Raw genomic sequence first — 52,971 nt, 5'->3', positions numbered from 1 at the left:
ACTGTATTTGTTTATCAATTCTAGCAGTTTTTTGGTGAAGTCTTTAAGATTTTCTGTATATGGTATCATGTAATCTGCAAATAGTGAAAGTATTACTTCTTGCCAATTTGGATGCTATTTTTTTCTTTTTTGTTGTCTGATTGCTGTGACTAGGATTTCCAGTACTATGTTGAATAAATGTAGTGAGAGTGGACATCCTTGTCTTTTTTCTGACCTTAGGTGAAAAGCTCTCTTTTTTTCCAAACATTGAGGATGATATTAGCTGTGGGTTTTTCACATGTGGCCTTTATTACGTTGAGGTATGTTCCCTCTAAACCTACTTTGTTGATGGTTATCATGAATGGATGTTGTAGTATGTCAAATGCTTTTTCTTTTCCTTTTTTTAAAAATTTTTAATGTTTATTTATTTTTGAGAGAGAGAGAGAGCACACAACCAGGGAGGGACAGAGAAAGAGTGAGACACAGAATCAGAAGCATCTTCAGGCTCTGAGCTGTCATCATAGAGCCCAACACAGGGCCTGAACCCACGAACCGTGAGATCATGACCTGAGCCAAAGTTGGACATTTAACCGACTGAGCCACCCAGGCGCCCCTCAGATGCTTTTTCTGCATCTATTGAAAGGATCTATGGTTTTTATTTTTTCTTTTATTAATGTGATATATCACATTCATTGATTTGTGAATATTGAAGCACCCTTGCAACCTGAGAATAAATCCCACTTGATCATGGTGAATCATTTTTTAATGTATTGTTGGATTCAGTTTGCTAATATTTTACTGAGAATTTTTGCATCCATGTTCATCAGGGATATTGGCCTTTTTTTAGTGGAGACCTTATCTGGTTTTGGAATCAGGGTAATGCTGGCCTCATAGAATGAATTTGGAAGTTTTCCTTCCTTTTCTATTTTTTGGAATAGCTTGAGAAAAATAGGTATTAACTCCTCTTTATTTTTTTTAAATGTTTTTATTTGTTTTTGAGACAGAGAGAGACAGAGCATGAGCAGGGGAGGGGGAGAGAGAAAGGGAGACACAGAATCTGAAGCAGGCTCCAGGCTCTGAGCTGTCAGCACAGAGCCCAACGCAGGGCTCGAACTCATGAGCTGTGAGATCATGACCTGAGCCAAATTCAGACGCTCAACCGACTGAGCCATTCAGGCGCCCCTAACTCCTCTTTAAATGTTTGGTAGAATTCACCTGTGCAGCCACTTGGCTCTGGACTTTTGTTTGCTGTGAGTTTTTTTGATTACTGATTCAATTTATTTGCTAGTTATGAGTCTGTTCAAGTTTTCTAGTTCTTCTTGTCTCAATTTTGGTAGTTTATATATTTCTAGAAACTTATCCATTTCTTCCAGGCTGTCCAATTTATTGGCATGTAGTTTTTCATAACATTTTCTTATAATTGTTTGTATTTCTGTGGTGTTGGTTGTTATTTCTCCTCTCTCATTTGTGATTTTATATATATATGTAGAATATATATATATATATATATATATATATATATATATATATATTACACATATTAAGAGCTTTAAGATATTAATACTTTTTTACTTAGTAAGTCCACTTCAGATTAACTAACTTAAAGGGTTTATCTGACTTGCACACAATGTTTTGTGGGCAAGTATATTCTTCACTGGGTTATTTGTAATAGGAAATAAGTGGAAAAGATCTAAATGTGCAACATTTGGGGAATATTGTGGTGAGCTTTATGATCTGTACCTACTATGAAGCCAGTCAAATATATCAAAGAAGAGTGTACCATAACAATCAAGAGCATAGGTTTTGAAGACAGATGTGGATTCAAATTGAAGCACCCTCCCTGGCTGAGTATTTTTGGGCAAATCACTTCATAGTCTTTATAAGCCCACTTACCTGTAAAATAGGGGCAATAAGAGTTTTCAACACACGCGGGTTTTGTGAAGAGTCAGTGACTTTATTCATGTGTTTAGCCCAGCCTTGGCAGATAGCTTAGTAAATAGTAACTCAGAATAACTCTAGGATGTATGTTTTTAGAGAAGAGAAAGTGGGATCAGGGAGAAGATGAGTTACTTACCCAAGTTCATATAGCTAGTAAGTGGTGAGCTGGAATTCAAACACAGAATTTTGACTTCAAAACCCAAGTTCATAATGAAAACACTGAAATGTTAGCTGTTATTTATGTTCTTGCAGCAGCTGCTTCATGACATGGGAAAATGCTTATGGAAAAAATATTGAGTAAAAAAAGTAGAATACAAGATTGTAGTATTATTCCACTTTTTCTTTGATATATATACATATATATACATAAATATGCATGAATAAAAGGCTGGAAGAAAATATGTCAATATATTAAAATGATTATATTTTGAGTAAAGTGTTTAGAACAATCCTGGCACATAAAAAATGGTAAGTATTATCATGATAATTTGTTTTGATCTGAAGATTTGCTAAAATGGACTAAATGTGAATTTAATAGTATTTATCTTGCTCAGGATTCAGACTTCCTGAATCTGAGAATTCATCTCTTTAACTCATCTGTTCTGGAACACCCTCAGTCATTACTTCTTTGAATATTACTTTTCCCATTTGTCTCTTCACCTCTCTTTCATATTTTTATTTCTTTATCTCTCTGTACTGTTTTCTATATATCTATATTCCAGTGTACCACTTTTTGTCTTTAGCAGTGCTCCATCTGTGGTTTAATCTCTCCATTGGGTTTTTAGTTTTAAAATTATTTTTTTCATTTCTAGAATAATTTTTTATTTATGTATTAAAAAATTTTCATTATGTTTATTTTGAGAGAGAGAGAGAGACAGAGGGTGAGCTGGGTAGGGGCATAGAGAGAGAGAGAGGGAGACACAGAATTCAAAGCAGGCTCCAGGCTCCGAGCTGTCAGCACAGAGCCTGACGCAAGGCTTGAATCCACAAGCCATGAGATCATGACATGAGCTGAAGTCAGATGTTTAACTGACTGAGCCACCCAGGTGTCCCATATTTATGTATTTAGATTCAAGTTAGTTAACATACAGTGTAGTATTGGTTTCATAATTTAGTGATCCATCACTTACATACCCAGTGCTCATCCCAACAAGTGCCCTCCTTAATGCCCATCACTGATTTAGTCCATCCCCCACCCACTTCCCCTCCAGCAACCCTCACTTTGTTCTCTGTATTTAAAAGTCTCTTATGTTTTTCCTCCTTCTCTGTTTTTCTTAGTTTTCCTCCCCTTCCCTTTTGTTCATCTGTTGTGTTTCTTAAATTCCACATAGGGAATCATATGATATTTGTCTTTCTCTGACTGATTTATTTCACTTACCATAATACACACTAGTTCCATCCACATTGTTGCAAATGGCAAGATTTCATTATTTTTGATCACTGGGTAGTATTCTAGTAGATATATGTATGTATACCACATCTTCTTTATCCATTCAACAGTCAATGGATATTTGGGCTCTTTCCATAATTTGGCTATTGTTGATAGTGCTGCTATAAACATTGGGGTGCATGTGCCCCTTTGAATCAACATTTCTTAAAGTTTATTTTTAAGTTTATTTATTTTGAGAGACAAAGCACGAGTGGGGTAGGGGGGAGAGAGAGAGAGAGAGAGAGAGAGAGAATCCCAAGCAAGCTCTGCACTATCAGCATGGAGCCCAATGTGGGGCTTGAACTTACGAACCATGTGACCGTTACCTGAGCCAAAGTCAAGAGTTGGACACTTAACCAGCTGAGCCACCCAGGTGCCCCTCGAATCAGCAATTTTGTATCCTTTGGATAAATACCTAGCAGAATTATTTTTTTTTCTTTTCTTTCTTTGTCAATGAGGGCCAAGTGGCTGAGGAAGAAGTACATAGGGGTGTGGAGGCCAGAGTTCAGCCTGATGATGAGTAGGTTCCCCAGCACCATGGTCAGGTACACGACCAGGATAGGGGCAAACTACATACCTTGTGACTCTAGCCAGATGGGGAGCCCCAGGAGAAGGAACTCGGACACACTGCTCTGGTTCTCTCACCTCATGTTCATCTTCTGCTGGGGATAAAAGGATAGTGAAAAAAGCAGAAATCAACAAATGTTGATTTAACAGCAGGCAGATTAAAATGACATCCTTTCTACTGATGAAAAAAAAAATTTTGTCTTTTAAAAAAATAGTGTCACTTTCTCGTGTTTTCAATTATGTCTGTAGTCATTTTATACAGAGTCATAGTGTTAAATGATTATGACACTGAAAATTTATCTGAAGATTTGGGGTCTAATCCTGCTGTTATGTGTTCAGGCATTGGCTTATGGTGTGGTATTGCTTCGTGTGTTTTGTAATTTTTTTATTATAAATCATATTCAGCATGGCTTTACCTGTGGCAATCTTGTGGAAGATTTGTCCCTGTAGAGCTGTTTTATGTTGCTTCTGCCAGGTAGTTCAAGGGATAGCTCTGGTTTATGGCTTTCCACTTTGTGTTTGGACCCCTAGTGATTTCTTTTACTTACTTGGAAACTCAGCTATACATTTAAAAGGCTACTATATTTTATTCCATATTTCGAAGTGTTTTAGAGTGAGGGAAGACTTTCAGGCTATTTTCACCACATTACTGTAAATGGACATGAAATATTATACTTATAATAATCTTAGAATGGCAGGCAGCATTGGCTTTGATGTTAATTCTTTATTGAGAAGGCCATCCTTTCATAGAAGAATATAAATGGATTTTTCCTGCCCTACTTCACTAAAAATATTTTTGCTTGCCTAAAAAGAAAACAAAACTGTCAACCTACCAGTTACCTAAGGTCTGCTGCCACTTTTATTTTTTCTATCCAAGTCATGGTACATTTGGCAGAATACCAGATTTCTTGTCAGTTTCTTGCAAAGGACTATAGTGAAGGTGAGGAGGATATATCTCACATATGTGAGATATGGATATGGATGGGTCACTATTAATATGAGAAAATTGATCATATGCATGATTCTCAAGCTTTTTGGTGAGCTACATTAGAAAAATAAAAGCTGTTTGGCATACTTTTTAGAAAGGAGAGAGTAATGTATCTCCTTTCACACATTTCAGGAATGTGTAATATAAATAATATGGATCCCGAACAAGTTGTAAATGGGTGAATCTTGAATGGTTGGTCATCCTCATTTTTTCCTCTTCTCTCAGCCATCAAAACCCAGCCTATTTACCTTGGCATTACCTTTCTACCTTAAAAATCTATCAGGTCTCTACTTCTAGTCTTGTCCTTCAGTCACACTGATATAATTCTAATCTTCCTAAAACCTGTGCTTTAAAATACTTTATATGTGGGGCGCCTGGGTGGCTCAGTCGGTTGGGCGTCGGACTTCAGCTCAGGTCATGATCTCTTGGTCCGTGAGTTCGAGCCCCACGTCAGGCTCTGTGCTGACAGCTCAGAGCCTGGAGCCTGCTTCAGATTCTGGGTCTCCCTCTCTCTCTGACCGTCCCCTGTTCATGCTCTGTCTCTGTCTGTCTCAAAAATAAATAAACGTTTAAAAAATTAAAAAATAAAATAAAATAAAATGAAAGACTTTATATGTTCCCCAGTGCCTGCAAAATAAAATCCAAGCTCCTGAGCATGGCATAATGAAATATTCCAGGCCTACCTTGTGATTCTTATCACCAGAGATTCCCCAGTGTCTACCATGCATTTCAGTTGCACCAGATTACTAGCACTTCTCTTCCCCCCCCCCCCACCCCCACAAATTCTACATATTCTTTTCGGCCTAATTAAATATGTAATGAAAATATTACTGGTTTTGATGAAAATGTATTCATGAGTTTGCTTCCATTAAAGCCAGGAAAATAAAACTTTAATAAATTATGGTCTTGGCATAAATAAAATATTTAAACTAAATGCTGTGAGTTTTAATGTATCTACTTTTCAATTTTATAACTGCTTTAATGTTCTGGAAAACATTAACCATTCAAGAATACATAAAAACATGTATATGGGGTCCACATTTTTCCTTTTGACTCAAGCTCCAGTATGGCTCAGTATGGCACTTTTGTTGATCCTGTCCGTATTTAAAATTTTGATATTCTGTTCATCATGGATTTTTGCATTAATTTCAATTGGCAAATACTTAATTATCTAGATTATTGAGGTTTTTCTGGTATCCCCTTAAATTCTGCACACAAGGTGAGTGCTTTATTCATCTCACCCTTATCCCACATTTGCTTGAGGTCCTTAGATATATAAATAATCTGAGACTAGTGGACATCTGAAAGAATTGCAGTTCAGGGGGCGCCTGGCTGGGTCAGTCAGTGGAGCCTGCAACTCTTGATCTCAGGGTTATGAGTTTGAGCCCCCGGTTGGGTGTAGAGATTATTTATTTTTATTTATTTTTTTTAAATATGAAATTTATTGTCAAATTGGTTTCCATACAACACCCAGTGCTCATCCCAACAGGTGCCCTCCTCAATACCCATCACCCACCCTCCCCTCCCTCCCACCCGCCATCAACCCTCAGTTCTCAGTTTTTAAGAGTCTCTTATGATTTGGCTCCCTCCCTCTCTAACCTCTTTTTTTTCTTCCCCTCCCCCATGGTCTTCTATTAAGTTTCTCAGGATCCACATAAGAGTGAAAACATATGGTATCTGTCTTTCTCTGTATGACTTATTTCACTTAGCATAACACTCTCCAGTTCCATCCACGTTGCTACGAAAGACCATCTTTCATTCTTTCTCATTGCCACGTAGTATTCCATTGTGTATATAAACCACAATTTCTTTATCCATTCATCAGTTGATGGACATTTAGGCTCTTTCCATAATTTGGCTATTGTTGAGAGTGCCGCTATAAACATTGGGGTACAAGTGCCCCTATGCATCAGCACTCCTGTATCCCTTGGGTAAATTCCTAGCAGTGCTATTGCTGACTCCTAGGGTAGATCTATTAATTTTTTGAGGAACCTCCACACTGTTTTCCAGAGTGGCTGCACCAATTTGCATTCCCACCAACAGTGCAAGAGGGTTCCCGTTTTTCCACATCCTCACCAGCATCTATAGTCTCCTGATTTGTTCATTTTAGCCACTCTGACTGGCGTCGGGTGGTATCTCAGTGTGGTTTTGATTTGTATTTCCCTGATGAGGAGCGACGTTGAGCACCCGATTATTTAAAAATAAAATCTTAAAAAAATGAAAAGAATAGGAAGGAAGAGGGGCACCTCGTTGACCCAGCTGGTAGAGCATGCAACTATTGATCTCAGGGTCGTGAGTTTAAGCTCCAGGTTGGGAGTTGAGCCTTCTTAAACAAATAAACAACAACAACGACAAAACTAAAACTACTTGAAAGTGTTGCAATTCAAATATAGAGCTTTTATTCCTGGAAGTGGTTTCCATCATACCTCTCCACTTTTTAGTACAGAGCTCAGAGTTCTGAAGTGGGGAGAAATTTTATTTTTAAAATAATATTTATTTTTTGAATATGTAATACATTCACATGATTCAAAATTCAAAAGGCATACAGAAAAGATGTATGGTAAAGCCTCCTCCCATCCTTACTCCCCAACGACATGGTTCCTCTTCCCGGATGCAACCAACGTTAACAATATCTTTCAAGAGATATTTTATGCTTATTCAAGCAAATGTGCACATATGTTTTAATCTCCCCCCCCCTTTTACACAAATGGTAGCATATTGTGTCTTCAATCTTGCTGTTTTAATTTAACTATGTATTGGAGTTCAATATTGGTATAGAGATCCCTCATACATTTTTGTATGTATGTATGTAGCCTCATAGCTACATAGTTAAGTATCTCATTGTAGGAACATTTTTTAATCAATATCTTATTGAGAGACACTTGGGTTGTTTCCAGTCCCTTTCTGTTACAATGCTGCAGTGAATAATCTTATTTGTCAGCTGGAACATGTGCGTATATCCATAGGATGAATTCCTAGAAGTCAGATTTCTGGAATAGAAGGTGTGTACATATATAACTTGGTGGATATTGTTAAACTGCTTTCCATGGAGATGATACCAATTTACACCCCCACTAGTAGTGTAAGGGTAACCGTTTCCTTTCACCACCCACACAACAGTATGTTACCAGAATTTTGTTTTGACAGTCTAACAGGTGAGAGATGTTATAGCTCAGTGTAGGTTTTTAAAATTTCTCTTAAATATAAACATCTTTTCACATATTCAAGAGCCATCTGTGTTTCCATTTCTTTGAATTGTCTTTTTATATCCTTTGTCCATTTTTCTATTGAATGGTCTTTTATGATTGATTCGTAGGGGTCCTTTATGTAAGGAAATTAGTCCTTTGTAGAAAAGGTTCAAAGATTCGCTTCCTATTATTTTTCTTTTAACTTTGCTTAATGAAGTTTTTGCTGTTCAGAATTTTTTATATAGACAAAATTAACAACCTTTTATTTTACAGCTCCTGAGTTTTGTGTGAAGTAGGGAAGCTTGATGAAAGCTCACTCAGGAATAGAATGAGGGGTTATTAATCACTATATCAGTAACAAAGGGAATGTGAATCAGTTAGAAATTTCTGAAATTCCTGAAATTTCTGAAATTATTTGAATCCAATCCCTCACAGTCTGTTGCCTCAATTAGTGAATATACTCTTACTATTGTTCTGTCTTAATCCAACTACCATCTAGCTGCTAAAGTGATCTTTCTAAATACATACATGAGGGTAAGGGGAGGACTTTCATTTATTTTAAACAATTCTATATTGTTTGAAAGTTTTAAAACATGCATGTAGTACTTTGATCACTTAAAAAAGTGCAAATATCATTATATTACTCCACTGTTTAAAATCCTTCAATAGCTTCCCATTGATTGCAAGATAAAACTCAAGATTCTTAATATTATATGCTCCATTAGCCCTGCCACTTCATCAATGAGTCAGCTTTATTAAGTGACTTTTTGCTTTTCTCTTGTTCTCCCATATAATGACTCTGCCAGGGTTATCAAAGATGCTCAGTTCTGAATAATGGTAATCAATTGCTACTGCTAAAGCATCTATAGTGTACCAAGTGCTTTACATGTGATCTCATCTTTCAATCCTGTAAGGTGGGCATTACCATCTCAGTTTTATAAAGAAACTGAAAATCAGGGGAACCTGGATGGCTCAGTCGGTTAATCATCCGATTTTTGGTTTCAGCTCAGGTCATGGTCTTGCAGTTGAGTTCAAGCTCTGCATCGGGGTCTGCGCTGATGGTGCAGAGCCTGCTTGGGATTCTCTCTCTCCCTCTCTCAAAATAAATAAATAAACTTTAAAAAAAATTTAAAAAAGGAACTGAAGATTAAAGGTTAAGTGACTTCCCTAAAGTCACACAGGTGTTGGCAAAGTCAGGATTTGAACCCGTTCTGCCTAACTCTGAAACCTATTCTCTTTCTATTATACCATGGTCTCTCCAGAATGAAATGTTCCACTCTGGCCTTACCCTTTAAAGAAACATTTCTTGGGGTGCCTGGGTGGCGCAGTCGGTCAAGCGTCCGACTTCAGTTCAGGTCACGATCTCACGGTCCGTGAGTTCGAGCCCCGCGTCGGGCTCTGGGCTGATGGCTCAGAGCCCGGAGCCTGCTTCCGATTCTGTGTCTCCTTCTCTCTCTGCCCCTCCCCCCTTCATGCTCTCTGTCTCAAAAATAAATAAACGTCAAAAAAAATTAATAAAGAAACATTTCTTCCGATCTCTAAATGCATTAGGAGGTAGTTTAGTGTAGTAGTTCAGACCATTAGTTCTGGGGTCAAACTGCTTGGATTCAAAAACCATCCCTGTAATTTATTAGCTGTGTAACCTTGAATAAGATCATTTCTCTGGGCCTCAGCTCCTCCATCTGTAAATCGATGTAATAGTTCCTCTGAGTTGTAATTTTTAGATGACCCATGTAAAATACTTAGTACAACATTTGGCAAATAGTATATATTTCCTCAGCAAAGCATAGCTATTATATTATAGATACAGCTCAAAATTCTGTTGACCCCTTTGTTCATCTAGAGTTCCTGATCAGTACATTTGAATCCTGGCTTGCTATATCCTAACCATCCCTTTTATGTATTTCTGTGTAGCAGAAAGTACCCTAATCATATTGTATAGGCTTTGCCTTTTTGAGTGATTTTTTAAGATATAGCCTTAGATACACAACACAAATTTTATTAGTTCATACATTAATGGTTAATGGCTGAAATGTTTCTCTTGTTAAAATGTTAATGGATGTAATGATTTAATCATCAAATTGCTTTAGCATTTCTTATATAAGTACTAAAAGTAGTAATTCAATTATTTTCTTTTATCGCAGGATTTGTGTGTAGTGATCAGTTCCACTTGCTTGTCTTCATAGTGGGACCTCATGATGTCCTCCTTATGTATATTCAGATATGATCTGTTGGCTCACTTTCTGTGTCAGGTATCAAGTTTGGGCATTGCCTTGAAGCAGCTGTTTTAGGGAAGCCAATCACATAACCAGCCTTCAACTGGATACTCTTGACTTGTCTGTGATGGGTGTGGCATTCAAATGAACTATCTGACCAAGGCTTTGGCTATTGCCAGTACCTATGCAGTCCTTTTCATATAGTATTTGCTTTTCCCTACTGCTGTCATCACCTCTCTGCCATTCTTTTCAAGGAATGGCAGCAAAGTCTCTCAGCAACTTTGGTGGTACCACCTGTGGTTTCCTCACCCTAGTTCTTGGGCTTTTTTCCTCCATGCCTTTTGAGAGGTCCCTTGTGGTATCTGCTGCCCATTGACTGGGGATCAATTAATCTAAACAATACCCAAAGGGCGCCTGGGTGGCTCAGTCGGTTAAGTGTCCGACTTCAGCTCAGGTCATGATCTCACAGTTCATGAGTTCGAGCCCCGCATAGGGCTCTGTGCTGACAGCTCAGAGCCAGGAGCCTGCTTCAGATTCTGTGTCTCCTTCTCTCTCTGCCCCTCCCTCACTTGTGCTCTATCAAAAATAAATAAACGTAAAAAAAATACTTCATAAAAAAATCTAAACAATACCATTTCTCTTACATGGAATAAAAATGCACATTACCAGACTCTTCTGCATCAGCCTCTTTTGAATCCAGAAGATGAGACAGGATGGGAGCATGAAGAGTCTCAAAAGATGCACTAGTGGGTGGTCTTTGAAATAAAATCTCCCCAGGCCAAGATTTTTTAAGGTACTCACACGAATGAAAATTGGTTTAAAAAAAGCCCCGATTGCTTTCCATGTAGATGTTATTCTACATGGGGTTTATTGACTTGTTATATTTTTAAATCTAAACTCCTAATAGAGATTTGTTACCATAAATAAATATGAAGTTCTTGCTTGATTTCCTTGCATGTGTCATCCCTAATGTTCATTCATGGGCTCATGGACAGGGGCCTTAGGGATAGTCTTGGTCCAGTTTTCACATTATGCTTAGTAAAACCCTAGAGGTCCTAAGACAGTGCCTTAGGCACCACAGGGGTGGGTGAAGTGGGGGTGGGGGTGACAACAGCAGGCCTCCAGATATCCCCACCACTGTTGGAACAGCTTTGCTTCTCTGTTTTATACATTAGGCTTCCAAGTAAGATTGCATTTCGGGAACAGTCTGCTAATTCATTCCTTTTATTTCTTTATGTCTTAAGCATTGTACCCTGAATATTGAAATGAGAACTTTGAATGTTATTAGGGCCGACACTACCACCTTTCTATCAAGATCCTGAAAATAAATTTTGGAGACTGACAAAGCAAACAAAAGCTCAAATTGTTGCTCTGGTATACTTCCTCGCAGACGGGGACAAATGTTCGACCTTTTCTTTCCTATTATCTTGTACCTAGCAGTGTCACACATATACTTGGTGCTCAAGCATGTTGTATCAATCTGACAGACTCTTTCTCATTATGTACACTAGCTGAGCAAGCAGTAACACTGTAAAACAAAATGGTTAACTTTGTGTCTAAATGTGAGGAGAATATTTTAATACTAAGTGAAGCAAGAGTAACAATGAATGAAATAGCTAATAAATAATGACATAATAATATATAAGAAAAAGAGTAAGGAAGAATAAGAAGGCAAAGACTAAAAGACCCTCCCTTTATGACTTGAGGTTTTATGAGAACACACTAAACTCGGGCGGGGGGGGCGGGTAGTGGTAGAAAACAATAGGGATATATAGATACAAAGTATATGCTAGATACCTACCCTAAGAGCCTGAGTTCTCCTGGACTTCAAAATGACATTATTATTACTTACCTACATGTTCTCCAAACAGCAGCTAGATCCCCGTAAAACTTAAGCGATATCACATCACTCATCTGCTAAAAACCCTCAAATGGCTCCCCATCTTGCTTGGTAAAAACCAAGTACTTGCAATGGCCTACAAAGCCCTGTATGATCAGTGCACATCCCTGCCTCCCAGCCCCAATCCCTCTCATGCATAGGTCTCTGACTTTATTTCTTAGCATTCTCCTTATTCATTTCACCCGTCATACTAGACCTTTTGACTAGTCTACTTTAGCATCACAGCATGCTGCTCTGACCTTGGGGCCTTTGGACTTTCTGTAACCTCTGCTTGAAATATTCTTCCCTGATACCAACATGGCTTGGTCACTTAATTCTTTCAGATCTCTGCTGAAATGCCATGTTCCCAAAGAGGCCTTCTCTAACCATCTGATGTCAAATCACAATACCCCCACAAACATTCCCTGCTTTTTCTACATGGCACTCCTTTGTTTTTTACGTACTCCTGAGTCTCTGGCAAGAAAGTATCTGGCACAGAGTAATCACTTAAAACTTTTGTTGGGGGTGCCTGGGTGGCTCAGTCTATTAAGCATCCAACTGTTGATTTCGGCTCAGATCATGATCTCAGTTTGTGAGATTGAGCCCCATGTCAGGCTCTGCGGAGCCTGCTTGGGATTCTCTTTCTCTCTCTCTCCCTGCTCCTCTCCTGCTCATGCTGTCTCTCAAAATAAATAAATAAAACTTAAAAGAAAAACTTTTGTTGAATTTTTTCATCAGGATTTTAAAAAATTTCCTTATAGTACATATATGGTGGAAAGCTAAAAGGACTTGAGGCTTCTAGAAATGTGTATTTCCCCAACCTTCGTGGACTTGAACTAAAGACTCCCAACAGGCAGTTCCACTTTAGGTCTACACTCCAGTATACTACTAGGATTTGAAGTTGGGGTGGGGGGTGGAATCCAGTCAATATAACCTCTTCTTCTACACTCAGGGAATGGACTGTCAACAGTGAAATTTCCCCCATCTCATCTCATCTCATCTGAAGGTTCTCTTTTTGTCACATAAAGGTCAGAGATTCCTGGAATGCCATGCTGTTCCTTGCACAGAGGAGGTACCTGGACTGATTAACCTTCAGTCTTGGAACCAGCCTACACCAAATCTCTCCAGGGTGCAGGTGATAACCAGAATAGAAAGCCTTCTCAATCAGAGTTTAATTTTGTAGAAGCTTTTATTTCAGTGATTAAAAAGATGCAATCAATGGAACCTATACTGATTAACATTAGACATGCACCTCTACCTGAAACTGCTGTTAGTTCTTGACTGGCCTAAATCTTTACAACCTACTTAGGCACATCTTTGAATTTTTTCAACCCTGATATACAGCGTCAGTAAGCTTCTTCCTTGTGGCAGTTTAGTAATGAGTATTATGCTCACTGGCTACATTCCTTTATAACCAAAGGCCTCTAGACACTCAAGCTACCTGTACTACCTTGAGACCATACCTTTATATATTTAAGTAAATCACAGCATAGGGGAGATTATCTAGAAAGCTGAAGTGTATTGTATGAATATCCCATCGATTTTTTTCCAACACTGATAGTCAAAACACTAGATAAGGAGGCCTACAGTTAAGTAGCAAATTACCCTTTGCTCATTGCTGCCCTTTCTGAGAGACACAAAGATGTATAACAATCTCCCCAGAAATCCTAAATGAATCCATGCAAATGACAGGTTGTACCTATGTGGTCCCACTATCAAATTAGAGAAAGCAGTTCCACTGTCAAAATTATAGAGAGCAATTAATGGGACTTTGAGAAAGCACAGTCCCGCATACAGTAATATGCATCTAGTAGAGTTTTCCATTCATCTGTCAATTGTTTTCACAAGATTAGCATTAAAAAACAGCCAAATACACATATGTCCCTCAAAGTGCGCGCGCGCGCGCGCGCGCGCGCGCACACACACACACACACACACACACACACACACACAACTGGTCTTTGTTCATTCTCAGGTGACAGGATGTCCCAAGAGTGACAAAGGTGGGAGCCAATCCCCCCATAGCCTTTTCTTCAACTATCCCATCAACAGCTCTTCATTTCTTGGACTACCTTCCTTTTCCAAAGAGGTAATGCTGAGATTAGTCAGAAAGGCTTTCTGAGAAAACTGGCTTGGTTTTCTGGGTCTGTTCCAGTCGATTCAAGATGAACTGGCTTGTATCAATGAAGCGCTCAACGCAGTTCACAAAACAGGCCTCAGCCCGACTATCCAACTTTGGCCCAGGCTTGTCCATGCACTTTTCCTGCTCGGGACAAGATACAGAATCACAAACAGGACAAGATACAGAATCACAAAGAGAACTTGGGGTAAAAAAGGGGGGGGTAACTTGTTATTTATAGGAAAAATTTCACCTAAACCCAGTATCTGTTATGTTAATATTTCTCATTTGGCGTATGGCAAGCAGTTATCTACAGCCTTACATTAAATTCTCACAACAATACTACCTAATAGATACTATTATTAATCCTCATTTTACAAACAGGGAAGCAGTGGGAGAGATACTTTGCCCAAAATTATTGGGCCAGAAAATGGTGGAGCTATTACAGAGCAAAAAAGGGGGGGGGAGGGGCAAAATACAAGTGAAGTAACCTTTGGCTGAATTTGGCTGTAACTCCACAATGCTGCCACCATTTAATGCCTTTAGACTAACTGCCAGGGGGAAAAAAGGGGGGTGAAAGCATAAATCACAGCAGTGACACCCTGAAACCTATCAAACAAAAAAAGACATCTATTACCCAAGATGCTGTAACCTTGTATACTTAAGCCAGAAGTTCTTGAATCCTCTCAAGATGAATGGAAAGTTGTATGAATTTTCCTAAAGGGCCCACAAATTACAGATTCTTAGAGGAATCCTCAACCACACCCCCTCCTGGCCCAAATGTAATGAATTACAGTTTGTTTTTTTTTAAAGAATGAAAGTACCAAGTAGTACAGGACTTAAGTAAGCATTTGTTAGGGGTCAGAGTCCCACAATACCATAAGTTTATGTGAAAGGGACTACGGAACCAATAACTGTATATAGTTCAAGTTATTTCAAATGAATTTTATTAGTTATTCTCTGCTGTGTACACAAGCGTCAGACTCTCCACTTCCAAGGAAAATTATCCTTGGCCTCTGAATTCTATGAGATATTTTTTCTCAAGGCAGGGCAGTTATGCTGCCCTTGGCAGCTAGAGAACACTTTGATCCTAAGCTGCAAATGCCTTTCACCCTTTTGCCAAGTCCCCTCACAAGGCATATTCAATTCCTCAACATTGAGACCCCAAACAGCTTGGTATTACACAACAACCCAACAAAAAAAGCAAATTTAAGTGGGGGGGGGGGGGGGGGGAGAAGACGCTACTTTTACAGTTAGTGGGCTACAGCGACTCATTTGTCACGGACAACGGTTAAAGCAACTGGGAAATCCAGGTTAACCCTGAGGAGTCCAGAAATGGGAGACTCACTTCCTGGGAATCGGGGCTCCAAAAATAAGATCTCAGTATTGGTGACCAGCACCAGGCAGCGTCAACCTCAGGTGCCTAAAAGTGCTGCTCGGGACAAGTGTGATCCCCAGTCCTCTGCACCAACAAAGCCATGGTCTGGCGTGAGAATTCCCCGAGAAACGGAGTCACCCTCTCACCCCTCCCGCTTGGTGTGAGAAACCGAAGGAAACCAAGGCAAGATGCTACCGGGCCCTCCCCGTCCCCGAATCCCGGACGTCCTGACAAGTCCCGCCCGGAAGGGGCAGGGAGAAAGCAGGGACAGTAGCTAGGTCCCAGACCCAGCTCCTCACCCAACAAAGTTCCGTCATCTGGTGCACCAGCTGCTGGAAGCGCTGCTTCTGAGTCTCCACCTCAATGAAATGCTGCAGCTGTGGGTCCACCGAGCCCAAACCCGCCGCGGACGAAGACGAGGAGGCATCCATCCCAGCGCCACCACGCGTGCCGAGAGGAACTCTGCAGCAACTCACCGACCTTCACGTGTCTCCGCGACGGAACCGGAACCACAATCCACCGCCTCCAGACCCGCCCCGTGACTGCAACGCGCCGGCGTGTGGCCCCCTACCCCCGCCCGCCGCTCCTCCCAGCCGCTTGCGCTCCCCGCTTCCAGCTCGCGACCCAGCGGCCGCTCCCTACGTCAGTTGGGAGGCCTCCGGGCTTGTAGCCGGGTGTTGCGATGCGGTCGAGATGCTATTCCAAAGAGAAACGGTCAAAAGTGAAAAAGGAAGTTACTTCACACCAGGTGGCTGGTTCGGCCTGCCCGAGAAGCCCTGGCCCTGCCCACTTCCAAATTGGCCCTCGCTTTTCCTGCCGCTGTGACTGCTAGGCCCGTCTCTTAGCCATCCTGGAGCCCCAGTTCTTTGATGGTGTTTTGAAAGAGGCTCCTGCAGAATTTGTCCCCAACTTTCAGATTCATTCCGGTCATGCTGCATGCACTGGTGCTTTGCTTGTGAGTTTATCTCTGATTTAGAGCCAGAATTTTCCAAGAGCCAGAGGAGTTAAATTGCCGTGAATCTTGCCAAGTTCTCAAAGTAGGAATATGGCAAACCAATGCCAGGCAACAGTTCTCTGCAACACTGAGATAGGGCGCTTCAGGGAGGTTGTGTGATTAATCGAGGTAGCAAGAAACCTTCATGCTTTCCAGTAATTTTATTTTATCAAAACACCCTGCCCTCCCATTTTTATGACACCATTTTATTCTTGCCAAATTCTGCCTCCCGCCCCCCAAGCTCTAATGCCTACCCAAAGAGCTGTTGGATACCTTGTCAGGCTATTTACATCCCTCCCTCCTCCAAATTTTCCATCCCAAATTCAGTCCTGTCTTAATACTCCTGGAAATTATTTTCTCTGAGAACAATACCAGGCACAAGAATTCCTTGGCTTTTGCTCAGAAGGTACTATCCCAGAGAATCATAGAAAAGAGTCATTCCTAGATGTAGAGAGGGGCCTTTGTGTATTCAGCAAGAGCACAAAGGATCCAGTGCCTGTAAACTTGGGATTTCCTCAGAAATGAAATTGGGGCTTGTGGAGGAGAGGGGTAGAAACAAGAAGCTTATTGGTGAGCTCAGGATTCTTCATCCATGACATCTAGGATGTTGCTCAGAAGAATTTTGAAAGTAGGACGTTCCTCTGCTTTCTAAAACCAAACAGAAAGTAGAGTGTAACAGCAGGCTAAAATCCAAAATTCAAGGGAAATGCACTGAGTAAGCAGCAAATGTTTATCAAGTGTATACTATATTCCCTATAGCATAACCTGTCAATTACACACGAAAGAAAGAGGAAAAGGAATGGAAGTGCTCCATAATGTCTTTGTGCACTTTTCATCTTTAGTAACTCAGGTTATTAATGTAATGGGACAATTCGCAAATTAAACTCACAAACACTGATTAAACTGAGGGTAAATTCATTACAAAATTGTACATCAATACATCCTTATTGTGGATCCTCAAGTGAAAAATGGCTACTGAACAAGTTTAAATGTTTGACAGAACTGAAATTGTAAGCTTTCAAATACGGTTTCTATCATCCCACAGTCAAAGTTTTACAAAGAAATTAACATTTCAAGATCATGGGCTGCATCAGTGGGCAGAGATCCTCAGCACCTAGGACATTTTTATTACCACTGTCTGGCCTCTAGACTAAGACCCTTTGTGACCACCATGGTCCATAAACCCCTGAGGTATTTCGTGATTCAGGGCATATTCATGCCAGAAAGGTCTCAATCCATCAGAACCAAAAAGTCATCAATTTCTTGTCCCTTTGAATCAGTGGTTCTTAAACCTAGCGGAGTATCAGAATTTCCAGGGATGTTTAAAAAGACTTTTCTGGGTGGGGGGGTACCTGGGTGGCTCAGTCGGTTAAGTGTCCAACTTCGGCTCAGGTCATGATTTCACGGCTCATGAGTTTGAGCCCCTCATAGGGCACTGTGCTAATAGCTCAGAGCCTGCAGTCTGCTTCAGATTCTGTGTCTCCCTCTCTGCTCCTCCCCCACTCGTGATCTGTCTCTCTCTCTCTCAAAAATAAAATAAACATTAAAAAAAGGTTTTTTTGGAAGACTTTCTGGGTTCTGCTTCAGACATACCTAATTGGAATCTCTGAAAAGGCCCAGTTATCTGCAGTTTTAAGAGTTTTCCAGGGATTCTGATATGCCAATTTCATGAGTATTACTTTTCTTTAAATGTTTATTTATTTTGGTAAAAAGACAGAAAGAGAGACAGAAAGACAGCGAGAGGGCATGAGCAGGGATGGGGGGTGGGGAGCAGAGAGAGGGAGAGAGAGAATCCCAAATAGGCTCCACGCTGTCAGCACAGAGCCCAATGTGGGGCTTGCTCTAAGGAACCATGAGATCATGACCTGAGCCAAAATCAGGAGTCAGACGCTTAACTGATTGAGCCACCCAGGTGCCCCTCATGAGTATTACTTTAAACAGGCTCTGCAGAAAGCACCTGTATGAAACAGTTAAGTAGCAGAGTGAGGATGTCCTAGTTGGGAAGGAGCATTGTCAATCTCCCTTAAACCTGCATGGCACAGGAGAGAGAAGGGAAATGGTTGTCCCTTTCTCCATACATCCTTTGTGACTTCAGTCATTTGTTGAAGGGAAAGGAACCATGCTTTGATCCATATACCCACTTTTCACCCCACCAGGAGGACTCCAGATTCACATATATGTTTGTTGGACACTGTCCTTCCCTGTTTCTAGTGGCACAGAACTAAGCCGAGCATTCATTTCCTACTAGAGATTTAGGGTGCCAAATTAATGTTGCCAAAGATCTACTGAAAAGTGGAGAAAGCACCTCTGAAAAAACTCAAGGTGAGAGCAGCAAAACATTTTATTTTATTTTTATTTTTGAGACAGAGAGAGACAGAGCATGAGCAGGGGAGGGGCAGAGAGAGAGGGAGACACAGAATCCGAAGCAGGCTCCAGGCTCTCAGCTGTCAGCACAGAGCCCGATGCGGGGCTGGAACTCACAGACCATGAGATCATGACCTGAGCTGAAGTTGGACGCTTAACCAACTGAGCCACCCAGGTGCCCCCAAAACATTTTAGTAATAGTGGGACAGGCTCCTTATTTTCAAAATACCACTACTATCCACATACCCCATGATGCATTATATTTAAAAAAAAAATGACCACTACTGGGGCACCTAGGTGGCTCAGTTGGTTCAGCATCTGACTTCAGCTTAGGTCAGTGGTTCTTGAGTTCGAGCCCCACATTGGGCTTTCTGCTGTCAGCATGGAGGCTGCTTCAGATTCTCTGCCCCCTCCCACCCTCCCCTGCTTTGCTCTCTCCCTCTCTCTCTCTCTCAAAACACTAAATAAACATTTAAAAAAATTAAAAATGACCACTGCCTATTTTAGTTCCTTTCAGGATTTTTTTTTAATGCCATTTAGGACCACAGCCAGAAAAGGTTGGCAGTTAGTAAAGTAGAAGAAAAAGCCAATGACTTCCAAAGGAATCAACACAAATTTTAATGACTTTTCTCTTCATTTTAAGTGTCCATACATTTGCCTGAGTACCGTTAACTGCCTGCTTATGCTAGGTGACATGGGCCCACAACATCCCCTCTCCCTAAAGCTGAGTTGGTAATGGAGTCTGTTAATGATACTGTAGGGAGAACTGGATGAGCCTGGGAAAGCCTCTGGCCATCAAAGGACTGGGGTACAGGCTGGGTCCAAGAATGTGTGTAGCTATCAGTGTGTGCCCAGCCGCCATGTGGCCAGGGAGCATGGGGACTGGGTGCCTGGCTGGCTAAATGGGAAAGTACAGCTTGAGGAAATCACTTAAGAGGTCCCAACAAAACACTTACCTCATGCCAGCAGCTGTACATGATGCTATATACCCTCTCTGAAGCTAGATGAGGCCTATAGAGACGTAGACCTTGGGCAATGTGTTCAGCTGTTTCACTGTTAGAAAATCTTTCATATGGCATCTTCCCCAGAGAGTAAATTTCCCACATCAAAACCCCTAGAAAATGAAAAAATGTATTAAGTCAATTTGCAGTCTCTTCAGGTAGTTGGGACACTAGTCTTCCTAGATCAATGTCAAATATTAGATGCAGCTGATTCCCCACACTTTCAATTTTGCATTTGGTCCAAACTTCTCCTGTAGTACTGACCACACTAGAGGGTAAACAGGGTCTTACTGGACTATTAGCTCCTCTAGGAAAGAGACAGCTTCTTATTTGTCGTTGTAATTATAGGGTCTGGCAGAGTCCCTTGGTACATAATCAGTATTCAGAAGCTGTGGAATACTGAATAAATTGTTCCTCTCAATATATTGTGAGTTCTAAGAAGGCAGGAATCATGTCTATTTTACTGTTTTTAGCCCCAGGAACCCCTGTGGTGCCTGACAATAGTAAGCACTCCCTAAGGATTAGAAGAATGAAAACAACAGATAGTAACCTCTGTGTGCAGGTTACAAAGTGGCAATTTCCCCACTGCTTTCCCTTCCTTTAAGCTGTATAATCTGTATAATTTTATCCACTCACCAAAAGCCCAGATGTCAGATTTGCTGCTGAACTTGCTATACATAAGGACTTCTGGTGGAGACCACCGGACTGGAAATTTGGAGCCTACTGAGCTTGTGTATTCATCATCCAGGACATACCTGTGGATGGTTCAAGACTTGTTACTGTTAGGATTTGGAGAGAGCTTGACATGTGCTTAAACTTTCTTGGCAAGTCATATGAACTGCACAAATGCATGCCTATGGGCCAATCAGTATGTTTTTAAAAGGTTATTTTTAATGTAATCCTGTTTTCTTATCTGAATTAGCTTTCTTGATTAATAATATGGTTACAGAAAGTATGAAGTGAAATAATACTCCCTTCTTCTTCTGTGTCCTTCTTTGTCTTTTCTCCTTCCTTCTAGTCTGTAGTTGCCCATGGGAATTAGACTGATTAGTAAAGAAGGAGGCTCAGGAGTAGAGACAACAGGATTAACAAATCAAAAAAAAAAAAAAAAACGTATTTGGAGAAATTGGCTAAAGAAAGAGGGAATGACAAAGGAGAGGAGAGGGATACAAAAGACAAAAGAAGTGACTTAAATAATTCAAAGAAAGAAAAGGAACAGAAAGACTAGAATGAGGGGGATAAAAGAAAGGGAGAGGGTGAAAAACAATAATGCTGCCTCATGTTTGTGCTGTGCTATTTTTAGTTTTAATTTTTTTAATGTTTATTCTTTTTTTGAGAGAGAGAGAGAGAGAGAGACGGAACAGGGGATGGGGCAGAGACAGAGGGAGACAGAATCTGAAGCAGGTTCCAGGCTCCGAGGTGTCAGCACAGAGCCCAACGCGGGGCTTGAACTCACGAACTTCGAGATCATGACCTGAGCCGAAGTCAGACACTTTGAATGATTGAGCCACCCAGGCACCCCTATTTTACTTGTAGAGGGAAAGATGAAAAAGATACACTTACCTGGACAGGCCGAAGTCAGATACTTTAACAACTCCTTGATCATTTACCAAACAGTTTCGGGCTGCCTGTAGTACAACAATTACCAGTGAGACTCTGGCCCTGACATACAGGTCACAAAGGCACAAAGATTCTGCCCACCAGGGGAATGAAGCCAGGGAAGCTTCATCTCTTTCACTCCAGAGACACTTTCCCACCCAGCAGGAGTCAGCTGTTGCCACGGAGAAACTTGGATACATTTCCCATACATCTAAAGCAACCTGCTATGTAGACATAAGTAAAACATTGAGGGCATACAGAATGATTCCATTCACAGTGATGATTCCATGACACCCCTTCCTCTACCAAAATGTTGAGAGAATTAGGGAAAACAGAAGGCAAGTTTGTTTTGTTTGGTTTGCTTTTCTGCCAGTGGGCTAAGACAATTTGAGCCTTGGCCTCCCTGAAATAAGCAGTGGCACAAACTCCGATGCTTCTAGAGGCCAGGCAGGCACCGGCAAAATGAGAGAGTGAAGTGGGAGGGTAGATTGCAGGAAAATGCAAAGCATGCAGTTGGTCTGAAGGAGGCAGCTGTTCCTCAGCACCAGTTGACTGTTAGCATGGTCTGTGAGAATGGGCCTGGTGTTTCAAGATGGTCAAGATTTTCAAGACAAGCTGGAAATTCAGTTTTTATTTTTAATGAAAACACTTTTTATGTTTATTTATTTATTTTGAGAGAGAGAGAGAGAGAGAGAGAGAGAGAACAAACAGGGTAGGGGCAGGGGGCAGGGAGAGAATCCCAAAAAGGCTCCGCGCTCTCAGCACAGAGCCTGATGTGGGGTTTGAACGCCCAAGCCATGAAATCATGACCTGAGCTGAAATCAAGAGTCAGAGGCTTAATCCATTGAGCCACCCAGGTGCCCTCAGTTTTTTTTTTTAATGTGTTTTTAAGTGTTTGCTAAGTAACATACAACATTTTTTTTTTATAAAAGAACAAATGTACCCAAATGTACAAATGTACTCTGATGTAACCAAATGAGGCTCTGTGCCAGGAGCAGCCCCAATGGGAAGCAGGGTTGCCCTTCTGTCCTGAAGGACCCCACCATTTTTACTTGCTGTGGTAGGGGATGGGAGTGAGTGACAGCTCTAGCTATCACCATGGCAGAACTTGTGTTGGGACTAGAGATCCTTGACTGGTTGACCACTGGAGCATAGGTTCACCTAACTCTTAATGCCTTCTAGATAAAACTGAAATGATGATTCCAGCAACCCTCCTCATCCATGTACTATATATATTCCTCTGCTACTTTCACCCCCTCAGTCCTTGGTCCCAGGCCAATCCTTCTGAGGTCCTACCAGGTCTCGGTGAAGAAATTGCTTTGACTCCAGGTATTCCATGGCTTCACAGACATCCTTGCACATCTCCAGCAGCTGCTGAGTCTGGAGGCGGTGGCGCATTTCCCTCAGGTAGTTCAGGAGGCAGCCATTGGCCATGTACTCAGTGATGATGAAGATGGGGCGCTGCTTGGTACAGACGCCATACAACTGTACCAGCTTCTCATGGGAAAGATTCCTACAGGAGAGGCAAAAAACCAGTCCTCACTTTCTGGCTCTGCATACTAATCAGAAAGGGGCTGGAGAGGAAAAGAGTTGGCCTGGAAGTAAAGTATCAGGTAAGGGACCATGATAACAAGTTGACTTTCCTCTTTCCCACCCTAAACCACAAATATGCCTAATATGTGAGAGTGGAGAGAGATTTGGAGCCCATCAATAGAACAGAAAATAAGCCCAGGGCTAACTGAACAATAAGGGTAATCAGAATCAGTCTTCCTTTTGGAAGTCTCATTTTTCACATTTATCCTTAAATGCTACTGAGATGGTACACCCCTGTGATCAACACTATTATCAACCAATATCTAAGATAAAGAAATGATTACCTCAGCAGTTAGTATTCCCACCAAAGATTGACCTCAGGCCCTGGTCCCAAATCTCTCCTACTCTAAGTCACCTTAAGCCACAGTGGAAACAGTCCTGGTAATTCCTAGACTCCGGCAACTGGATTGAGAGTTGAGTTTGGGCTATAACTCACATCATGACTTTGGCTTCTTCAATGAACTCATCCTCGGACATGGAGCCTTCTTTGATCATCTTGATGGCCACGTCATACTGGCCTCTCCATTTTCCATATTTCACTACCCCAAATTGTCCAGTCCCCAGCTCCTTTAAGAAGGTCAGGTCCTTTGGATCGATTTCCCATGATCCTATAACAACAAAGCCTTGATACGATTCTTTGGGAGTCATGTATGTATAATTCCTACAATAGATAAGAATCTCTACTAGGGGTAGTAATAGGCAAGTGGTAAAAAGGAAATGTTCAGGAGTACTAATGTCTCTTTGCCTGGGAAAATCTCAGGGACAGGGTGGTTACTGGTTGAAGGAATTGGAATTTTAGGTGCCAATTAGCCTAAAAGGAAGGAGAAACTAGACAATCTGTTAAAATTCCTTTATGGTTATTTTTTTTACCACAATTAAAAAATAATCCCTTTATGAATCTGTTTTTGCAGTCCCAGTAGGAGCCACCAGGGCAAGAAGAATTATTAAATAACTTGTTTGGCTTTGTCTTAATCTTCCTTGAGGCAGCTGGTGCAGAACAATGTGCTGCAAGGTCTAATTGGGTCTGCCAAAGGTAGTCCTTGCAACTGATCAGTCCACCCTACCCTAGAGAAATAAGCAGTTACCGTAACCCAGGCCTGCAGTGGAAGGCGCATTCTTGTTTTGTTGAGACACTGGATATTTGAGCCTAGATATGAGTCCTGAAACATACAAAGAGGGTCATGCTGCTGGTGCAGTGTAGGAGGTGGGATGTCATACACACCCTCGCTTAAAGCCTTACACTTCTGATATTTATCTTTCTGGTACATTTTGAATTCCAGAAGATCTTCACGAGCCCAAATTTTTCTGGAAGTTTCTCCTTTCACAAAAGGATTTTCAGAAAAAAAGAGATAAATACTAATTGAAATACACTCCCCAACTAAATATATCCCCACCTCCAAGCCCAGGCTTAGCTCACATTCTACTTCTGCTTTTGATACTGAAAAGTGTAATTGGGACCCCATAAAATTACAGCCTTGACACTGCCTTGAATGGGGATAGCAGACAGCAGCAAGTCTTCTCAATGTATTCATGCCGTCACCAATCTCCCAGTTTTTCAAATGCCTACCAGACTGAGAAACTGTCTTCTGATATTTTCTAATCTGTATGTTCTTTGAGGGCAAGGACCTTGACTAATAACTTTACTGTGTTCTCCTCCAGTATCAAGAAAACTGCTGAGGACACAATAGGAACTCAATGAATACTTGCTGATTTATTAGTTACCAGTATCTTCTATGTCTTTCCTTAGCACTGAGATTTAGTCACCAAATAAGAAGTCAGTCTGTACTGGGTGCAAAGTCTGGCAGTCAAAGGCAGACCTCTACCCAGCATCATAAGGGTTTTCTTTCACAACTAACTTGCACTGCTTTGTGAGGCTTTTTGTCCCCTCACCACTTTGTCCTGAATTGCTTCTACTGGTTCTTGTCACACTCTTCTTATCTGGTACCCCTGATACTCACCTGCAGAGTTATGCTGATGGTAGTTAATGAGTTCAGGGATGGTGCTGAAAAGGTGCTTCTCAGCCAGGTAATACTGGCTCTGAGGTGTGGAACACACAACATAATGGCGTATCACCCCTTGAGAGTCCCTAAGGAAGTGGGTGCTGAGTCAGCAACTTGAGAACAAGTGTCAGCAGGACCCAAAGTAAAGTGAAGTGAATTTTGAGTTTAAGGGACACAGGTAGTAGGAGAGGCACACTATTAAAGAACCTCTCCCCTTTGTCCCCAGGGCCTTGGAACAGTAATGCTCACCCTGTAGATTTAGCAAACACAGACACAGTATATTTTCCTGCTTTGCTGGAGTCTCTGACAATGAAACCTCCTTCTTTCCCCTGAAACAATGAAAAAGAATCTAACTTTAAGGAGGAAGTGGTGCTCACACCTGCATCCCACCTGCCCAAACCTGAGAGAAAACTGAAGCCTTGATTTTACTGACAAGTTCCATGTTTGAACTGCAGCCTCATTGCTTTTGATACTGAAAAGTGTAATTGAGACACCCCACCCCAATAAAATGACAGCCTTGACACTGCCTTGCCTTGAGGTGACAGATAGAAGCAAGCCCTCACTTGTTGTGCAAGGAGAATGCCATTTTCCTGTGGTCACACACTTACCTCTTGCTTTAGCAGTTGCTCAGCTTGACTCCGAGTCATGTGTTTAGAATACCACCTGTAAAGGGAGAATGCTTCAGTGGCTCTTAGGCCACAGGGTTAGCAGCTTAGAGGTTAGAGCACCTTTCACGGCTCGTCTATGCCAGTGGTTCAGTCAGTTCAATCAACTCCTATTTATTGAGTACCTATCATGTGCATAGCACACAGCATCCCTTTCCCAAAGACTGGTTGGAAATGAAGAGCACAGGACAAAAGGCAAAGGGGTTCAAGGAAGGGATTAGGGACAGGACATTCAAGGATAATCCATTTACATGATTAGGGAGAAAGGAAAACAACAGAAGTTTGATGTTTTCACCCTTTCTTATCAAATTGTCAAATACTTTTCTTTGAGTGGTTCTTCTGAATTTGGGTGGGTGAGGTTGTGTGATGACCTCTCCAGCTCTCAAAAGAAAAGAGTGTTTGGGGTGAGGGTAAGACATACCCACTGACTTAGGGTGGTGGCATCATTTGACCCAGTTGGCAGTGGCTTTAGTAAGTATCTTAAAATAAAAATTTTACTGAAAGTATAAGAATGTATACATTATATTCCATTCGTCTGGGAAGACTGTGTGCTGGGAACATAAACATACTCACTCATACATTTCTATGGAGTCTTCTGCTTCGGTGACATAGTTACTAGGAATGTAGCCTTCCTGCCTGTAGAGGAGACAGTGTGGTATATCATCCAATACTTCCCATCCTGGCAGGGGCGGGGGATACAGATTCATATGCCTGTATCCCCTGGCTCAGAACAGATCTCAAATGGAGGTATATAAACCACATTCCTCCCTCAAAGAGGATCATGTCACTGATGCATGGCTAAGCCAGTGAAGTGTGTAGCTTCTGCACGTGCAGCACTGATTATATGCGCATGACAACATAATGGGCCAGACCTTGTAGGCTCCGACAGGTGGCCACAAGTAGAGCTGCACTCTGGGAAGTACTTGGCAGGACAGCATAGTCACTTTGGTGTGGGAAGAACAATTTCTGATTGGGATACTGAACGGGGGAGTCATGCTGCAAGATTTTGCATGTGTGTGGAGAAGGTGGACACAAGGCTCCAGAAGGGCTGGAGTGGACTCACCCATTTTTATCCCGCGCTCTCCACCAGGGTAAGTTGCTCTCCTCCAGGATAAAATACTCATCACCCTTTCGTAGCTGTAGATCATTTGCATTCATTGGCAGGTAATCATAAAGGGCTACAACCTTTTTCAGCTCACTTGTAGAGGCAGGTGGTGCTGTTGGCTCAGGGGGCAGAGGCTTTTTCAAGATCTGTGTAGTTGAGAAGGAAAAAGTAGGGGATTTTGGCTAGATATCAAGCCCTCTCCTCTTCTCCCCCAACTCTCAGGCTTACTAGAGACATCAGTCTAACCTAAATCAGGAATAAAAAAAAAAATGTTTATTCAGCATTTATTCAACCAGTTTTCAAGTATCTATGCTGGCTTCTCAGCCTGGAGTGCACATCAGAATCATCTAGAGAGTGGCTAATAATCCTAGGCTGTTTCCTATATCAATAGTGTCAAAATATCTGGGGATGGGACCCAGGCACCAGTAATTTTAAAACTTCCCAGACAAAAACCATGAACAGTCATGATGTGGAAACCTTGGCATTAAACTAGTACATGGATCTACTAAGTGGCTCCAAATCTTAGTTTCCTTGTTTGTAAAATGAGCATAATAACTCCTTCCCTGCTTACTCATAAAATATGAGAAAGAGGTTTTTAGATTTTAAAAAATAACCAAAAAAATCAATAATAATATATTAGTGGTAGGATCAGGTATTGGGTATATGGGTATTCACTGTTAAATTCTTACAACTCTATGTTTGAAAATATTTTTCACTTAAAAATATCAGGCTTTGTTTTGTTTTAAACAGGTGATTGGATTAAATCATTGCCAAGAGCTTTGCAATAGCCCTCTATCTTACCACTGAATAGGAAGTCCTAATTAGGACAAATCCCATGTTTCCTCAAGAACTCCAATTAACATTACTAAGTCCCCTGGGAGTTCTAAGACTGGTGTGCTTTCAGGGTGTGACTGTAAGTTTCTCTTTTTTTAATTTTTAATTTTATTTTTAAATTAATCTCTACACCCAACATGGGGCTTGAACTCACGACCCCAAGATCAAGAGTCATATGCTCTACCGACTGAGCTACCCAGGTGCCCCTGTAAGTTTCTATTTAAACAGTAGCAGCACCAATTTCCCTGTATACCTGGTCCTCTTCAGGTGTGGGAGGAAGGGGCTTTTTCGTCTTTCGGTGAGAACTCCCAGGTTTTAAACCTACAAAGTAAGAAACCAGTTTTGATATAGAATGCATCTTAGGAAAGGGCCCAGGGACAGATTTGATTAGGAACTTAGCTTTTGTATACATTACCTTTAGGAAAGTTAGAAAAAGTCTAAGTGCGTACAGCCCTGTACCAGGTTGCACAGCTTGGACAGCAGAGTGCCAGCAGGATTTCGGCCCCAGCGAAACCCCTCTCCCAGGCCCCTTTGTGTAGTGGGCAAAATATACAAACCTGGGTTTGACAGACCCTTGAAAGGGTGGTGGATAGGGTCAAAAGAGGGAGAAATTATATTGATAAGATCTCTTACTTCCATTCCTATTCTCCAAAATTTGGCAGCCCATAGCATTTTTGGCTGTCTGAGAGCAGCAGAGATACTGCCCATCGATCCAGAAGCAAGGATGGTATTTCTGTGCCAGATCACTGTTGTACCGGATTACTGTAATGGGAGAGAGAGAGAAAGAGATCACATCTGAAATTCCAAAGAATCCACCATTTGTATGTTTTCTTCTTTGACTAAGGTTAGTGGTGAGCTCTAAACAACTGCCCCTTCTTGAGGACCAGTTGGCTCATATCCCTGTCCCTGGAGAGTTCTTGTGCAGTCCTCTTCAGTGGTCTCTCATGATGACTATCTCCTGACTACTGTGGTAAGAATATCTATGTGTCCAGAGCCCAAGAACAACAACAACAAAATATATATGTTCTCTGTTTTCCCAGTAACCATTACAATATTCCTGTAAGGCAATGTGTTGATTATGGTGTTCTTTTCCAGATACAGGAAACAATAAGCCCATGCCAAACTCACTCCAGTTCTCAACATGCCAATGTCCCAGCTACCTGAGTGGTCTTTTAGCGATACCTACTTTAGTGAGATTATCTGCATCAGGCTTTCCATGTTCATAGAATAGACAATAGAATGGAGCTCAGGAGCAAATGAAGTGATTCTGCCTCTAGAATAAACATGGTTCCGGTCTTCCTAGGGCCACCAAGGTGGGTTCAGCTCATTGTGGGAGATAAACACAGCACCTCCATTTCCTTCACAGAGTCATGAGGTTCAAAATGTCTCCCAGAAGCCAAAGTACTTTGCAAAGAATAGAGTGGTTTGCAGATAGGAGGAATTGGTATTACTGTTTTTAATATTGTGGCATCTCAAGAACCTGAGCATGAAGTCAATTAGATAAGTCATCCATGGGATCAAGTTGTCAGATAACAGATAGAGCAAAGACAACTGAAATGATTGACAATAGCTATCATTGGGACAAAAAGACTTCGGCTGGTCTAAAAATATGCACATTTGAGGACTTGCACATTTCAGCCTTTACTGCTAAGGAGAAGCCCATGTAACTTTTTTTTTTTTTTAAGATAAAAACAAGGCAGGGGTGCCTGGGTGGCTCAGTTGGTTGAACGTCCAACTTCGGCTCAGGTCATGATCTTGCAGTTGACGAGTTCGAGCCCCGCGTCAGGCTCTGTGCTGACAGCTCAGAGCCTGGAGCCTGCTTCAGATTCTGTGTCTCCCTCTCTCTCTGCCCCTTCCCTGCTCATGCTCTGTCTCTCTCTGTCTCAAAAATATATAAATATTAAAAAATTTTAAAAAAACAAGGGAAATTTTTCCTCTGTAGAGACCAACTCAAGTCCTTACGAGCTTGCTAGTCTCACTCCATTCATTCACTTAAGACTTTGAGGGAAGCCTAGAAGCTTCTGGTGGCCAGGTGCATTTCACAGGCAAATGAACAAAAGTGCTGGTGTTTTTAAAGTACTATTGTGATGCTTTTGTAAACATGGATTGGAGTACTTCTAACCACTGTTCCCTGCTTAACCTCGTCCTTTACTTTCTCAGCACTCCCCTTCACCATCTTACCAGGTACAGGGTGGTGGGACCTAGTCAGATGGAGGTGCAAGCTAAGGGGCTGAATTGTCTCTAGAGAATTTTATTTTTTTTTTATTTTTTTTCAACGTTTTTTTATTTATTTTTGGGACAGAGAGAGAGCATGAACGGGGGAGGGGCAGAGAGAGAGGGAGACACAGAATCGGAAACAGGCTCCAGGCTCCGAGCCACCAGCCCAGAGCCTGACGCGGGGCTCGAACTCACAGACCGCGAGATCGTGACCTGGCTGAAGTCGGACGCTTAACCGACTGCGCCACCCAGGCGCCCCGTCTCTAGAGAATTTTAAAACACTAGTAAAACCAACCAAAAGTCTGTCTTTTATTATTACCAGGCACTGGCAATTCTGAACAACATTCCAGATGTCAGCCAGGACTGATCACTCTCACTACCTCCATTCTCTGCCCCTCCCTCCTCCCACCATTACTCTTCACCCAGGGATTTGAAGGCCCTCTGGTGCAGGCCTGCACACTGGCAGACCTGCCAAGAATTCTTAACCAATAACTGGCTGCTCTACAAAACGAAGCTATGCTAATATGCGGATGAAGGCACATAATGCATTCTTCCCTCTCTCCCTACAGAAGACTCATTAGGAACTCACCCTACATTCCTAAGTAATGCCTGCCTCTTACAGGGTCCCTTGAAGATTACACCCTTTCTCTTGCTGGCTAATCCAGAACTGGTATTTCCAGCTACCTAGGAGGGAATTTCAAAAACATTTATCTGTTATGGACTAAATGTTTATGTCCCCCCTACCTTGAAATTCATATGATGAAGCCACTCAATGCGATAGTATTAGGAGATGGAGGCTTAGGGAGGTAATTAGGTCATAAGAATGGAGTCCTCATGATGGGATTAGTGCCCTTATATGAAGAGACAAGAGAGAGAGATTCTGTCTCTCTCTGCCATAGGAAAACAGAGGGAGAAAGTGCCCATTCTGCAAGCCAGGCAGAGGGTTCTCACCAGAAACCAAATCCACTGGCATATTGATCTTGGACTCCCCAGATTCCAGAATGGTGATAAATCAATGTTTGTTGTTTAAGCCACCTGGTCTATGGTATTTTTTCTTACAGCCTGAGCTGACTAAGACAGTGTCCAAGTGAGAGGGCCGGGAAAGACTACTTCACCAATGCATAGGGCCAACTCTGTCTGGGAAGCACTAATGGTTGGTGCACTTTCTCCAAGTACTTGATGGGCTGGTCTCTCATGTTCATATTTATCAGGATAATGTCTAAAATTCTGTTTCATTATGAATGAGTTCTTCCTCCCTATATTAGTTGTCGCAGTTTTGTCAATGCCACTCTTTCTTTCATTTTTGGTGAGGTCAGGACTTTTGCTTATTTTTGAAGTTGCAATTAGGAGAGGATCTATTGAGCTTGTCCAAACCAATATTCTAGAGTGAATGTAGACACATATTTGTGGTGCTATAACATTAAAGTGCCCACTGTTGTGTTCAAGGAAATGGAAGGAGAGAGCCCAAGTCCTCAGGGATACAATCTCTGCATGGAAAGTGCCACTGAAAAAAGAAGGCAGCTGGATATGGGGTACCTGAAGCCTTACTTTTAAATGGAGGTATAACTTACACATAATGAAGTGTGCAATCTAAGATATACAACTAGCCACATTTGTTTACAACCATTTAACCACCACTCTGATCCAGGACCTCAGAAGGCTCCCTCAGGCACTTTAATAGCCAATAACCCTGCATAGGTAGCCAGTACTCAGATGAAGTCTCCTTCTCATGCCAGTGATTTTCAACTGCTGCATTTTATCCTACAGTGGGATAACTTATCCCTAGAGTAGGACTTTATGCCTCCTATATTATCTCACAATTGGCATTGCAGAACCTGGGGCTGTCTTGGTATTGTTACGACTTGCACCTAAGTCCCCCAGCAACTATGGTATTTTGTTGCAAGTTACCTACTTTTTTGGGTCATGTTGTCAGCCCAAGCAGGTTCAAGAAGACATACACCCAGGTGTAGAACAACTGGAAATGAAATGCCTTCAGAAACACAAGAGAAGAGAAGGCAAAATTGTACCTTCCCACACTACCTATCCACACTAATAACCCAACTCAAGTGGTAGTATTTTCTATTTGTTTTGGCTTTATTTTTACTGTTGTTGTAGTTTTACTTACCTAATGAACTTTAATAGTAGTGCATAATCAGCATTATGTTTGCCATTTGAGTTAATAAGCCAAGTTTACAAGCTGGATATTCTTTTTTTTAATTTTCTTAATGATTATTTATTTATTTTGAGAGAGAGACAGACAGGAGAGAGAAAGAGAGAGAGAGAGAGAGAGAGAGAGAGAGCTCAAACAGGAGATGGGCAGAGAGAGAGGGAGAGAGAAACAATCCCAAGCAGACTCTACAGTGCCAGTGTAGAGCCCAACACTGGGCTCAATCTCGCAAACTGTGAGATCATGACCTGAGGCAAAATCAAGAGTCAGACCCTTAACGGACTGAGCTACCCAGGTGCCCCACACACTGGATATTCAGTCATTGCTAATACCTTGAATACAGTGGACACTCAGTAAATATTTGTTAGGCTAACTTATGACTGGTTTTGAAATTAGTAGTTTAAGTGTAAGGGAGTTACTAACTTGCATGTGTCACTTTTTTTTCTCTTCTGGTTCTTGCTCAGTATGTCCCACTTTCCCCTATTTCCAAACTAACTCCTAGCTGTCCATCAACATGGAGCCCTAGTTAGTGGTGGTTGTATACTCTTACAGAAAAATCAGTGAGCATAACCATTGGTCCCTTTCTGCATTCAAGTCACTGTATTAGGCACTGTGGAGAGAAACCAAAGAAATACAAACATATATGCCTTCTGTGTGCTCATTTTGTACTCCTAGGGCTAAAGCAGGCCTCTTACCTTAAAACATGCCCCCCCCAAAATCCCAAGAACTGGACTTTGTGGTATAAGATATCACCAATTTGCCATCTCAACATGGCCTTACTCTAGAATATCTTGCAGCTAACTACAGGTATAACTTCTGGGCTTGAGAACAAACCAGCATGAAACTATGTACTAAACTTAGGCTCTGGAGTCATTCAGACCTAGGGATATGGTAAAACTCCAGGCTTTACCATCAAGTGTGCCCATGAATGTGACCATGAGCAGGTTACTGAACCTCTTTGAACCTCAGTTCCCTCATCTATAAATAGGGGAATAATACATACTTCATAAACTTATCATGAGAACTAAAAGCTAGTACATTTGAAACACTTGGCACAGAGCCTGGTACATAATAAGTGCTTATTAAGTATTGTTATTTTTTTATTTTTAAAATTTATTTATTTAGTTATTTGTTTTGAGAGAGAGAGAGACAGCACACGCCAGGGAGGGGCAGGGAAAGGAAGGGAGAGAAAGATTCCTAAGCAGGCTCTGCGCTGCCAGCACAGAGCCCGATTCAGGGCTCAAACTCATGAACTGCAAGATCATGACCTGAGCCGAAACCAAGAGTTGGACACTTAACCGACTGAGCCACTCAGGCACCCCTATTATTGTTGTTTTAACCCACAGCTGCTGTGAGAATTAAATGAGACAATAAATATAAGGTACCTAGCTTGGTGTATGGAACATAGCAAGAATACAATAAATGACCCCTTTCTTCCTTTCTCCTCTCCTCTTTCAGCTTGAAAGATTTGGTGATTTTTATTTTGGCCAATCAGACTTGCACTCAAGGGAGTGAATAAGGGTGGTATGGTGAGCCGCCGAATATCAGAATCTAAATGTTAACAAAAAAGGCTGTCGTGCAATAACCCAACCATGCTGTTATCAGTCTGCCATCCTTCCTGTTTCTCTAGGCAGCCTTTCCTGATGTCAACTCAACCAGTTAATCTCTCAGTCACTTGACATGTGGCTATATATACACACAAATATGTGTGCATGCATCCTGTGCTGCAAGACTTTAGAGTCAAGTTTATCTGAGCATGTTGTATGGTCTTTGTGAAATGCTGAAACTATGCAAGTTTAAGTCCTCACAAAACAAGGAACATGAAATAGTTCCTTAGAAAATATTTACCCATGAAAGAGATGTACCATGCTTTCCTATACAGTGTTTTATAGTTTTCCATGTGTTTTCATAAACATTATATCATTTGATCATTAAGACAACCCTGGAGGTAGGTATGGCAGGTACCATTATTATTTCTATTCCAGAAGAAGAAACTAAGCCTCAAAAGGAGCTTGTTGGCCTACTTGCCAGAGGTCACCCAGTTTATTAGTGGCAGAAGAGGGCTTGGAAGAAGCTTCTCTGCTCTGACTTCAAGCATTCTCATAATCATCTAAGTTTTGGGAACTAGATATTTTATACTTAGGATTTGAAATATTGCAATAACCATTGAATGCCATACCACCCTTATAGTTGGTGGAAAGAGTGGGACTATTTTATAGATAGGGAAATAGAGGTGCCCATAACTACAGAATTGCACTAGAGAGATAATGGTGGAACTGCATTGAAAGTCTTTGTCTAGTACGTTATCTTTTATTCATATAATGGAAGGAAAGGAGTTTAATAACTCAATTGTATCACTAATATTGGATAAAATACAATTTATCGTCTTCTTTCCTTCCTCCCTCCCTGTTTTCTTCCTTCCCACCTCCCTCCTCTCTTTCCTTTTGTTTCTTCCACCTCTTCTCTTTTTTCTCTGTCGCCTGCCTCCTTCCATCCATTCTTCTTTAGTCTCTCCTTTCCTCACTCCCTCCATCTCTCTTTCCCTGTCCCCCTGCTCCTTTCTCTCTTCTTTCTCTCCCTTTCCCTCTCCCTCTACTTTCTTCCCTTCTTTCTTTGAAAACTAGTTTATTTTCAAAATAATTCTCACCATTTTTGAGCTGATGAATCCAGCGCTTCCTCAGTTCTTCAGTTGGGGAGAAGACATAAAGAGGCCCTTCATCATATACAACCTGAGGCAATGGACACACAGACTTCAGCAGTTAGGATTCAGAAAAAAGAAGAAAGTTTTTGAAAGAAATAATCTTAAGCTGCAACTTTGTATATTCATAGTGGAAAACAAAGAAAGTTAGGGTCTTCAGTCAGCAGTGGAGCTGGGGTCATGTGAGCTGTCTGATAAATTCCTGAACAATTAATATCCAGGGTAGTAGGACTTAGGGGCTCTTAGCTTTTTAAATGGTCCTAGATCCTCTTGACCTGTGTTTCAGTTTGTGTGTAAACATAGTTCATAATATTTCCCTCTACTCATGATGGAGACAGGATTTGTGTTTATCCAACAAAGAATATGTTATGATCTTATTAAACTTTGTGTTTGTATAGGAGAGAATTGAAGTAATGATTTGTATAACTTAAGTCTTCATCGGTACATATGGATTATAATATGTAACAAAATTTTAACTCAGAGCTAATTTTCCTCCCATGCCCTAGTGGCCTCCCATTGCCAAAATAAACCAAGTTTGGAACCACAAAAGAGTAAAGTATATATTTACTTCAAAAAGAGTAAAGTATATATTAAGCATTGTCATCAAATCAAACAGTATTTTTTAAAAACTTCACATGTACAAGGCATTGTGTTAGGTATTGTAGAGGTGCATGAAACATGTGGTTCCAATCCTCACAGACATTACATATTGGATTCTGAAATCAAATGTAAATTAATTTGAATTAATTAATGGTATTATCCACTAGCCCAGCCAAACAACATCATCTTGTTGAAAGACAACAGTAGTAAAAACGATGTCTAAAACACTCCTCCTTCATAGGTTTTGTAAATTTTGATACAGTCAAGGATGTGAACAAGATCCTTGCAAATTTTTCTTTTTGCTTGTTAGTCTTGCTGTGCTTATAAATCCATGACAGAAAGCCCCCTCCCCTGAGACTTTCCACTTCCTTTTCTGGCTTTCACTGTTTGCAGAGGCTGCTATATTCACAACATATGACCTACAGAGTTTTCAGGATGTAAGCAAGCCAAACTGAAGGTTGAATCTGAAGCTCTTGCTCTCCCTCATGGATTACAATGCACCTATGAAACAGATATCTATGTGGCTTTTCAGTTATTTCAGACTTGAATAGAATTTAAGTTTATGTATAAGTCTAATAAGCCTTCCCCATACGGAACTTCCTAATACTACTCCTTCCCTCCCCTTTTCTGTCTTTTCAACCCACATGACCACCATTAGACAGATAGGCAGGACCAGAAGGAAGTGAAATGCTCACTCAACAGAGCATCTTTCTCAATGTAGTTACCATAGACAAGACACGCCATAATACAATTACTGCCATTATGGATTCTCTTTGAGGTGTAGGGACTAAAAGGTACTATGTTAAATTGGGAAAATAGAAAAAAAAACACTCTTAGCCCATGTCAGTGTCATTTCTCACTTGAGTGTCCTTATCCACCTCAACTTCTGTTCACTGGGACCTAGTATTCTTCACTGTGCCCCGCACCCCATCCCTAATTATTACATTACAGGTACCTTTGAGAGCTGGTGAGAGAAAATACCTTACCTGGAAGGGATAAGGGAACCTTTCAATGATTGAAATCTGCTCCATTTCACTGGATTCTTCACCCCTTCTCTGCAATGAAAGAAGAAAGCACATGCCACTGTGGAAAACAGTGTGGAAGTTCCTTAAAAAGTTAAAAATAGAACTACCTTATGATCCAGCAATTGCACTACTTGTCATTTACCCAAAGAATACAAAAACGCTAATTCAAAGGGACACATGCACCCCTATGTTTATAGCATTATTACTTAAATAGCTGAGATATGGAAGCAGCTGAAGTGTCCATCCATTAATAAATGGTTAAAGAAGATGTGATATATAGATATATAGATATAGATATAGATATAGATATAGATATAGATATAGACATATAGATGTGTGTGTGTATACACACACATACAATGGAATATTATTCATCCATTAAAAAGAGTGAAATCTTGCCATTTGAAGCATGGATGGAACTAGAGAGTATAATGCCAAGTAAAGTAAGTCGGATAGAGGACAAAAAACATATGACTTCACTCAATATGGAATTTAAGAAACAAAATAAACAAGCAAAGGAAAAAATGAGAGACAGAGAGAGAGAGAGAGAGAGAGAGAGTCAAAGCAAGAAACAGATAAGTATAGAGAACAATTTGGTGGTTACCAGAGGGGAGGTGGGTGGGTGTTGGGTTAAACTGGTGATGGAAATTAAGGAGTGCACTTGTGATGAGCTCAGGGAAAGTATGGAACTATTGAATTACTATACTGTACACCTGAAACTAATATAACACTGCCTGTTAGCTAACTAGAATTAAAATAACAATTTAAGGGTGCCTGGATGGCTCAGTCGGTTGGGCATCCGACTTCGGCTCAGGTCGTGATCTCATGGCTTGTGAGTTCGAGCCCCACGTCGGGCTCTGTGATGACAGCTCAGAGCCTGGAGCCTGCTTTGGATTCTCTCTCTCTGCCTCTCCCCTGCTCATTCTCTGTCTCTCAGAAATAAACATTAAAAAAAAAAACTTAAAAAAGAAGAGAGCATGGTTGTTAATTGATACATTGCTGTCTTTTGGATTTCCTTGGGTACTGGGAGTCCTTTGCAGTGGCTCTAGAAGACATTCCTGCACAGACAATTCTTATTAGAGATTGCTTCCTTTAACCCAATAGGGACACATATCCATAAGAACCAGCACATACGTGTTCAAAAAAAAAAAAAAAAAAACCTCATGCATTTCAAACCATCAAGGAAAGGGAGGTTACTCAATCAGTGGTGCTGGGACAAACATTTTACCACTAATATTGGTATGTGTGTTGAGGGAGAGTTAGGTGGCTATTTCACACCATACACCAAAGTAAATTCTGGATGGATTCAAGAGGTTAATATAAAAATGGAATTATGAATGACTGAGAAAAAAAAAACATAAGTGTATGTATAATCTTGTGGGAGACAAGGCCTTTCCAATATAATGCTAAAGGTTAGAAACATTAGGAAAAAGATGAAGTAATTTGATGGCATAGACTTTAAAACCCAGTATGGTAAAAATGAACAAGTAAAAAACACCATAAAATTAAAAGATAAATGAAAAACTGGGAAAAATATTTTCAACACATATTACAGTTAAAGGATTAATACTCTTTTTTAAAAAAAATGTTTATTTTGACAGAGAGAAAATGAGCAGAGGAGGAGTAGAGAGAGAAGGAGACAGAGAATCCCAAGCAGGCTCTGCACTGTCAGCACAGAGCCTGACACGGGGCTCGAACTCACGAACTGTGAGATCATGACCTGAGCCAAAATCAAGAGTCAGACACAACTGACTGAAGCACCCAGGCACTCTAAGGATTAATACTCTTAATATATCAAGATCTCTTAAAAAGTACTAAGAATAAAGTAAACATTTGAGCAGAAAATTGGGCAAAAAAAATGAGCAGGCAATTCACAGATGGAAAAATATAAATAAGGTGTAAGACATAAACATTCAACCTTATGAGTAACAAAAAATTGCAAAATAAGTCAGAAATGAAATATCACTTTTCTTGGCTGCCAAATTAACAAATATTTAAAATGTCTGATACTGGAAAGAATGTAGAGAAATAGAGATACTCTCATACATAGCTTGTAGGAGTGCATGAAATTTAAATTGCACTTCTAGAAAATAGAATATAAAGATAAACATAACCAAACTGTACAAATTTAATAAAGGGAAGAATAATATTTTACTTCTAGGAAGTTATTTTAAGGAAATGAATAGCAAATGTACATAAAGATGTATGCAAGGATATTCTTAACATGGTTATAATATCAAGTTGGAAACAAATGTGTAGTAATAGGTCAGTTAAACAAATTGCAGTATATTCATAATAGAGAATACCACATAGTCATTAAAATCACGTTATTAAAAAGTATCTATTGTCATGGGAAAAGCTTCCATATATTGTTAAATTGAAAATGTTACAAAGCAAGATGTTTAGTATGATTCTATGTTTTCAATACCTAACATATGGGTGCCTGGCACACTTAGGCAGAAAAGCATGTGGCTCTTGATGTTGGGGGTGTGAGTTTGAGCTCCATGTTTGTTGTAGAGATTACTTAAATAAATAGACTTAAAAAATAAATGTATAACATACATAGTAGTATGAATATGTGTGTTGCTAGTGGAGAAAAACATCTGAAACTCTGTATACCAACATACAATAGCTGTTTTACCTGGATAATGGGATTATGCATGGTTTTATCTTCTTTATTGTGCTTTTTAAAGTATTTTATAGAGTTTCTATAATAAGGAAAAATAATAAATGATATATTTTTTTAAAAATTCAATCTGAAATCTGTAAGTGTTATGCCTTAAAGAGCCTCTGGGAAATGAGAGGAGACTAAACCTTGAGTTATTAAAGAATCTCATGACTCAGAGCCCTAGATTCTGGCCTTCAGACTAACTCAAACCTATAAATCTGATCCTGGTGTCTGAGACAGTAAAACTAATAATCTCTGATCAGTTTGAAAATTTTAAATATTGGGGCCCCTGGCTGGCTCAGTTGGTGGAGCATGTGACTCTTGGTCTCAGGGTTGTGAGTTCAAACCCCACCTTGGGTGTAGAGATTATTTTAAAAAAATAAAATCTTTACCACAAAAAGAAAATTTGATATGTCGTCTTAAAATTGGTGTTAGGAGTTTTCAAGGTTAAGTGAGTTGTTCTGCATCTGGGTGTAAAATGCTGAGACTCAATATAACCAATATGTGGCAGAGTGAAGAATTTTATAAGGGAGATTTACCATATTGCACAGCATCACCATTTTATTTGCAGAGAACTGAAGTGTTCCAAGTTTCTTAACCACTCCACTCCTGCTCTGACAGTGGCCTCTACTTACCGGAATCTGTCTTTCAGGGGGAGGATTTTTTTCAGGAACCACTGTTTCAACGCAGGTGATCTTCTCAATATCTATTGAACCCTTCTTACTGCCTCTTCTCTGAGAAAGAGAATGAGGAAGAAATGGAGAAAGGTTAAGACTGATTTAGCAACTAGATGATTAGATTTTGTTATCTAATCATTCAACATAGTGAGGTGACACCCACAGTCTACATTAGGACCTGTCATTTTGAAAAAAAAACAAAAAACTTTCAGATCTATTAATCTAATATTTTTTGACTATCAGATAAAGGAACATACTATAGAAGAGTGGATGACTGTGTGTGACTTTACCATAAAAAAGTAAGAAAGTAATTTTCTAGACTTGGATTTCATTCTCAACATTTAATGAATGATAACCAATTACAAGATTCCATGGTAAGATTTCATCCCTCCCACCCCTGCCGGCTTCTTAGCACCTTTGAATTTTTGCGCCAGCATGGCTGTAATTAGTTCAAGGATAGGAAACATTTTCCTTACTTTGAAATGTACCCAGGTCCCTACCACCTCCCTCCTCCAAACAGAAAGGATCTACTTCCTTCTCAAGGAAGATCTAAGGCCAGGTCCTTGAAACTCAAGTTTCACAGCAGAGAAACTTACCCCACGTTCAAAGTCATACTCATAATAGGAAAGTTTATTCACAGTCAAGAGAAAGAGGCGCTTCTTGAAGTTTAAAGGTGATGTTTTCTTTTTCTGTTGGGATCGCTTGAGAAAGATGCTCTCCAGTATCACTGTAGCCATCGCTTCTTCTTTCTGAAACTCACTTGTGTGCTGTTGATAATGAAAGTTCTTGAGGACCCAGATCTTTAATCCTCATCCTTCCTGGTTTCCCCTCAGCCTGGCCATCTAGTTTCAAATGGAACAGAAATGTGCAAAGCTAACAAAGATCCTTCTTCCTACCTTGACATCTTCCTTCCACAGCCCCCACCTCTGTCAGTTTTCAGGTTTAATGGATGCACGTTGAATTGGAGGACTGGTTCAACGTTGTGAGTTCACATACACTGGCTTTTTGTATAAGGCAATGGAATGCTCTGGATGTCAAATGACATGTATTTGTGTGCTTGGTAATGTCTAGAGGCAGCTTTATACTAACCACCCTTTTATGATATCTGTTAACAGCAAAAGCCTCTCTGCAGCTGTTGACTCTGATATTCCCAGAAGGGATAATGCAGGTGCCAGAACTCCACTGAGGCAGATATTGGACTTTCAGTTCCCAGTTTCCTAGACAGTGAATATAATTTTTTCAAACACTGTCCCACTGGGGTCTGTAACCGAGGGGTCTAATAAGGATATGGAAGCTGCACCTGCGGGTATGGACATATACTAACTGCCGCCCAACTGATTTTGCCCATCGGCCACTGGCTGAGCTACAAAGGATAGAATCTTTGTTCTAAAATTGAAAACCAATTTCTGAGGAGGGAGTTGTTTTTGTTTTTTGGTTTTTCCTCCCTCCTTTTTTTTTTTTCTTAGATTGGTTCTTTTAGACAGTGTCATACAAAAGTGATGCAACTTAGTCTTATGGATGCCATCTCTGACTATTTATGAAAACTAACTTATTTCACCCTCTCCAAACTTACAATCTCCAGAAAGATTCAGTTTAGGTAACTGAAGTATGGAAATGCAAAGAAAGTTACGAAAAGTCACCATTTTTTTATTTGCACAAAACACATTTTTATATAAGTTATTTACTTGGTTTATGCACAATTGTATATTACTAATTCCATACCTTCCTTAGACAGATAAAGTGAAACTATAAATACTGCCACAAAACAGAGCACAAATAAGTGCTGAAAAAAATCACCAACCCCTCTCAAATTTGTTACAGGTGGGTTTTTTCCTTAAGGGGGGTGGCATTTTAAAAAATTAAAGTCCTTAATGATTTTGGTGGCACCATGGATGCAAAATAAAGTCAGCATTTTTTTATACCTGTGAAGCACAGATTATTGCTCACATCAGGAGAGCAAGGGAGTGGTTTTTATCAAAGTCTGAGGCTATCTACACCATTGTTCTGCTCTTTCCTGTGGTGGAGAAGGTTCTATTATCATACTGGGGACACAAAAATAGGTTGAAGGAACACCACAGATGTTCAGAATGATCACTTATCCACCATGTCAATGCTACTGTCTTTTGGTGGTAGACTAATTCAATGGTTCATAACTCAATTGTTTATAAATTGTGAATGGTTCACAATTCAACGGTTTATAAATGATCTTTTGAGAAAAATTAGGCAAAGGAGCAAACTTTTTCCCACATCATGTCACACAGCTCCCTGACTCCCTGGTTTACATGGTCTCTCACAGGAGTGACAAACTGATAAAAGTTTACAACCAGAGTCCTCTTTAACACAGATTCAGCTCAAAGCCCACAGAAATTTCCTTCAACATTAAAACTATTCACTTTCCCAGAAGTAGTGGTAGCCCAGTAATAATACTATATTCTTAAGAATTGTCACTCATCAAGATCCTTGTAACAATATTACTTTTTTTCCCATGGTGAATTCCAATTAAGTACCTTTTCACAATCAAAAAGATTCGAATTACAGAAGATAAAATAAAAGAAAGTGAGCAGCATGACCAGTAAATTGGATCAGAAGCACCCCAACAAACTGCATCCAATTTTGCTTCTTTTAGCTGAGTAAAGCACACCCATCATTTTACCTTTAGCTTTGTTGCAAGCTCTTGATGGACACATTCCCTGCTCTGACCTGGCATCCATTCACTTCAGTCTTGGTGTCTGCTCTTACTTCCTATAAGATAGGTCCTTCTGGAAGCTGCCTCTGCTCTTTTTCTTTTTAGAACAAATCCAGTTTGTACAAGAGGAAGCCTTCTTCTCTTTCAAATGTCTGTGTTTGGTTAGGGTTTAGTGCTGGTCTAAGTATGAGGAAGTAAGCAAGCTTCTCACTAGCCATCACCCCTTCGAGCAAGGGGTGAAATGGCCTCTACCTCTAGATCATTAACCTAAAGGATTACCAGGATTTCCAAGGGCTAGCTGCACCCTCTTTGGCAGATTTCCTCCTATTCCTTGTGATCCAGTCCCTGCACACACAGCCTGAAAATGTGGTAGTTCTTCCTTAGTCATCACTGATCCATCCACCAATAATGTGAAAGAAGGTGCATCTGTCCTTTATGTCTTCCTGAATGTTGGTGTGTGATGGACACTCTGCTTTAGAGGGCAGTTACAACTTCTTTAGGTACTTATTGTGGAAGGTTCTAAGTTTTTTTTCTAACTATTTCTGAAGCTGACAGTCAATTTGACCACAAAAGATGCACAGTGAAGGCTGACCCTCCAGTTCACTCAGGGAGTGGGGGTGGGGGTGGAAACCGGAAGTGACATGAATATTACACACACGCAAACACACATACATACTGCTGCTCATATAAAGAAAGAGGAGGAAAAGTAAAAGAAAGACACAGAGCTCTTCATTTAAAATTTAGAATTCCAGTATTATGTTCTCTTTATTAAACTACAAATGCAAGGATTTTCACGTGGACACCGTTTGCAGCCTCCCAGCTCCCTATGGAGCAGCAGAATTCAAAAAGTGGGTGCTTGTTAGTAAGAGTTCAGCCATCTTACAAACTGCACTATCCTAAGGAACTAATATGAAAAGCTCCTACAGGATGGGTACACTAAACCACCTTTGGTCCTATTATCGCTCAGGCTGAGGTAAACACTATTAGGAACAACACCAGAGCAATGTTCAGAACACTACACAGCCTGCCTATGATTGGGAAGAGTCCAGGAGATGCTAATTAGAAATACCCAGTCAGTCATAGTTCAAATAGCTACTTAGCCAGAGTATCCAAGAAATATCATTCTGTCTTTATTTCTCCTTTAAAGCATTAATTAATTGCCCCAAGAGTCTGTCTATTCCCTTTTCCTCCCAGGGGAATGGAAGGGAACTCCTGTTTCTCTCAATGCAGTCTACCTATCAGGCATTTTATACTCATTATTTCATTTATTTCTCACAACAAACTGATGAGGAAAGTGAGACTCATGGAGGTTGTGTGACTTGCCCAACCTCATCCATCTGTGAATCCACAGCCCTTGCTGTTCTGTGACACCGACCTCACTGCCTCCCAGAAGGATTTTTTTTTTTGGCCTTCAATGAGTTGTGGTGCTATCCACCTCAGCACCTTGTCATACCCCATGGCTATCATCAAAGAGTAGTTGGGACAGACCCTTCTGCATCTTATAGGAACATTTGGCAAAAGAGGAAATGGTGGTAATTTCAGGGGATAAGAGAGAGTACAGGACCCTGGGGGCATTTTCCTCTGCAATAATCCTCCACGCTAGAAAGGATGATTTATCCCTATTAACTTTCAACTGTACTTCTTCCCACATGTGGACTCTTCTTAGTCCTACCAGATTTTCTTACATTTTAAATCTTTCACAAGGAGATCCTAACTAGTTCAGGATTTTTCATTGTTGATGAGATAAAAACACAAGATTTAAGTTGAACCCCCATCCACTCTTTGTCCCTAGGGTTGTTACTGCACACTGTGAATACAAAATTTTGATTGAATGTACTTTCTTTTATATTATGAAATGTTGCAAATAGTACAGAGAATAACGCTATACTTAGAAATGCACCACTTAGCTCTATAAAATCCCAACATTGTGCCATAATTGCTTCTGATGTTTTTCACAAATAAAATACCATCCATAGAGTCAAAACCTCCTTGTATACTCCTCTACAATCAATCCCCTCCTTCCTCAGAGGTTACCAATATCTTGAATTTTGTGTTCATCATTCCTAGGCATGGGTCTATATTATTACTGCATATGTAAATATCCATAAAAGATATTTAGTATTGGTTTGCATGTTTTACATTTCTATACAAGTGGTACACATTCTTCAGCAACTTGCATTTTTCTCAGCTTAATGTTTTATGATTTATTTTCCTTGGTAGTTCTAGCTCACACATTTTTATCTATTTTTATACACATAAAGTATTCTATATGATGAGTACATCACACTTTATTTATCCATTCTCCTACTGATGGATATTTAGGTTGATTGTCTTCAATTATAAACAATGCTGCCATGGACATCCTTGTACATGTGATCATAGTTTTCCACTCTAAGAATGAATTCTCAGTCTGGCTTATCTGTTGGCCTATGTGCTTTGCGTTATCCCTTCTTTCCATTTCAGTCCTATCTTCCTGATGTTTTACTATGAAATCTGGTAGAATTATCAACTGTCTGAAATTAGAGTAGAGTATCATGGGCTAAATTTAGCTCACCAAAAATCTCTTTTCAGTTCCAAGAAGCATATCATAGGTCCTGATTGAGATTTTCACTGAGAATTTCCTGGAACCAGAAGAGAAGTCTTCTTTCCAATGTAACTGTAGAAACAAAGAAACCTAATTGCTCTTGCTAAGTTCCCAAGAAGCTCTTTTCAAGCACCAAAGAAAATTATTTGGTAAGTTTCATGCTCAGCACTATAAGGGGTGAGATTTGTGATGAAGTCCTCTAGCCAAAATCAGTTTTCTGGCTGCATGTTAACCAGGGAAATTCTCATCTGCTATAGTCCTCTCCAAGAGGTCTCAGGTTTCTGGTTCTTCTGGTTCTTCATGTTAATATTTTACACGAGAGCCAGGTAGATAATCTGTAAGTCTGCACTCAACATCAGGTTGGTGGTAATACTTTCAGCACTGTCCCTCGGCTCTCAGGGTGACTACTGGGGTCTCCATCTTTCACTCCAGACTTGAGTGGCCCTTTGGCCTTCTTTTTCGGTTTAGTTTTTGTTTTCCCTGGTTTAAATATTTTATTTATTTTATCCTTCAATATCAAAATAACACATGCTCATTATAAAAAATGTTTCAAGGGGTGGCTGGGTGACTCAGTCGGTTAAGCCTCTGACTTAGGCTCAGGTCATGATCTTGTGGTTTGTGAGTTTGAGCCCCATGCCGAGCTCTGTGCTGACAGCTTGGAGCCTGGAGCCTGCTTCAGAGTCTGTGTGTGTCTCCCTCTCTCTCTCTGCCCCTCCCATGATCACCCTCTCTCTGCCTCAAAAATAAACATTAAATTTTTTTAATTTTACAAGAATATTAAAAAAGAAAACATCAATTATAAGCTCACTATCCAAAGGCATTAATATTTGGGCATATTAACTTCCATTTTTCCTGTGCATTTTTCTTATATTTGAGATCATACTGCACATGCAATTTGTAGTTTACTTATATTTCTTAACATTATCTAGCTATCCATCCGACCAACACACGTTTTCCCCAAAATATCCAAAGGTCTTGTTTAACAGTATTCCTGATTATCTTTCCATGATATTACAATCTCTATATAAGCATCATTCACCAAGTTAAAAAGTATATGCATTTTGCATTTTGAAATACATTGACAAAATAGTTTCCAGAAACATTTTACCAATTTCCACTCCAGATATTAGCTTTTGAGAGCCTGCTTCCCCATTCCTTTATTTATTTTCTGCTCCATTTCTAGTCAGTTTTATACTCTGTTTTTGCTGCAGACTAATCTGTGTTTTTCATTGAGCCAGTGATCTTGAACTCCAGTGTATTCCAACCTCCAACTTGGGTACAGTTTAACTTATCTTGACTCTCGAAAATTTCCTTCTTCTAGGAATGAGCTATATTGACAACCGTTTATTTTTCTTTTAGGGAAGAAAGGCAGTGATCTTTCTGAGGTTCAGATAACCAACAATAACTCTCAGGGTCTCTGATGATGGCTCTCAGAGAGTGAGAAGAAAAGCCTGCAATTAAGGCTTTTGTATTTCCAACACCCTCCCTCAGTGCACATGAACCTCTATAGAAACTGAAAGTCACACGTGGCCCATTTGTTTCAGGGTCCTCGGAGGAGTTCTCTCACCCCATCCCCTGATGGCTTCATTTGCATAACCAAGAGGCTTTGGGATGAATTATGTCAAGGTCTTGTCTCTAGCTTCTTGTTGAACACTGACTTACTGAAAATTCTAGCTCTCCCTTATTCCCAGGAGTTATCGATCTGATCTCAATACAGCATCTTTGGGCAAAAAGCAGCAAGTATCTGATGACTCTTTGGAGAACATCCAAACTGGTTTTCAAAAGGCATATCTTCCCCTTATACTAAGTCACTTCCTGGTATGGGTCTAGTCCACTGAAAGGAAAATCTCTATAGGAAATTTGCTCAAATGGAAATAATAAATCATAGTGCTGATAATTTCAAATTGCACTGAGACCCTAGAAGCAGATGGGAAATTGCATTAGTTCTCACCATAAAGAGTTTACAAAGGATTCTAGGCAAACACATCACTGGTCCAGAACAACAGGAATTTGTACTTTAATGCAAACAGTTTAAATAGTCTGAATATAAAGGGGTTCAGAATAGAGCACACAGGGCTAGCCTTAAGAGATACTGTTTCGGTATAATGCTTTACGTTCCATGAGTATTTGCATTTTGTGGCTTTTTTGGAGGGTGACATTGTTTTATCAAATAACTGAGGCTCCAGAGAGGCTATAGCACCCTTAGTTCAGGGGCTTGGCATGCAAAATGAGGGAAAGAGTAGAACTAGCACACAACTAACAGCACAGAGGACAGTCCCACAGCTTTATAGACCCCTGCCTCTAGGCTTTGCTGCTGGCCTGCTTCTGGAAATGCACAGCATGGCACTGAGATTTTGAGCTTGGAGAAATGAGTGACCAGGATATGGGACCAGGATTCCCTTTGGAGTCTAATAGCCCACCCAAGGATGTCTTGATCAGGGTCAGCAATCCATTTTATTCTAAATGTCACACCATTTGCTCTAGGCAGGCCCTCTGGGGACACTAGCAGGTCTCAGGCAGAATAAAAATAATAGCAAACCTGGAGATGCTAGTACTTACTATTGCCAGGCTTTGTTTTAACTGTTTTACATATATTAACATGGTTCCTACTCACAACAATCCTATGGGGAAGGTAGTAAAAAAGTAGTGGGAGAGAAAAAATGGAAAAAAGCAGGGGAAGAAAAGGGCAAGAAGAATCCAATGCAATTCAACAATTATTTATTAAACACAACTCTGTTCTGGGGATATGGTAATGAATAAGATAAAGGGGGGTGTAAAGGGGAGTACAGGTAGAGAGAGGAGGAGGAGAGAAAGGAGGAGGGGGTGGAAAGGAGGAGAGAAGAGAAAAGGAGAGGAGAAATAATGACAAGAGAAAGGAAAGCTGTGCACATGGCAGGCAATGGTAATAGGAAAAACCTTCCCCATGACCTCAGGGGTTGGCCACACTTTCTGGGCTGAGGCTGAGGCTGTTTTCTTCTGGCCCAGGCTCTTACCCTCATTACCACGAGGTTGGTGCACACATAATCATTCCAATAATCCAGCCCACTCCAGACAACATGGGCCCAATGCAGCCCAAGGCAGGTAATTTACACCCTGGTTTAGACGGTGCTTTTCCCCAGTTTACACAGGTTGAGGACCTATTGTGACACGTGAACTTTTACTGTTTTCTCAATCTGCCTCCTGCTTTTTCTTCTTCTAAGGGCTTCAGTGACACAAGTATACATTTTGGGCCTGCAAACAATATTTTACCAAATGGCTTATTTTTATCCTACCACCATCGACAATATTACTTTCCTGCCAAATTTTGCCAAGGTGCCCGTTTCCAACATTTGCTACCTGTTCAGATGATCACCTCATGCCATTTTTTTCTCTTCTTGTTCCCCCCACAACCCTACTTGGAAAGGACCCTTACATCCCATTCTAATCATTGGAAAGGACCACCAGGGCCTTGTGCTGATGACACTCCCACCCTCTGTCAGCCTTCTCTGCCAGCAGAGGATATGGCACCAGCCACGCTTTCTCGCCAGCCTTCAGGGATCCCATGAAAAATAATTGTTGCTGCTGCCCAGCCTCTGCCATGCCCCAGACCCACCTCAGTCCTGACTTAATGCAGGTAGCTTTCCAGATGCATTGAGATGCCAGGACTTTGAAGGTGTGACTCGATCTCAGAAGACACTGGCCCTGGAGACATATTCTTACAGTCCAGAGAGGAAGGACAGTCTGAGCAAACCCCACCCTTTCACAGCCACTCAGTTCCCTTTTTTTGTTTCCTGACTTAAACCGATGTCTTTTTTTTTCTTCTCAGCAGCATGGTATCTGGTTCCCTGCCTCTGTTCCTATACCACCACCCCCCAGCCCCCAGCTGTCCCCGCCCTTCATTTGCTTGGGACCTCTGACACTACTATCTTAAGTCTGCTCTGAAAGAACCCTTCTCAACATTACTCGGGACAGTGAGACTCTAGATGGGTCTGGGTTGAGCAGACAGGTCATCAGGCTGACCTCCCCAAGGTGAAGGGACAACATGCTTAAAGAACTGTGGGGATATTCAGCAGAGAGAGTGGAGACTTACAGGAAAGAGGAGAAATGCAGACCTTCAAAGATGTATCAAAGGGTCTAATGAGGAAGAGTGTCTTTACAGTCTCATGTCCTTGAAGGCAGAGGAGATTCAAGGTCACACAGTTAAACTTGATAACGAAAGATGGAGACTGCTCACAAGGGGACCCCCAAAGTGCAGAGCCTGAGAGAGGTAGAGACAAGACTTCCCCCTGCTGAGTCATTTTCTAAGAAAGCATGTTTTTCTACAGATAAAAATGTACAAATGTAAGCCCTGACAAAGACCTGTGCCCTTCCCCATTTTCTGCGGATGTTGATTTTCTTCATTTCAGATTCTGCCTCAGGGATTAACTCTTTTTTTAAATTTTTTTTCAACATTTATTTATTATTGAGAGACAGAAACAGAGCATGAGCATGGGAGGGGCAGAGATAGGAGGAGACACAGAATCCGAAGCAGGCTCAAGGCTCTGAGCTATCAGCATAGAGCCCGACTTGGGGCTCAAAACACAAACCGCGAGATCATGACCTGAGCCAAAATCGGACACTCAACCGACTAAGCCACCCAGGTGCCCCTCAGGGATTAACTCTTAATTTACACCTTTCTCTTTAATTCTGTAAGTCTATAAACCAGACTAAGTGTGTTAATTGAAGCCTGAATGTTTCCTCAACTACTTCTTAGCCTGTGTTCTGGCCACAATCATCTCTTGGAGGATTCTCCTAGGAAATGAAGACAGTACTGGCTGCAGACCAGGATGGCGGCAGAGCCCCTGCTGACTAGTTGGCTTTCCCACCTTGACACATCAGGCACTGCCGTGTTTACTTGCCCTACATGCTGTATCCTAATGTGGAGATCACAGATCTCACTAGAAGTCTGTCATAAGTCTTAAGGCAACAAAACTTTTTAAAACACATTTTGTAGGGATGGTAGAGTGGATAATCGTCACATCTGCACAAGATAGATATATCCTTTCACTAGTCACCTCTGAACAGCTGCTCTGGTCCTCTGCCTGAGAGTTGGTCACAGACATTCTCCTCCCCTCCCCTTTTCGTCAGTCAGATGCTACCTGTTGTCACATGGCCTATCCCTTCTTGAGGGCCATCTTGGGGTGGAGACCGGAAATTGATAGGCATACAATGGGGGATCTGGAAAAGGGAGAGTGAGGCAAGGGGATAGGGTAAAATAAACCTATGCACTTTTTTACCATCTGCCCATGAGCCTTTCCCTAACACACTTCTCTAGATGACAGAAGGGCTGCACCCAAATAGTGCAAATAAATGGCCTAGTGTCGCCTCAGAAGATTCCTGATGTAATGTAAGGTTTTTTTGGGTGATATCTTGTTGAACATTTTTAAATGAACTTTGAGGAAGATATAGGAAGTAGCCTAGCTAATCTGGGAATGGTGCAAGGCTATTATGAGTTAGATTGGATGACAGAACCGGAGCAATCAGTTTGCAAAAAAAGTCTTGGTCACCTGGTGTGATAAGCCAACTTCAACCAAGTGTATTTTACCAGAGCTAAGGGATGTGTCCCATAATTGGGCACTGAATTGAACTTCAAAGGACTCCAGGTGAAAGTGGGATTGCAGTAGCATTTGTAAAAATGGTTCATAAGGTTTTTGCTGATAATGATCAAGAGAAATGTCAGGTCAATAACATGGCTGCCAGAAAATCCAAGGTCATATTAGGCTTCCTTGTATAAGTAAAATATCTAGACAGAGGAAAGTGAATAGGTCACCTGCTCTGCAAGGTGAGGCCATATCTAGACTCCTGTGTTAAGTTCTGAGTGCCTTGTCTTAAGAAAAATTAAGCAGGAGTATGTCCAAAACAGAGACCAGGATTAGTGAAGGAAATCAAAACCAAAGCCATGTTACACAAGGTGTAATAGAAAGAACTAAGGTTGATTAGACTAAGAGGGGCCATGTTCATTGTCTTCATTTTTCCATGTGACTAATGTCAAAACCCTGTAGAAACTCTTCAAATGGCAGTAAGACTGCCTAAGAGCCCAAATAGAAGAAGAAAATGCCAAGACTATGGGCTGGCTGTTTGGCAAAGAAAGTTTTAGGAAATGTAGCAGGTAGTGGTAATGTTTTTATTGTCTCCTTCCCAGAGACCATCCAACAAAAAGGATGATCAGAGAATCAACTCTGGACTCATGGGTATTCCTGGAGAGTTATGCAAGCATGAGATCCTAGGCTTTCATATTTCCTTAGCCCTTAGTCACTGGTACCCCTTCCAGAGTCCCTGATCAATTCTCTCACTTCATCATCCTCTATCCTGCAGATGCCCCTGCTTCCCCCATGTGATGTTGTGGTTAGGTGCAAGGCTGTGGTGTTAGAACTACCTGGGATGAGATTTCAGCTCCACAAAATAATCACTTGTATTGTGCCTGAGTTTCCTTACCTGTGACATGTTCATAACAGTACACAATATATGGATTGTTAGGATTACAAGAGGTAGTATATAAGGTGTTTAGGAAAATGCCGGGTATATAAGAAGTCCTCAATAATTGTTAGCTATTATAATTACCAGGCCACAACAGCCATATTGTATAATGTTAAAGAAACCCAGAATCTGGAGTCAGATCACCTGTGTTTATATCCTGGCTCCACTAAATACTATTAACATTGGGCAAAATGTTGAATATACTATTTGAATAGCTTATGGCCTCAACTTTCTCATGTGTAAAATGGGAATAATAGTACTCCCTACCTCCTAGAATTACTGTGAGAATTTTATGAAACAATCAACTTTAATTTTTTTATTAAATTTTTTAAATATTTATTTTTGAAAGAGAAATCACAAGCTGGGGAGGGGCAGAGAGAGAGAGAGAGAGAGAGAGAGAGAGAGAAAGAAAGAGAGGACCCAAAGCAGGATCGATGTTGTCAGCACAGAGCCCCATGCAGGGCTTGAACTCGCAACCTGGGATCATGATCTGAGCCTAAGGTGGAGACTTAATGGACTGAGCCATTCAATTTAAATTTTTTTAATTTTTTAATTTATTTTTGACACACACACACACACACACAGCATGAGTGGGAGAGGGGCAGAGAGAGGGAGACACAGAATTTGAAGCAGGCTCCAGGCTCCGAGCTGTCAGCACAAAGCCTGAAACAGGGCTTGAACTCACGGACTGAGAGATCATGGCCTGAGCTGAAGTCGGACGCTCAACCGACTGAGCCACACAGGCGCCCCTGGGCCATTCAATTTTAAATACTCAGTGTACTGAAGTCTTTCTCTGCTAGACTCTTTTTTTAATTTAATATTTATTTTTGAGAGAGAGAGCAAGCGAGCAGGGGAGGAGCAAAGAGAGAATCTGAAGCAGGCTCAGATTCAGTCACTCAGCCCGAAACAGGCCCAGGCACCCCTCTGTTGGACTCTGGAGACCTAGCACATGCCTTCTGCCAGGCACGCAGGAAGGGAAGAGCGGTGGATACTTTCTATCTCTCTGCCTGTTTATTGCTATTGCGGTAAGTGAAAAGTTTCATTGTCTCCTCAGAACAGCAGCCAGCTTGCTCCTTCAACAAACAGGTACTTTTTTTTTTTTTTTTTTGCAAAGTACAGTACTTTGTAATTATATATTTATGAGAGTGTATTTGATTATTTGATTATTGTGTCCCTCTCCTAGAAGAGTGCCCAACACAGAATAGGAATTCAATAAACATTTGTTGAATGAACCAAACAGCCATGTGATAAATGAAATAGGGCACTGGCTCCCTCCAAGCCAATCCCTCCACCAGCAGTTCACTGTCAAAAGATGTTC

At 40.8% G+C, this 52,971-nt stretch overlaps 2 protein-coding genes across 5 annotated transcripts; both read right to left on the bottom strand.

Annotated features, from left to right (window-relative positions):
* Positions 1 to 13,354: 13,354 nt before the first annotated feature.
* On the bottom strand, positions 13,355 to 16,203 carry TIMM8A (translocase of inner mitochondrial membrane 8A). Its single transcript, XM_081792975.1, has 2 exons — positions 15,981 to 16,203; positions 13,355 to 14,447 (listed from the first exon to the last, which is right to left on the bottom strand). The coding sequence occupies exons 1-2, from the start codon at positions 16,110 to 16,112 to the stop codon at positions 14,286 to 14,288; spliced, it is 294 nt and encodes a 97-aa protein (XP_081649101.1). The 5' UTR covers positions 16,113 to 16,203; the 3' UTR covers positions 13,355 to 14,285.
* Positions 16,204 to 16,293: 90 nt separating this feature from the next.
* On the bottom strand, positions 16,294 to 48,889 carry BTK (Bruton tyrosine kinase). 4 transcript variants are annotated; one of them, XM_081792971.1, is made up of 20 exons: positions 48,751 to 48,889; positions 45,129 to 45,230; positions 40,485 to 40,655; positions 39,847 to 39,945; positions 36,505 to 36,573; positions 34,868 to 34,949; positions 28,470 to 28,598; positions 28,090 to 28,157; positions 26,961 to 27,148; positions 26,471 to 26,533; positions 25,841 to 25,895; positions 25,482 to 25,561; positions 25,191 to 25,318; positions 24,318 to 24,392; positions 23,669 to 23,840; positions 22,936 to 23,152; positions 21,604 to 21,668; positions 20,677 to 20,795; positions 19,996 to 20,153; positions 16,294 to 17,323 (listed from the first exon to the last, which is right to left on the bottom strand). In XM_081792971.1, exons 2-20 carry the CDS (start codon positions 45,156 to 45,158, stop codon positions 17,252 to 17,254), a joined length of 2,040 nt encoding a protein of 679 aa, XP_081649097.1. In that variant the 5' UTR covers positions 45,159 to 45,230; positions 48,751 to 48,889; the 3' UTR covers positions 16,294 to 17,251. The 4 variants fall into 4 exon arrangements, with proteins under 4 accessions (XP_081649097.1, XP_081649099.1, XP_081649098.1 ...); XM_081792973.1 differs by lacking the exon at positions 45,129 to 45,230 and having other exon boundaries at positions 40,485 to 40,730; XM_081792972.1 differs by lacking the exon at positions 45,129 to 45,230.
* Between the last annotated feature and the right edge of the window lie 4,082 nt (positions 48,890 to 52,971).

Source organism: Panthera onca, chromosome X (assembly GCF_046562875.1).
Source record: "Panthera onca isolate mPanOnc1 chromosome X, mPanOnc1 haplotype 2, whole genome shotgun sequence".
Classification (NCBI taxonomy): domain Eukaryota; kingdom Metazoa; phylum Chordata; class Mammalia; order Carnivora; family Felidae; genus Panthera; species Panthera onca.
Note: the sequence above shows the minus strand (reverse complement) of the source record. Positions and strands in the feature narration are given on the sequence as shown.

Excerpts from the sequence above, each read along its gene's own strand:
- BTK (XM_081792971.1), bottom strand. The coding sequence starts at position 45,158 with ATGCTTCTTGGAACTGAAAAGAGATTTTTG. Across the intron at positions 25,562-25,840 it reads AGCAACTGCTAAAGCAAGAG|GGGAAAGAAGGAGGTTTCAT; the intron begins GTAAGTGTGTGA and ends TCATTGTTTCAG. Across the intron at positions 25,319-25,481 it reads GTGTTTGCTAAATCTACAGG|GGACTCTCAAGGGGTGATAC; the intron begins GTGAGCATTACT and ends CCACTTCCTTAG.
- TIMM8A (XM_081792975.1), bottom strand. The coding sequence starts at position 16,112 with ATGGATGCCTCCTCGTCTTCGTCCGCGGCGGGTTTGGGCTCGGTGGAC. Across the intron at positions 14,448-15,980 it reads AGATGACGGAACTTTGTTGG|GAAAAGTGCATGGACAAGCC; the intron begins GTGAGGAGCTGG and ends TGTCCCGAGCAG.